Raw genomic sequence first — 69,003 nt, 5'->3', positions numbered from 1 at the left:
ACGAAAACTGTATCGTCGGTAACTTGTATATTTTGAACACTTTCATGTATGACCTCTCTTTCAAGAATGCAAAGTCTAGTGTTCTATGAGAGGAGTTTGAATGGTTTACCACAGCGCACAATCTCTATATCGAACATGGAGAAAATTTTTCATTTTAAAGGGTTCGAATTGTAAGTGATTTCTAAGGTGCTGTTAGGTTCTTTTCTGATCAATAAGATGCTAACTGAAATCAATTTTGGGAAGCTATGTTATGTCTGGTCCATAAGCAGCAATCAATGATTGATTGCATTGATCATTTTTGCGGTAATGGACACTGAACATGTAGCAGTTCTTTGCTTTATAAGAAGAACTTCCTGGCATTTCTTCTAGGTAGGCAACAAAATACTAGATCTTCAAATCATAATCTGTTGCATGTTTGATGCAATTCTTATACAGTTTTTATACGTTGATATCACTGCTAACTCTACACACACATATATATCTTGTATTGGTATATAGAAGAGAGGTACAAACAGTTATCAGTGCAACCGTTTATAAACGATGTAACACTTTTCAAATAGATTGTGATTTATTACAAATCATTTGCAACTACTGTTCACGTGAGATTGTACATATCAGTTACGTCAGAATTACGTATCATGATTTGAATCTACATTTTTTAAATGGGCAATGATGACTAAATTCGAACCTACATTTTAAAAATTTGTTCTTATGGCTAAATTCAAACAGTAGATTGTTTGGGACGGTTGCCCATAGTATAGTACATAATGTATGTATCTTAGGAAACTTGAATCTATGTGACAAATGAACCCACCCAACAGCCAAAACAGAAAATTATAATATATGTTATGCATCAATCCTTTGCCAACTAAACAATACAAAGTACTAAATATTTAATACAAAGCATAACTATGTAAGCCCACGCCTGTTGAAAGCTATTCGACCAAGATAAAGGTTCCATGCTAGGAAATATCACTGACCAAGAAAAGGAAAACAGCAAATATTCCACAACATTAAAAATGTACAGCTCCTATACTCGTGAAACAATAAAATATAATATCTTTTTTTTTGGAAACTATAAAGTATAATATCTTAAACACTCTTAAGCTTATTAATTAAAGTGAAACATTTTTTAAAGTCATGTTGATGGCAACAAAGGCACTAAACAACTGTCATTTTCAACTATCCTAGTAAACTAGATGATTACGGTAATCTAATCCGAGATTTGCATCAACTCCAAAGCAAATGCTAGTTCTTGGAAGTGCTGTTTGGACCCATAATAGTATTATGTAACAAAAGCTTGTCACTTTACTCAAAAAAAAAAAATTAAGATGTAAAACCAACTAATTTTTTTAATCTTGTGAAAAAAATGCCAAAAAGGGCTACTTAATACCCCCCAAAAATATTCCAATTGTGTGTTAAGGGATAGGGTCATTAGTACAAGCAACTAGAAAAGTCATGCATTAATATTTCCGACACTGTTAGTGAAATTTTATACATGAGCAAAAGCCTAAATTCATAAAACGAAATTTTTATCTATTTAATATCTCCAACTTGCATATGTGGCTCACGTTTGGACCCACTTGAGTAAAGTGTTTCTGATACTATTAGTGTAATTTTACACATATTCCAATTATGTAATCCCCCCAACAAACCCAAAAAAAATTCCAATTGTGTGTTAAGGGATAGGGTCTTAGTGCAAGCAACTAGAAAAGTCATGCGGCCTTGTTTGGATTGCTTGTTTCCGTCGGAAAATATTGTCGTTTTCCGTGATCACATTTCCCTATCACCTTTTTCCCTCACATATATCAAATCGCTACAGTAATTTTTCCATGAAAAATGACGAAAAATGCAATCCAAACACAATTGTTAGTGTAATTTTATACATGAGCAAGCCTAAATTCATTAAATGAAATTTTTATCTATTTAATATCTCTAACTTGCATATGTGGCGCACGTTTGAACCCACTTGAGTAAAGCGTTTCTTACACTGTTAGTGTAATTTTGCACATATTCCAATTACCCTAATACCACCGACGAACCCAAAAATTTTCCAATTGTGTCTTAAGGGAGGGGGTCATTCCTGCAAGGAACTAGAAAAGTCATGCATTAATATTTCCGACATTGTTAGTGTAATTTTATACGTGAGCAAGTCTAAATTCATTAAACAAAATTTTTATCTAGTTAAAATCTCCAACTTGGTTGCACATGCGGCATACATCTACTTGAGTAAAACGTTTCTTGTACTATTAGCGTAGAAAAGTTGATCCATAAAAGAGGGATGAAAGCGTTTCTTATAGTGTTAGCGTGGCAAAAGTTGATCCATAAAGGAGGGATGAAGGAATTTTGAAAGCTCAAGAATATTAGTAACCATAAGCATCAATAAGGTCCAATGACTCCCAAAAAGAGTTTATTGCGTTAGGAAACAAAAAGATGATGAAAAGGACTTCAACCTTCGAGCAGAGAAAGTAACAAGCAACAACTTCCATCACTATCATGCTTTAATCTTCCTCCCTTGATGCATTGAACATGGTCCTTTGATATTATATAAAAACCAGCAGAATTGTAAAACTTCAAAGGCCTATGTTCAATGTGACAAGTTAGCAAGATTAGAGCAAACCTAGGTGAGACTAAGTCCAATTAACAACATTCTTGTACATAAAACGCGTTGATTTTGAAACTTGTAACCAAGTGTCTAAATCAGTATAATTTATGGACAATGATTTGAAAATTCTAAGACAGCTCTTAGCAGTTGCTGTCTCCTCGCTTAATTATTAAACATTTGGGTGTTTGACTTGATACGTCTACTGAATTAGTCCTAGATTAAAATGTTAGTTTGAAAAAACAAAATGAGATTCCTAGACTTTCTTTATTAAAATTAGGGAAAAAATTACGTCCACTAACTAGGTTCTTTCCAAGAAGAAAAACTATGCAGTAAATGCATATTTTGTCATCCAAATAAATCTTGGTAGGAAGAGCTCAATTGGTCTTTGTGTTGAAGGCAAAAACAAACTTTTATTATCAAACATAATAATGTTGTATGTCTACAAGTGAGATTATTAATAACTTTTCACTATCCAAAAATAATACAAATGGTCCATTTTCCTACTAAAAGTTGTACTAAGTAGTTTTCTTGAGTTGTTAAAACTCAGCATAATTGTTCCAGTTGCCCTATTCAAAGGCTTTCCATTTTTGGAAAAAATAAGAATTTTTTTTTTTAAACTAATTGGATGGACCTAATCCAAAAGAATCAAACATCCCACATCAGATGGATGATATCTCACTGAAATCAGCCATATCTATTGGCAGATACATTGACTGGGTTTCAGAAGTCAGTCACCAAATCTCTGATGACTAAACCTAAAAGAACCATGGCACATCACCCTAGATTGTGCTCATGCAAGAACCCCACCAAGACATATGTCCACAACTTTAAAGCTATCCACCATTCTTTGCCAAAGTAAAGTGGATCCTGGCTCAGCTATTTGGAATAAGGAATTGGTCTATGCACTCTTAGAGTAGATGAATGTGCTACAAGTGATAAAATTAGGTACATTGCTGATTCAATGTATACCAATATATATATATGTATATATATATATATATAAACACAATGTAATACAATATCAATCACTAAATTCACATTACAGAATTTAAAACTGATTTTTTTCCACATTAAAAGGTCTAAGTGGAGGGGAAGGTTACCTGTTCCAGAGTTAAGAGCAGGCCACTAACATATATTTCAATGACATACATATAGAGATTATTACAAATCGCCTGCTAATAGAAGACTGCTGATAAGAAAAATCAGAATAGATCCAAGCTCCTCTTAAACAAAGTTAAAAAATCTTATCACCTGGCCAACCCACATTTGCATTACGTGACAGATTGACTGACAGTTTCATTGACAACATCAACTTTCCCAAACCACCAACAATAAACTAGGTACGACCAAGTAAGAGCAAAACATGTGCAAAAGGTTCTCTCTCTTTTTTTTTTCCTCTTCTTTTCTGTTTTTTGGGTATAACAGTGGTACAAGAACCATTGTACCATTTGGGAGCACAAACAAATTACCATACATCCAGAAGAGGACAAAGGGGCATGAAAAGCTACCATAACTCATGTCTAATGGAGAACCAAAAACCAAAACATATGCAGTTCTGTCACTGAAAAATACAATTACTATATTAGTTCAAACTAAGAAGATCAAGTAAAGAAAGCTAAGAAGAGTCTACAGGCCAAAAGTAGGACATGAGATCAAAGAAAGATCAAACAGCATTATCAGCTACACCATTCTCGCTGTCATTGATGATGCTGGTTGAGGTGGTAGTTGTTGCATTATTGTGGATATGCTTATACTTTTTGGAAGAACCTTTGCAAAGGTTGACTGGGTACTTGAGGGCATTGAGTTCAAGTTTTCTCAGAACAGCTTTACCCAAATCAACGCCACATATGTCAGAAAGCCTGATAAGATATAGTAGAACATCTGATAGCTCTTCACCCAAGTGCTGCTTCTCTTCCCCCTCCCAATCAGGTAATCCTTTAGGGACCTCACCTTTCCACTGAAAAATCTCAGACAACTCTCCCACCTCACCTACCTGAAACAAGAGAACAAAAACACATCAAGAAAATGCTAGTACTACCTCAAAAAGTCTGACAGCGCCCCCACCCACCCCACAACACACACACACACACACCACCAAAAAAAAAACCACAAAAAAAGGATTATGATAGGTGGGCTATAATGCTAAATTGTCGTTGTACCACGTACTAGTTCATGTTTATAAAAGTTCAAAAATGTGGCGGAGCCAAGGCAGTGATGATACTACAGTGCCATAATGATATTCTGGATAAAACATAAATTGACAGAGGAGTAGGCCTAATTGATCAGATTCCCAATACAGAACCTAAGAAAAAGAACTCCTCTTTTTGCTCCCTGGGGTTCCATTCAATGGAAAGTCATCATCAATGTCCTCAGCTACATCCACAATAGCAAAAAGGATGGCAAAAAAGAAAGAAAGAAACTATAAAAAAAATGAGAAAATGGTTTTCCAGAAAACAAAAAGATCAAATCTTTCTCAAAAATCTGGATGACTAAAGCCCTTCAGTTGACACAACTATCTGATGTGTAAAGTTAGGACTAAATTACTGAAAATGCTGAAAACCCTTTTCTCAAAACACAAATTGTAGGTGAAAAAAATGCAAAAATTTCTTGATGGAGTATTAATAAAATCCATGTATTTTGGTTAAGTGTGTGTTTTGTGCGTGTTTCACAAACTTCAAATACGGCAGACCAAGACTTCAATACCAACCTTTTCTTTAAACACAACACAACAAAAATGTGACATATATCTGCAGGCAAAACCGACAAAAAAACAAGTACAAATACAAACCAGTGCCAAGAGAAGATTTCTGGGGCTATGAAACTGATCCCAATCCCTTTCTTTAGCAAAATCAGCCATCTTTTCCTTCAACTCATCAAGGGTTACACCCATCTCTGCTGTTCTTCTTCTCCTTCTCCTCTCTCTCTAACCTTTCCCCTTCAATTCTATGGCTTTTGCTTTGTGGGTTTTATGGCTTTTTGCCCAAGTCTTTCTGATTTGATGACAACTGCGCCGACCCTTTATGAGGGGAGGCACAGAGGATATGTTGGTTGCGTAATGTGATTGTGATGATGTGCGTTATGGGAAAATGCGGGGTTAGTACTGCTGTGTGGGATTGAGGCTTTTAAGGAGCTTTACGTGTGAAAAAGGAAATTGGGTGACAGAGTACCAAGTTGTAGTATAGAATAGTTTGCCAGTTCATCCATTAGCCTATGTATAATAAGTCCATGCCTTTGGGTGTTGACACTTGTCGGTTGAGGCGATTCATGATTTTATCTATACATGGCCTAGTTATTAAACCTGGTTTGGTTCGGAGGTTTAACCGGCCAACTCGATAAACAAATCAACCAATCCAATCTAGTCATTAATTGGATCACATAAGGACGGGATTCAAGAATCGCAAGTTCAACTAGCGAAATTCAGAAAATCATGTGGGTCAATCGGTTATATAGATAATCAAAATATAATATTTTGTTATATTAATAATTGGGTTTGTTTGGATTGTAAGTTATTTGAAATTATTTGGGATATTTTTACTGTAGCACTTTTTGTGATGTGATGTATGTACGATAAAAAGGCAATTGAGAAGATAAAAAAGTGTATTGGAAATTGTAATGATGATGTAAACAAATAAAATTGGGTAAATAATGCTCAATCCTAACAAACCGGGTACCATTGGTTCAATCGAAAAATTTATGGTTGAATCACTAATTAGTTATATCATGACTTTGCTGAGTTGATATCTTGACTGGGTCTAATAAATTTGATAAATAGTGCCGGTTTGAATAGTAAAGCCTAATTGTTTTTATGTAAACTTGAGTCGAATTGATCTGTTAGCTAAGTTGATACCAAAAGTTTGGTTTAAGTATGTATATGAAAACTGAATGAGAGTGTTAGTGTACTAACTTTTGACTCGAGCTCTATTAATATCAAATCGAGTAGAACTATTAACCAATTATTTGCCAACCCTTTTTGAATAGTTTGACTAGGGTTCGAGTTAAAGGATGCTTAATAGGCAAACCAACCCTTTTTGAATAGTTTGGTTTGACCATATCCAACCATTTGAGTAAAACTTTTCACTAGGGTTCGAGTTAAAGGATGCTTAATAGGCAAACCAACCCTTTTTGAGTAGTTTGGTTTGACCACATCCAACAATTTGAGTAAAACTTTTCATTCGGGTAGTTAAAGGTTGCTTAATAGGCAAATGTTTAAGAGAGATGTTAGTTAATTTTTTTATAAAAATAAAGTTAATTTAGAAAAATGTCTAAATACGAAAGAAATATATATGTATATATATTACATATGGCCCGTTATTAGAAAAACCCAATGATAAATGCTTTAACAAGTCGTCACTGAGAAGGAAGCGACATAAATATTTCAGAAACCTTCCTTGAGGTTTTAAATAAAATAGATCAATGTTCTTGGAATTTTAATTATTACACTTTGTTAAGTTTCAATATAATGAAGTGAACCTATATGCATAAAGATTAATGTAAAATACTAGAAAGGATATCTTTTCGAACATACCCTTACATGAACCATTAAAATTTAATATGAACAATTAATTCAAAAAATAGACTTGAACTAAAAAATAGAAGAAATGTTGATTTTCAAAAAATATAAATCTCTATCTTAAATTCTTAATGCTTAAAGACACCTAAGCCCTGTTTGGCAAAGTGAGTTTTTGCCAAATTTGTTTCCTACAAGTTTTTTAACAACTTTAACTATAGTAATGATACATAATTTCTCAAAATTTTTAAACTACACATTTCAAAATACCTAAAACACAAAAAAAAAAAAAGAAATTCCATTCCTCCTTTCTTCTTCCACCTCAACCCACCACCACATCCGTCACCAGCCAAGACCGGTCGGCGCCGTTTCTAGTGCCACCCACCTCTTTTTTTCTTTCGCTCCTCCTTCCCTCCCTTCCTCTCGTCCTCTCTCCCCCTCTCTCATTCCCCCTCCGCCCTCCCCCTCTTCTTGTTTCTACTGTTTCGACCTCTCTCCTGTTTCCCTCCCCTCTCCCTCTTTTTTGTTTCTACTACTATTTGTTCCAATGGAGGGAGAGGGAGAGAGAGGGGGAAGGGAGTAAAATTTTTTTGCTGCTTCGTTTCCTACTCCTACTAAATTATTCTTCCTAAATGAAATCAAAATCCCAACAAGTCAACATTCTTATCTGAAAAAAAAAGTCTTAGTAAATAGATAGACTAGTATCCTAGTAGGAGTAAAAGACTATCCATCTAGTGAAACATCTAATTCATGCAACTTCAATTAACGACTGGAGATCACGTGCCAAATTCGAAACTTCCTAGACGTGCAGAGTTTAGACTTTTACGTGCTCATGCTGAATTGCACAGAAATCCAGTTAAAAATTACATCTTTAATTTCTTTTTGCTCCGAATTCCCACCACCAACACTAATTATCAAATATAACTAGAATCCACGAATTAATGCAATATTTTGCTAAAATCAAAGGAAAAATAATCATAAATTCAATAATAAAAATGCAACCTATTAATCTTCGCCACACCTAAACTGTGCTTGTTCTCAAGCACGAGAACAACAAATCATATAATTAAGTTCAAATAATGGCTATCGCCCAAATCACCTATTGTCAAGATACAATTAAAACATATGTCAAGTATTAGTGGCTGGTCTCGAGGAAATATCTCTTCGGTTAACTTTTAAAACTAAGGACCCTCCTAATTCTTGACTAACTAATCTAAGGATATAAAATATTCAACCAACATTTGTCAGCAAATAGTTCAACTATTAAATAAAATCTCAACACTAAAACTCATGGATCAGTAGGCTAACATAATCATTATATACTTCCACAATTTTCACTATTAGCACATTTTTTCTTTTTTCTTTTTAGAATTATTTAGTCCTTAACCATTCAAGCCTTTTTACGCAAATTTCAACATCTATCAAATGAAAGAGGTCAGCTACTCAATTCTCATTGTTTAAAGACCACATACTCATAGTTATCACTACCTTTTAACGCGAAAGTTGACACTTATGGTGAAAATCCCCGATTACTAGGCAACGATAACTAACAGAATATAGCCAAACATAATTCACAAATAAGTACCAAAATAAAATTAAAGACCACACAAGTCTGCTTCATTTTTCAAACATGAAGAACTAAAATTAATATTTGAACCAATTCATACGAAAAATGCCAGAAAATATTTACAATAACTAGAAAAGTTAATCAAAAATTGTAAAAGTCACAAAATCTCAAACATTCGTTAGAGAGACACCCTTAAATCTTATCACTTCATACTTAACACATTAGTATATAAAACCTTAACAATAGTCACATTTGAGATTCTAGCTACTAATTATCAGGAATAACTACAAAAATGCTCAAAAATTGACAAAAATAGATGAAATTTGAAAATTTTAAACAGAAATGCCAAAAAATGTCATAATGATTACACTTGCACTTTACCAATATACTACCCCCAACTCCTAAATCTTATATTGTTCCTAATATAAGAAATAAAGAACAAAATAATAGAAAGAGGAACAACGAAACTTTTCTAAACATAGAGGAGGGCATCATATTGCTAAATATCAAGAGCAAAAAGTGAGATGAAACCAATAGAATAAAAATAGCCACCAAATTCTTTAGTTATTTTAGATGTGAGCACACCTAAAACATAAGGAGTTTTCTGATAAAAAATTTCTAACTCGTCAATTTCAACGTGACTCATAGACATGGGCATATCTTGTTGACCAGTAGTCTTCTAAACTTTCTAAACATGACATGAAAACTTGTCAATTAGTTGGGTATGGGCGTGCCTTATCTGGTAGTAGTCTTCTGTCCACTAAAACAACAAAATCAAAATTAAACAGGCAAAACACAAGAAACCCAAAATAAAAGTAATCAAAATAAACTAAAAATGAATTGAGTTATTTCCCAATAAGTGTCTTTCTTTAATATTTTTGACTAGACATTGCCATATTTGTTCAAGAAGGATAAAATCTTATAACTCGTTTCAATACTTCATTCTCTATGTAATCTTGATAACTTTCGTAAGTAGAGTGATCCATAAGAACACGAGTTACTTTCTTCCATTAACTAGTAGATAGAACTAAACAAGTAAGCAGTGACTTAATTTTTCACTTACTCCTCCATCACGAGCAATTATCAATTCAAAATATTTGGCCATCGCAACTTCTAACTTATTCCTGCTATGAAACTCAAAAATTTCTGATATAACAAAGTCAACCTCATTTACAGAAATTATAGAATAAGAGTTAAGAGAATGTCGGCTAAGGAATAGAGGGGGTGTTACCACATTTGAAAATTGTTCACTAAAGCGATTTGACGTTGGGGTTTCATTTCTTCCTTTTGAACTTCCTTTTCAACTGTATCTTTATATCCTTTTTCTTGAAACTCTTGCAGTTCCTTAACACTTGTCGGGGTAATTGCACTTTCATCTTTTTTAAGATCAATAATGGTCTGTGAGGGTGATTTTTCACAAATTTGAGAAGTCAATTGCATCACTGTAGATGCCAATAGACACATTTAATCCGTTATGTTTCTAATTTTCATTTCTGTCTCCTGCTGAAATTGATATATATTAGTAGCTAGTAATTCAATAATTTATTTAAGAGACATACTTGGCAAGGATGATAATTGTTGCTGTTGATATTGATGTTGAAAACCTATTGGCCTTGTTGCATAATTAAAGTTGGAGTTGTTCCACCATCCTTAATCATATATGTTTGAATAAGGGTCATCTCATAGTTGAGATATGGTTGAAAAATCTTCAAAAGTATTGATTGGGGTTTTCAAGTTATTTTGAAATGCAGGGCACACATCGATTAAGTGATCCGAGGTATAACACATTTCACAAGTTGTAACAGCCAATTTTTCTACAAGAGAGATTAGTGTATCTAAATGTTGATCATTAGAAGAGACACGAGCCTCATTAATCCTCATAGGAATAAAATTCTGGCTATTACCAAAATATTGAATATTGGTAGCCATAAATTAGTAAAAAAAAGAGAAAAATAAAAACAAAATTTGAAGAAAATAAGATGAACTCAAAATGAAAACAAATTAATCAGATACCAGTCCCCGACAACGACGTCAAATATTGACAGGAATCGAGTATATGCAATAATAAATATCTATCCAAAAATTTATAGATATTGACCCTGTGTAATAATAAATACATACTCAAGAAAAATATAAATTTTATATATAGCGATGAGTAGGGTTAAATTCACAAAGATTGAAAAAAAATTTGTTTCTTCCAAAGTCCAGGGTAAGGGGAATTTTTATAAAAAAATTGAGAATAATTAAATAATTCAAATAAAAAGAACTAAATGACAATTTATTAAAATTGAAACAATAATAAATAAGTTTTAGCCAAGAAATAATTTCAGAGATGGTTCACTTAATTGATCATTGACGCAATAATAATTTCATTTACTCACTCATATATAAGTTATAACTGCCAAATAAGCAATATCAATCAACTTCTCCTTATTGTATTGGTGGTTAAGGTACAACCGTTAACCATTGTCCTAATCAAGAAATAACTTTAGGTAAGACTTTAAAGTTCAATTTTCTAATTGTTTTAAGAATTAGAGAAGCCTTATTCTAATCAAATAACACGTTATGATAGTTATTTTGAATTAGTCCATATGTCTCTGATACAAATTCAATCATGCCAGTTACCACTAATTTAAATCAATTAAACAATTATGATTTGATTATTCTAATTGGGTTTTAGGTTATTAGATTAATTTAAACACCGAGTTCTGGATATTCAAATAATATAATAATCATAAGAAATTAAATCAGAGAACATATGAATACCAGTAAATAAAAGAAATAAATATAATCAATTCTATCTCACAATTTTAGTTGAATCAAATGCTTCATTGTTGCTTGGCTAGAATGAAAAGTCCAGTTTCTCCATTAAAGAAATCCCATGCGAAATAGTTAAGTTCGAAGATCATTCTCCAATTGTGAGATAAAAAGTCAAGAGGAAAAAGGGGAAAAGTACGTTGTTCCTATTCCTATGAGAAAGCAAAAGATATAGATCACAACGTTTCTCCTTCATTTCGAACTCCTACTAAACTGCCCTTTCTAAATGAAATCAAAATCCCAATAAGTCAACATTCTTATCGGAAAAAAAAAGTCTTAGTAGATAGATAGACTAGTATCCTGGCAGGAGTAAAAGGCTATCCATTTGGTGAAACATCTGATTCTTGTGATTTCAATTCACAACTGGAGATCACATGCCAAATCCTAAGTTTCTAAACATGAGTTTAGACTTTTACGTGTCCACGCTGTATTGCACAGAAACCCAATTAAAAATCACGTATATATTTTTTTATTCCGGATCCCTACCACCAATACCAATTATCAAATATAAGTAAAATCGATCAATTAATACAATATTTTGCTAAAATCAAGAAAAAATAATCATAAATTTAATAATAAACATGCAACCTGTCACTCTACTCCTCTCTAAAACGTACCTTCAACCATCAAGAGCTAGATAAGTAATTCTGGTCATTTTTCCCCTTCAAATACTCTGTCAAAAACCTCATGCAAGGTTCCTGAACTTAACCCTAACAGAGAGGCAACACAAGTTAGATCAGTTGACAAGAATCGACCGCTTTCTCACAAAAGGTCACGTGTTCAAATTCCGTTGTTAATGTAAGGATTGTATTGATGGGTGATCTATAAAAAACTCTGTAAACGACCTATAATTTTATAAATATGTTCGGATCCATGGTGATGACTGAAATTGAATATATTCAAACTTTTTTTTTGGTACAAAAAAATCCCTATCTGGGAAAGCCAATAGATTTGTCAAACCACATAATTCCTCCAAGTGATTTTAATGGGTTAATTCCACTTTGTCCCCCCAAACTTTGGACGATTATCCACTTAAGTCCCTAAACTTCAAAATGGGACACTTAAGTCCCTAAACTTATAAATACCTCCCACTTAAGGAAAATTGTTAACAAATCCTGAATGCCGTGGGTGGTCAAAGTGTCCTATTTTATAAGGGTTTAGGGTTTTAAGTGTCCCATTTTATAAGTTCTGGGACTTAAGTGGGAGGTATTTATAAGTTTAGGGACTTAAGTGTCCCATTTTGAAGTTTAGGGACTTAAGTGGATAATCGTCCAAAGTGTGGGGGGACAAAGTGAAATTAACCCGATTTTAATAGATAGCGGTTGACAAGATCTTGACTTTCTTTCACCACCGAACAAAAAAGATCTTGACTTTCTTAAATATTGCAAAAGGGATCCTATTCAAACACAAACAAAAAAGAAAAAGAAAAGGCAGTACAGTAAATATATCCCATCAAACTTTTGATCTCCATTCCCGTTGAATCGTCAGAGTGAACAATGAAGGATGGAATTAATTGATACATTCAATATTCGAAACACTGGTCCCAAAGAACGGTAGGTTCATTCTCTAGGTAGTGCTTAGCTTTTACCATAAAAGGAAATTTCCGGCACATTGTACTTTGGGTTAATTTCTTTGCATCCTTTAGCTATACTTGAATTTTTATTTTGATTTCTAAACTTCAAAATAGAACATTTTAGTCCCTAAAATAAAAAAATTTGTCTAACTTAAGTAAAATTGTTGATGAAAGTAAAGTGGGACAAAATTTTATATTTTAAGGTTAAAATGTGACAAATTATATACTTTAGAAAATAAAGTGAGACGGATATGATATTTTTAAAAAATAAAGTGTTCCATTTTGAAATCTAGAGACCAAAACTGAAATTTAGATAAAGTTAAAAAGAACAAAGTGAAATTAGCTGTTATACTTTTCTTGCAAGAAATATCTTTCAGTTGCATTGCAAGCTTTTTTGTCATCAAAAGCAATATCATTACATAACACGCGAATATGATGCATGGAAAAATTAAACTAGCCAGTAAGTTCATATTATTAAAATACGGATTAATATTTTATACATTGATTGACAATGTAGTCATTTTTTTATTCTAGCAATTATGAATGTATGTCAAATATACATATTTGAATTTCAAATTTAAATTCATATTATGTGACATGATCTAAATCTGTTAGTCTAAAAAAAATTTATACATAATAATGTTTAAAAAGTTACCCTTAAAATATCTTTACTTCGTTACTTAAGAATAATTAGGAAGACATAATCAAATATTAATTTTCTCTATTTTGTGTCTTAAAATGGCACCAAAAGAAAAAAACCACACCAAAAATGGGAATCTGTTCATATTGTAAATTTCAAAATTGCCACCGATCAACTTAATCGTAATACTTTTTTCAGAGCAAATCTATTCTTTTGTTAGAAAAGTGACACCTTATCCATAGGGTTAATTACAATTAATCCCCTTAAAGTATACCCCATTTCTCACTTTATCCCTAACCTTTAATTATTATTACTTTATCCTCTATAGGACAAAATTACCATTTCATTATTTTGACTTTTCATTTATCCTTTTTCCCTCCCTTTCCCCTCTTTTACTTCTTTTTCTCTTCTTTCTTTCTTCTCTCTTCCATCCTTAACAGAAAACTTTATCTAGAGATTGTAATTGGGCTTATGGGTGAAACTTTGGAAGGCATCAAAAGTTAATTTCAATTTTTTGTACGATGTCATGTGTTACAAATTCCAATTAATAATCACTAATCATGTAACAAATTTGTCTTGTGATATTTTCTTGACAATAAAATAAGAAACTAGAACGGGAAGGGGAAAAACAAAAGAAGTGAAAGGTCAAAAAATGGTATTTTGGGGAAAGCACTTGGATATTTTGTGATCATTTGAAAAGCGATAGATCTTTGCAATTTCTCTTTTTTACCTTATATCACTAAAATGAAGTTTCTTGTAGGAAAGAAGAAGAAGCAAGAAAAGAAGAAAGAGACAAAAAAAAATTAGAGTGGAAAAGAGGAAAAAATACGAAAGGGTCAAAAAATAAAAATGAGAAATTAGAATAATAGATGAATAATTTTATCTAATAAGAGATAAAGTGAGACAGAAAAATGATTAGAGAATAAAGTGAGGAATTGAGTAAACTTTAAGGGATTAATTGTGCTTAACCCCTATTCATATCTTATCATGTGACCCTAAGTATGTTATTGTTTGAAAATAATACTAGGAAGAATTGGCTAACAATGGTAATTAGGGTACCACCGATAATAAGAATTTTTTTTCAATTAATTGTCATCATCTGCATCTACTCTTACTCCTATTCTAATCTACTATTCTAATCTATTCCAGGAGAGTGGCTCAACCGAGTCACAGGAACCGACGGGAAACCGACAATGAGAATGAAATGGTTATTCTTGATAATAAAGTACTATTGAAGTGGAGAACTTTTGATCCAATTTGCTATCAAAATTGCTTTCAATGATGTACTAACATTGACTCTCAAGTTTGGTAAGCCCTTTCCAAACCTAATGTCTGCAGTTGAAGAAAACGTGTGGTGGAACATTGGAAGTGTACTCCAAGCACACAATCACAATGGAGCTTAAAGAAACAGATGCCGCAAAATTCCTTTTGAGTTCCTCAATTTAAGACAATTCATTGTCCTTGGAACCACCAATGTTTTCTTATTCATCATTCGAGTGGAGCAGCAAAAAGATCTCAACAAAATTTTCTTCTTCATGACTTGTCAACATAGGTACTAGCACCTAGCAAGTTGGGTCCTCCTTTAACAAGGGGACTTTGACTGAAGATAACATAAAGTGTGGTAATTTGCTGTCTGTAATCATTTATTCTATCAAATAGTGGAAGTGCCCCAACCACTCAGCTTTAGTTCAGCGACCACGTATATAGGGATTAAATTTTTGCTTGGACCATAAGTCGGAGTTTCGAATCTCACCTATTTTTAAAAAAAAATGTCAAAACATCTTTTTAATCTAATTATATCTGTATATTTGTTACGTCTTACATAACCTCTTTAGGTAGTAGAAGTGCCTTCCTCCTTTTCCAAACGTATGTTTCACTATTAAAAATTTGTCTTCTTAATTCTTTTTTCTTTTTTTATTTTTGGATTTAGGTGCTTTAGCACTTCCATAAATTAACTTGTCACAATTGAGCCTCCTCAATTTTGCTTTTTCTCAATTTCATCTTTGAAAAATTAAAATTTTGAGTCAATTTTGCCTGTTGCCGTAATCCTTCTAGTATTTAAGGAAAAATAATCTATCAAAATTCATTAATCACTCGAACGGCCTTTAAGGAACTCACAAAATTCGCAGAAAATTTATTCACATCACACCTTTTGATGGAAAGAGGAAAAAAAAAGTCTCTCATTTTTCGCGTAATATGTCATAACCTTGCTCGTGAACTCTTTAATCCTTCCACTATTTTTTACGCGGTTTCACTCCTTTTTTGTCGTTAGGTTATATGGTATTCTTTGCTTAAATCAGCTGTTTTTCCTTTACAAAAAATGATAAAGTTGTGGTGGGTAGTGAAATTTAAACGAAACTTAACTGTTGAATATAATATGGGGATAAGCAAATTAAAAAATCCAATCATCAGCGAATGCGAATTGTAAGTTGTAATTTTTGATCTCCTTAGACTAGAATCTGTTGATTTACTAATTTCCATCCCAAATTAGTGCATGCTAATTATTTTACCCCATAAGCGCCGTTTCCCGTAAATAATTATGGCAAAATTAGAGTGACAAGATAGATTGATGAAAAGTTTAACATTTCGAGGGGGCCACATGAAAATAAGCAAAATTTAAGGGATTCAATTAGGTCATATAATTATATAAATGATAGTGGCACATTGCTATTCTTTTTTCTTTTTTCTTTTTTCCTCACTTGCGGTTGAAGAAGATTGCCCCAATTAAGGGGCTTTTATACCGGCATCTTGGTTAGGTACCTCGAAGTGTTCAAACCTACGAGTTTCAATGAGTGCATTTGCTCGGACCATCTGAAGAATTAACAGCTGTTGCAATGTCAGCATATGCTAAGGTCTTGTAGTGGAGTTCAGCGTCAATTGGTAACTGATCAAGTACAATATTTTTGCCAGTCCACCTTCACTTAAAACTGATTTGGTTAGGTTGTGACCAGTGATAAAGGTCCAACCTATAAGACCATAGGTTTCAGTCAATTGAAGTATGGTAACTTAAAAAAGAAAACCCAAAAAAGTTCGACTTCATGGCTTTTTTTTTTTTTTTTAAAAAAAAAACTAGTAAAGGAGGGTTGGAAATTAAGAAGCGAGGAGAGACAAGAAACCAACTCCACGGATTTTTAAGTGGAATGTTTTGAATCCAAAATCTCATACTTAAAATCCCTTCCATCTTATCATTGAACCTAACTTTTCCCAGTTTCATGGGTAGTTGGTTGATGCCTTACAAACGTTTAGTTTTTTATTTTATTTTGTCTATTCAAGGGAGATTTTTCAATTAGGGGATACTTTCCATGAGATTTCTAACTATTTCACTGGCCTCCCTATAAATTTTAAAAATTACATTATCCTCTCTTGAGATTTATTATCTTGTAACATTTAGATCCAACTAACAATAAAAAAGTGTTATTAATAGAGAGAAAATAATATAATTTCACCATTATCCCTCATCCATTTACTGTTTATCATCAGGAATCAAATCACATATGATATAAAAAATAGTGTATCATTCTGTGTATTTCACTTAATGTAAGATCCAAATTGCTCTTTTCAATTACAAACTCATTGTCAAACATGATCAACAACGAATAATAAAAAAAATCTGTAACTAAAATACTACAAAGAGCTAATTTTAATATAATAAAAATCTCAGTAACTAAGTTTGATATGTTGACAAGAATATTTATGATATTAAAGTTTGCTCTCTGTAATATTTTGATCGCAAATTTTTTAATTATTTGTTGTTAATCATGTTTGACAATGATTCTGTAATTGAAAAGAGTAATTTGAATATTGTATTAACTAAAAAAATATTTATAAAATGGTATACTATTTTTTTTATACTATATATGACTTGATCCCTAATGATATACAACAAATTTTAGTATTTTTCTTTAAGGCGTGGGTTGATATTAAATTAATTAAATAATATAGTAGATGAGGGACAATGATAACATTATATTATTTACTCTCTCCTAATATTATTTTTTAATTATTGATTGGACCTAAATATTATAATATAAATAATCTCAAGGAAAGTTAGTGTAATTTTAAAAAATAAGAGGGAGTCCAGTGAAATAATCAGAAACCTCAGCGAGGTCTCTAAAATTATGCCTATAATTAACTCTTACAATTGATAGAGACAACTTTGAAAGTTGACGTTATCTAATACCTTTTAGGTTTCTGAAATTATGCCTATAATTAAATCTTCCAAATGATAGAGACAACTTTGAAAGTTGACGTTATCTAATAACTTTTATTAACCATTCCCACACCAATCCCCACCAAAACAAAAAAAGGCAAACGAAGCGTAGTAGATGGACAAAAGGATTCTCTTCACATTGTCGGCTACTCGTTGCAGTTTGGGCCTCATAAAATTGAATTCCTGACTTTCAATGGGCCATCCCATGTTGGTGTAGACCTAAACTTCTGTTTGAGCCTTCCTATCACAGCCTCTCTATAATTCGGGCCAGATATCAGGGCAGGAGTACCATCTAAATAACCATTCCCTGGTGTCCGAAATGGGTACTAGGCCTGATTAATCTACGGGGGATTTTAAAAAAGATAATTATCAATTCTTTTTAGCTCATCAATGTTATAGGTTTGAAATCCGTTCCCCTCAGAAAGTTAATTTGCATTTGGGTGGAGTGAAACTAAATGAAAATTTGAATCTTGAATGTTTATGCGATTTTTCAAGATTCAAGAAGTTTTTCACCCTCCAACGAACGAAAAGATTCAAGTTAATATATGGCGCAAAGCCTTTTGAACAAAAAAAATCACGAAAAAAAATAAGATCTGTTATATGATATTATGATAATTTATTAATTTTATTGATAATTAATGTCCAAAGATTTAATTCAGACGCTCGTTTAATCCTTCTTTTAACATGATTTGAATTTCTTGTAGCTAGAAGCCAAAAAATAATAAGGGATTAAAGCATTAAATCTCCTAAAGTTTGGTGTCATTTGCATTTTAACCTCTAAAAACAACATTAAAGAAAACTAACATAAAGCTAGAAGCATTTTACAATTCACGTTTTTAAAATTTTTTTAAAAAAAAATCTTCTTTTTTTTCGGTGTGTCTTTTTTATATAGCAATTTTATTTCAATGACGAAACAAAAACATCTTTTCCATAATTAAAAGCTTGAATATCTAATTTACCTTCATTTCTAGTAATTAAAAGCCAATGCAAATGAATATCTAATTTACCTTCACTTACATGTCAAGTATCAAAAAGTAAATGTTCAAGAGAAATGTTGAATTGATAGATTGTAGTAAGAAAGAAAATCAAGAGTCTTTCCAGAAGAAAAGTTAACTTAAGCAGGGGTAACTAAAACAGATGCTATTGAGTTGAAAAATTGATCTTTCCTGCTGAGCACAATGCTCCTCGCAATGAATCACGGAAGTAGAATTATCAAGCAAACATCAAAGCAGACAAAACAAAGTATCCATTATCAAATCCCATTATGCACGAAAGTGAAACCACAAGTACAAACAAACAAACTAGTAGCCAAACAGCATGAAACACAAGCTAGCCATCAGCCAAAACAGAAACGAGGCAGGCTAAGCTCCCATTATCATATCCCAATTTGCTTTTATTACAGGAATCTTTGGCCCTCCAGCAACAACCTCCTTGACAAAGTCCCAAGACAATAGCTAGTACACTAGTTGTATCAGAATTACCAGCTTTGTGAAACACTGCTAGATTTCTGATGTATAGCTGATGGATGACTGCAACAAAAAGAAGCCTTCAGTGAACACCCAACCTCCACAGAATCTTCATGATAGGGATGATGCAAAGGTGGTGATCTTGCAGAGAATGAGAAGTCGCTGAAGTGAAAAACCCAATCCACCCACTAAACGAGCTGGGTTTACTAACCCATCCCGTCAAAACCCATCACCCAAATGACCCAACCCAACCTTTAAATTAAGTGGGCGGTTTGGACGGGTTGTTGGGTTCTGGGTTTTATTGCAACCATAATAAAAAGTACAAACAAACAGGTTACAGAGCTTCATGTAAACTATGTAACAGACCTTCAAAGAAAACAAGAGTACAGAGGGATCAGTTACCAAGAGTCAATACACCTTTCTATGTAGCTTTCCAAGATGACAGAGGCGGAGTATTTGCAAATCTCCAAGTATTTGCCATTATAGCAGGTGGGTATCTGTCACCCTTTGCTGCATTAGCTGAAGCAATTGATTCAAGCTCTTCCATTTCTTCCGGTGTCAACTTCACCGATAAGGCCTTGATGTTGCTCTCCAGGTTCTCAATCTTGGTGGTGCCAGGAATGGGACAGACGTCGTCCCCTTGATGATGAACCCATGCTAAGGCCAATTGGGATGGAGTACAACCCTTTCTTGTTGCCAACTGAGCAACCTGCTCGAACAGCTTGTTATTGTGCTCAACATTCTCCTCCTGAAACCTCGGGATCCTCTACAAATGCAGCAAACATTTGCTGTAAAACATTAAAATCATATAGACTGATTGTACCCATGCACCTGTGCTTTGCTGTTCAAAATCTAGCCCAAAAGCATCACTTACTAAGAAGGCACTTGTAAATTTTACCAAGAGAGTACATTCTCACCTCCGACCAGAGAATTAAATAAATAAAAAAAAAGAAGATGATGCCATGAAATCTTTTGTACTACTGCTTTATACTTTCTAAATATCACTCCAGGCACATACATGCCAAGGTAAAAGCAACAAGGGAGTGCAAGAAAGTGTAATATGGCGATTGGACTAATATGTTAGTACAATCTCAGGGAGTTGTCACATGGTCAAAAAGCTAGAGTAACAGCAAATGTTCAATGACATTTCTGAAATTAATCTGCAGCTACCATAAGTTCAAACCAAATAGACTCAAGTTTTTAAGCGAGAAAATGAGATTTAAAATGCAGAGGATACTGTTTTAGTATCTGCATAACCATAGTGGATACTTATTCACTATGAGATTCACGAAGTATACTGAGGTACAGTGCCCGTTCCAGATCTTTGCTTTAAGATAAAAAAAAAATGATGTGGTGCTTTTGCCTGTTTCTAAAAGATGCCCTGTCAGATATGGTGGCAGGGAAAGACAGCAGAAAGCATATGAAAAGGAAAATAAAACAATGTCGCCAGTAACTGCTTAAAAAAATGGAAATGTGACCAGTGACCAAACAGGATAACAGGTAGGTTTTTCATAGCAACAACTGGCTACATTTCACTTCTGAAAAATAGACTTCAGAGAAAGTTCAAGTAACATAGCAAAGTCACATGAGCCAAACACAGGAAACTATAGTCAAGAGAACTTAGTCAAAAACAAGATAATACGAAGATTTTTCTTACTAACGAACAACTGCTTCCATTTCAGTTCTGAAACATGGACTTCAGAGCAAGTTGAAGTAACATACAAAGTTAATTGAGAACCAAAAACAAAGGAAGATATACGCAAGAAAACTTTTGTATATTTTCTAGTAAATCTAAGGAAACCATGAATTCAACGTATTACGAATTCTGGAAAACACTACATGGGCTGCAAGGAGGGGTAAACAATAGACTCAGATTACTAGATGTAATCTGCAATTGGAGTAAGATTTCAAATTGCACAAGCCTTGGGCACATACCTTACGGAAGTCATTACTAGTCAAGTTCTCCGTCAACTTTGCACCAGATGCAAAGAATCCTCTGCCCAGAGGACTGAATGATACAATTCCTATGCCTAGTTCCCTATAATTAAAAATCATCCTGAATTAGTAAGCTGAGGGGGCAATACAAGCTCCCAACTATGGAAGATTATTATGTGGAGCATATCTTTTGGATGACTTACCTGCATGTGGGAATAACCACTTCCTCAGCATCTCTTGTCCACAAGGACCATTCTAGTTGCACAGCTGTTATGGGATGAACAGCATGAGCCCTCCTGATTGTTTCCGGAGAGGCCTCAGATAGACCTATGTATCTTACTTTACCCTCTTCAACCAGTTGCTTCAGAGCTCCAACCTAGAAGTTGCAGGTTATAGAAGGATTTCAATTCACAAATCTGTCTAATGTGCAAATCTATTTGTAATTTCACAACAAATACAAAAGCACAAGCGAAAAGGCTTGGGGACATCCATCAACTTCCGGTGAATACTTAAAAAAGCAGAGGACTACTAGCGCCTAACTAAGCTATAAAACATACACGAGTGATATTGCAAAGACATGAATAAAATTAAGAGAAAAAGAGGGGGGGGGGGGAGTGTGAACATATGCTACTGTAGAATTAACCTGTTCTACTTGCATAGATTACAAACGATGGAATAAAATCTTGGAAAATTTAATTCACTTCACAATAATGCAAGTTTATCCAATTAGATTCTCAAAATCAAATAGGAATCTACAGATTACATAAATAATACTGCAAAACTTAAAAACTCATTCTACACCATAATGAATTGTTCTGATCCCTCAGTAATGCTTGAGAATCTGAATGAATTAATCCAAGAAAGACCAATAAGATCTTTAAAAAGAAAAAGAACTAAAAAACAGACTGATAAGTATCAAGGGAAAAGTAATACAAACCATGAGTTCAATAGGAACCCTTTAATTAATTTAATAGTTCTGAAAACAATAGTTCAATGTAATCCAAACAATGCTTAGCTGCTGTTTACTTGCATAGGCTTCAAATAAGGAAATAGATTTTCCCTTTTTTTTGTGTTGTTTGTTGTGTTGTTTGTTGTTGGGGAGGGGGGGGGGGGAATCATTGCACAGTAATGCAAATTTATCTCTAACTCTGATTCATTATGATGAAATTCAACACTGTTCTACAAAAGGGTTTTTTTGGTTGTATGTTCTGGGACAAGACGGTCCTCATGCATTTGTCAAATGCGAACTCAATAAAGCTTGCCTATGGTAAATGTCAGGTCTAAAAAGGTTAGATTTTGATCGAAGTCCCATTCACCACGAGCTCGAATTGACCAAATGTCAGCTCATTGAACTCACATTCAGTAAATCCTAGGACCCTATGGACTAAAACACACACACACCCACCCACCCACCCACCCCTCTCTCTCTTTTGTAGAATATTTTTACATTTCATAATAATTTTGGGAACTTCTCCTCATTCTAGAGCTCAAACACGGAACCATGGTTAGCATAAATGGTAGCAAAACGTGCACAAACTGCTATATGACAAATTGCTCTGATTGATTATTACTAGAACTCGAACTGAGTTAATTAATCCAAAAGAGATTGATGGAAATAGAAGACCACGAAAACAAACCGTGATTTCAATAGGAATCGTTCTGTCAATCCGATGAACAAAATAGAGATCAATATAATCAACATCTAGCCTCTTCAAACTGGCCGCACAAGCTTCCCTCACATAGTCTGGATGGCCACATGCTACATGTTCTCCGGTTGGCAAAATTCTTGACGCAAATTTCGTTGCAATTTGAACTTTCTCCCTTTCTACCCCCTTCAATGCCTACATCCACAACACTAAAATTAAATTACCAAAAAGCAAAATCCCCCAATAAAAAAAGGGAGAAATTTCCAACCACATCTCAGCTGAGTTAGTATAGGCATAAAAAAAATCCAAAAACAAAAATCCATCAATAAATCGCAAAAAAAAAAAAGAAACAGAAATTGCATTTGGTCATCATTATACTTTCTTGAACCCAGAAAAAAAAAAAGAGAGGAAGAGAAGTTGGTTTTGGCCATTTTGGCTTATCAGGTCTGACTTTACCTTTCCAATGAGCATTTCATTAGTATGGGGGCCATAGACATCAGAGGTGTCCAGATGAGTGATGCCACTATTGATGGCATGGTGGATCAACTTGATCATATCTGGCTCAGGTTTTGGAGGGCCATAGCTAAAAGACATTCCCATACAACCTAAGCCTTGCGCTGACACCTCTAGGCCTTGTGATCCCAGCTTGATTCTCCTTACTCCTGCCGCCATTTTTGTCTTTATTAAGCTCTCTTACTAAATTTTTTCCAAAACCCTACTGGCTTTTCTTCTCTACTCTTCAGTTAAGAGTAGTGAAAGTACAAAGTAGGGCGAGTTAAATAGAGATTTGGATGGTATGATGACGTAGTCAGTGAGCTCATCCAGTGGACAAATTGCAGATAAGATCCGGCACGGATCCGACTATGGTGCAGATGTCTGCACCAAATGAAAACCTGCCACTTCCAGCAACTTAGGACACTTGTTGGGAACAGTGGCGGTTCAGCTGGGCACCGGTAAAGCGGTGTAAGTTTGAAGTGACGTCTCCAGAATGCAGCCCTAACCCAATTGGAGTTGAGGACATTTTTTTAAATTGAGGGTCTGTTTGGTTGGAAGTAAAATGTTTTCTTTGGGAAAATATTTTTTCGTAGAAGTAATTTTTCATAAAAATCATTTCCCTTTCATCATTTTCAGGTATTTGGTTAGTTTATTGAAAATATTTTCTTACTTCATTTTTCTGGTGTTTGTTTAACTTTTGAAATATTTTCACTTTTATCTCTATCTTTACTTTTTACACATTATAACTACATACTTCTTCCCATGCAAAATAAGAAAATTTATTTCATTGTTTAACTTTAAAAATCCTTGGAGAAATATATATATGAATAAAAAATATCTCCTTAAGCAATAAACAAATTGCTGGCCATTTAGTGTCAAATATCAATCACATGCAATGCTTATAGTGACATATATCTTGCACTCTCACTGCTAAAAGTTTCTCTAGAAAAGAATGTCTCTATTATACATTATTAATTACTAGCATAGGATGAGCAGGATGATGTTTTTTTTTTTTTTTTTTGAATATACTAGGGGAGGGTTGGGTTGAGTTGGGTGGTACGGGGAGGAGTGTAAGGAAGAGATCTTGGGTTCGAGTCCTCCTGTTTACATTAAAAAAAAAAAGAACATACTACAAGATGTTTTCAGTAAGTTTGGAACATACTACAGGTGGGATGTATGTATTTCGGAAAACAACTTCAGTAAGTTTGGAAGGGAAGTTGTTTTCCATAAGATGAGTGAAAATAGTTTACATAGGAAAATGTTTTCAGTAACTTTTGTGCAATCAAACACGAGAAATTAGGAAAATATTTTCCTGGAAAACATTTTCACCTGAAACAAACGGACCTTGAGTGTAGTTGTTTGTGAAGTACTTGTAAAATTCATGATGGAGTGTGGTTCACGATAAAAAAATATATAATTATTATGTATGAAATTTATATAAATAGTAATAAAATATTATACTTACAGTGTTGTAAATATGTATAAATAATTTATTTAGAATTATAAAATATTTAAAAAATGTTATATCATTTTAGAACGATTGATCTGACAATTATTCCTGTCTCACCTCGTGGAGTTGAGGCACGGATTGTTGTTGCAGACAGCAATCATATGGAAAAGTTGACGGCCATTTGATAAAAAATGAAAATGTAGGGTTCATGTGATATTTTATATATCGATTTTAACATTATGAGTGAAAATCACAAAATTTTATTTTATTTTTATAAAATTTTAAAAGTGAGTTACATCTTGAATAAATTCAAATAAATTGCACGTGGAATCGAATAAAACTGACATAAATAATTTTTTCTGACAACAGCGCCTCTTGTCCGGCGTGAGGAGCGTGGAATGGGGCCGGAGTGCCGGACAAATTGTAAAATAAGATCCGGCAAAAAGTGGGCACCTGATGCTATATATAAATTAATCACCAGAATCGGATTTCTTTCATGGCCCTTCAATCTCCTTATTTTTTTTTTCACTCTTAATTGTGCTGTCACTAACTTACTAACACACACAACTAGCCGGAAAAATCAATTAGATTTTTTTTTAAAAAAAAATTCCAGCAAGAGATGAGTGAAATTTAAAAAACAAAAGGGAAATCGAGTGATCAGAATCCAAAAAACCTCTGAACCAAAGTCTCATAGACTAATTTATTAGTTATTTAATTAAGAGTACTTGAGATAATATCAAGTAGAAGTGGCAAAATGGATTCATATCCACCAATCCATCCATATAAACCAACCTTAAATGGATTTGGATGATCCATATAAATTCAATGGTTTTAAATGGATAACCATTTAAATCCAATTATGTTGGTGGATTTAAATGGATTATCCATCTTATCCATATACATCCATTTAAGAGTTTTTTGCCAAAATAACACTCTTTCTAAAAAATATTCCCAATGTGATTCACTTTCAAATTTTATTCCCAAATCGATGTTATTGTTGCCACCTAATTACCCTGATTGCCATACAGGATAACAAAAAAGGAAACTTTAATCTAGTTTATAGTTTCCAATAAAAACTAAAAATTTAAACTGTTTTATTATAGAGGCACAAGAAACTTGCATAACTTTGATAATTTCCTTATAATTATTTAAAATAAATTTTACCATTATTGACCTTGCTATTATTGCTCTCTGCAATTTTTTTAAATGTATCAAACTTATTGCATATTTTTTTTTAAAAATAAATTTGCAAAATACAAAAATTGCAATGAACATTATAAGCAATAATAAGAAAAAGTTAAAAAACTTCAAGGTTATCATATTTGTTTATGTCATGCTTTCTACTCCTTGAAAAGTACTTTTACAAAAAGTAATCAAACTATTGCAATTAAGATAATGCTAAAGTTTCTCAAAAGTAACACAAGCCATTAATTGATGTTGAATAAATGTGCAAAAATGCTTCAAGTATACGAGATTATTTGATTATGTGATAGAGAGGCACTACAAATGAACATGCTTATATTGAGCATGAATTTATGTTGTTACGTAGTTTTCTTCTTAGACATTTTATCAAGCACACGGTGTGAGAAATCATTTGTTAAAGCAATTAGTATTCAAAATGTTTTGAAGGCCATAGGAATGTTCCAAAAACTGCACAACAGAAAAGACAAGAGAATAATCTTCATTTACCTTGAAATTATCAATTCGAGGAGAATATTTTCATAATATCAGGAATGATAATGAAGTTTTAGATGTTGTTAATATAAATATTAACTTTTAACAATTACATTTGACAAGGAAAAATAACGAAAGGACAAAAAATAATAAAGGAAAAAAAGTAGGTAGGTTCAGAGAGAGAATCAGGGATGATATTAATTGGAAAAGAGAGATAGTATGTGCCTCTATCTCTATCCTACCACATATGCACCTTATGTGGAAAAAAAAGAATTATAAAGGTAATAAATTTTAAAATTAGGTTACTTTGGATATATGTTTCAAAGGAAGAGTTATTTTGGCAATAAACTCTCCATTTAACTTAAAAAATAGAAAACACATTTATAAAAATGTGAGATAAAATCTTGTGGGACCATCTATTCTTTTCTTCATAACTTCCTCATATGTCAAATTAATTTTGTGGGACCACCTATTCTTTCCTTCATAACTTCCTCACATGCCAAGTTGCCAATAACATTAATTGCATTTTATTTGCTTCTAGTTCCTAGACTTCTTCCATCCTTTTCAAAATTATATTTTAGTCTCTACTCTTGTTTTTTTTTAATTAAACTCTCATGTAGTAATGATTGCAAACATTTATATTCTTAAGTAAAGAAAAAGCGAGAATGCATCATGCAGTGTCAAAATAATTTTTATTTTTTTAATTCTTTTATTTATAAAAAGAATTTTTCTAACGAGTGTCCCCGCAACATTAGTTAAGATATGTAAATGACACCTTTTTTTTTTTTTCTCCAAATCCTCATACTTGCAATCCCTCTCCCCTTATCACCTAACCCAACTATCAAAAAAAAAGACACCTAATTTACTAAGTAATATAAGGTAGCTTGTATATCAATGGTACAATAAGGAGTTTCATACATTTTTAGGTACTACGTGCACATGTGATGAAAATATTTTACTTGTCAAATAACATAAGATTTCTTATTAGAACTCCACTTTTATTCAAGACATCACTCTTGAACAGGAGTGCAAAAAATTGGAAACGTAAACTTCTTTTCACGGTAAAGCTGTATTCAATTCATTCAAAAGTTATAAAAATGTAGCCAAGTTCTTAATTGTTCATTACTTTACAAAATGATACTTAAAGTAATGACAAAAGGTTAAATTGACCACAGCAGTTAAATTTTCTTGGAACTAAACTAATTTTATGAAGTACTGAAATAGAGTAATAGTACAAGCATTTGTTATTACCAAAAGGTTTTAGGTGAGTTAAGGATAGAACTTTGGGGATTTGTATTTTTTGGAAAAAAACATTTGAATCTTAAATTTAGGATTTGGGAGAGTAAATGGATAAATGGATGGATCATGGTTTACACTATCCATTTAAATGACATCCATTTAGATCCATTTATTAAATGATTTTAATTGGATTGGATCAATTTGATCCACTATCCATTTAACTAAAACCATTTATCAACCATATATCCATTTTGCCACTTCTAATATCAAGTTGAACATCCTTTACAATTATTCCACCTAGTATAATATACAATCAATTACATGTATATAGATGGAAAGGAAAAGCAACCGAAACTTGAATTACCTCCCTTAGTTTTCTTTCCTCCACCTTTCTTCCTATGATTTCTCACTCACATTTTTACTTAATTATTTTTTTTTGGTAACCCAAAACACGCACTCACATTTTCACTTTATTATTATTTTTTTTTGGTGATGACGCACCCAAGTTAGATAGGAAGATTCAAGTTTAGGAAAAGTTTCGAACCCAAAACCTCATTTAGTCCAAGAGCACGCTAGAGTAACACTGGGGACTTATTTTTTTTCGTCTTAGTCATCTAAAAGCCAGAATATTACTGTAAAAGAATGGGCGAAATGGTAGAATTGGGCGGGCATCAATTCAATCCTAGTGATTTCAAGCATATTATAATCACAGAAACTGTTGTGCAAACCCTGAAAACTTTTGTGGTTATTTTGCAGGGATTCATATGGTCGATTTCCCAGCACGGATTCACTGTACTCATTATCTGTTTTCATTTGTTACTTTCAGTGTAATCACATAACCAGATTACAAAGCTTCATGTAAACTTATATAACGTGAGCTTCGAAGAAAACAAGAGTACAGAGGAATGCAGCTGGGCATCTGTCGCCCTTTGCTGCAGTAGCTGAAGTTAGCCATTTCTTCCAGTGTCAACTTCACTGATAAGGCTTGCTCTCCAGGTTCTCAATCTTGGTGGTGCCAGGAATGGGACAGACGTCGTCCCCTTGGTGATGAACCCATGCTAAGGCCAATTGGGATGTAGTACAACCCTTCCTTGTTGCCAATTCGATCAGTAACCCGTTCGAACAGCTTGTTATTGTGCCCAATATTCTCCTCCTGAAACCTTGGGATGCTCTACAAATGCAGCAAAGGTGCTGTAAAACATTAAAAATCATGGAGACGAATCGTGTCCATGTAGCTGTACTTTTTTCAAGTCTAGCCCAAAAACATCACTTTTTACCAACGTTCTCAAATCCGAACAGAGAATTAATAACAAAAAGAAAAGCAGAAAAAAAAAAGATGATGCCATGCAATGTTTTGTACTGCTGCTTTACAGTTTCTAAACATTGCTCCAGGCACATACGTGCCAAGGTAAAAGCAAAACAGGAGTCCAAGAAAGTGTAAAATGGCTATTGGACTGATATATTACAATCTCAGGGAGTTGTCACATGGTCACAAGAACCAGAAATTGCGAATGTTTAATGACAAATCCGAAATGAATCTGCAGCCACCTTGAGTCTAAACCAGATAGATCCAAAGTTCCTAAGCGAGAAAAAGAGAATTAAAATGAAGAGGGATACTGTTTTGGAATCTGCTTAACCATATAATGTGCCGTGGATACTTATTTGCTATGAGATTCAAAATTATACTGAGGTGCGGTGCCTGTTCCAAATCCTTGCTTTAAGATTAACAAAAACAAAAGTGGTAAGAGAGAACAATATTTCTAAGGATTGCAATGGGCGGGGCGGGAGAATTTTTTAAAACCCCCGCTTAGAAATGGGTGGGGGCCCCACCCCGGCCCATCCCCGCCTTGCCACCCGCTTTAAATTATATATATATAATTTATATGTATGTATATAATTATATATATAATATATAATTTAATTAGTTACAAACTTATGACAATGATATTATTAGTTATATGTATTATATAATGTATATTAGTACATGTAATATAATTGATATTATTAATTATACTAATAATTATATATATGTACTCATACAAATTATTAATTGGTTATACTAAATTTACTAATACATTTATACTAAAACCCTAATTACACTTAATACAATAACATTTTTTTCTCAAAAAAAAAAGCACAAGCACAATAATGAATTAGTGATTGTATTTGTGTTAAAAGTGAAAACTTGACTACTTTAGTTGTATTTATTTCATCATGTTGGATTGTATTCAAATAATTTTTGTTTGATTGTTTTACAAGTTTCAATTGTGAAAATTACAATAAATGGTAATTTGATGATGTGTTGATATTTTAGTATTTGATTATTTGTTAAAGTTTAACTACAATAAAATTATATAACAAATTTTATTAGCCCCACGAAGGCACTCGCGGCAGAAGCGAGGATGGGGCGGGAAAACATTCTTCGTTATATTTGTATAGAATGTGGCCAGTAACAGCATAAAAAGAAGAAGAAGAAGAAGAAGAAATGTGAACAGGGACCAAGCAAGATAACAGGTAGGCATTTCTTGATACAAATAACTGCTTGTTTTCAGTTCTGAAAGATAGAAGTCAAGTAACATAGCAAAGTCATTTGATAACCAAACACAATGGAAAATATAGTCTCTAAACTTTGAAAACAAGGCAGTCAAGAAAACAAGATGATAGGTAATTTTTTTCTTACAAACAAACAACCTGCTTCCTTTTCAGTTCTGAAACATGGACTTCCAAGCAAGTTCAAGTAACACAGCAAATTCAATAGACAACCACCAGAAAAGGAAAGCATAGACAAGAAAACTTATGTACATGATCCAGTAAATATAAGGAAACCATGAATTTGATAAGCTACTTATTCCTATGCCTAGTTCCCTATAATTAAAAATCATCATGAATTAGTAAGCTGAGGGGGCAATAGAAGCTCCCAACGATGGAAGATTATTATGTGGAGCATATCTTTTGGATGACATGTGGGAATAACCACTTCCTCAGCATCTCTTGTCCACAAGGACCATTCTAGTTGCACAGCTGTTATGGGATGAACAGCATGAGCCCTCCGGATTGTTTCCGGAGAGGCTTCAGATAGACCTATGCATCTTACTTTACCCTCTTCAACTAGTTGCTTCAGAGCTCCAACCTACAAGTTACAGGTTATAGAAGGATTTCAATTAACAAATCTGTCTAGTATACAAAGCTATTTTGTAATTTCACAAGAAATTCAAAAGCACAAAAGAAAAAGCTTGGAGTCATCCACCAACTTCTGCCGAATACTTAAAAATGCAGCGGACTACTAGAGCCTAATTAAGCTATTAAAAAAAAAGAATATTGCAAAAACACGAATAAATGTAAGGGGAGGGGGAATAAAGAGAAGTGAACATATTCTACCACAGAATTAGCGTGTTCTACTTGCATAAGTAACAAAAGATGGAATTTGATCTTGGAAAATTTAATGCACCTCACAATAATGCAAGTTTATTTCGATTTTCAAACTCAAATAGGAATCTACAGATTACATAAATAATGCTGCAAAACTTGAAGACTCATTCTACTCCATAATGACATGTTCTGGTCCATCAGATTTGCTTGAAAATCTCAGTGAACTAATCCAGGAAAGACCAATAAGATCTTCAAAAAGAAAAAAGATAAACATAAGGGCTGATAAGTATCAAGGGCAAGGTAAAACAAACCGTGATTTCAGTAGGAACCCTTTAATTAATTTAATGAACACAGTAACACTTGAAACTAACTCTACAGGTTTGCAAACTTACTCCTCAAAATAAATAGTACTGAAAACAATAATTCAATATAATCCAAACTAGACTTAGCTGCTGTTTACTTGCATAGGCTTCAAATGAGGAAATAGATTTGCTTTTTTGGTTTTCTTCTTTTTGGGTTTTTTTTTGGGAGGGGGGGGGGGTGTTGGGAGACCATTTCGCAATAATGCAAATTTATCTAACTCTGATTCTTGGAGAAACTCCCAATATTGTGATGAAATTCAACATTATTCTACAAATGGGTGTTTTTGGTTGTATGTTGTGGAGAAGAGGGTCCTAATGCATTTGTGGAATGCGAATACAATAGAGCTTGCATGTTGGTAAATGTGAGGTTTAAAAAAGTTAGACCTTGATCAAAGTCCCTTTTGTAGAATGCTTTTACTTTTCATCATGATTTTGGGAACTTCTCCTGATTCTAGAGCTGCAAACAGGGAATCATGGATTACATAAATGATAGTAGAACTTGCACAAACTGCAATATGACAAATTGCTCTGATTGATTATTGCTAAAACTCGAACTGCATTAATTAATCCAAAAGAGATTGATAGAAATAGAAGACTACGAAAACATATTGTTGAGGCAAACTTCGTAGCAATTTGAACTTTCTCCCTTTGCACCCCCTTCAATGCTTACATCCACAACATTCAAATTAAATTATCAAAAAGCAGAATACCATTCCCACAAAAATTCCAAAAAAAGAATAAGACAGAACCCCCCCCCCCCCCCCCAACAAACACACCACAAAAAAAAAATCTCAATTGAGTTAGTATAGGCAACCCAAAAAAAAAAGAAAAAACACCCCAGAAACAGTGTAAAAATCTTAACAAAAAAAAATCCATCAATAAATCGCAAAAAAAAAAAAAAAAACAAAAAGACCAGAAATTGCATTAAGCCATCATTATACTTTCTTGAACCAAAAAAGTGGGTTCTGGCCATTTTGGCTAAGGCTTTGATTATACCTTTCCAATGAGGATTTCATTAGTATGGGTGCCATACACATCAGAGGTGTCCAGATGCTGTAATTCGAACTGGTTTTCTCGGTGTGTAAAATTTTGCTACTATCAATAAAAGTTCATTTGCAGAAAAAAAAAAAAAAAAAAAAAAAAAAAAAAACAGAGGTGTCCAGATGAGTGATGCCACAATTGATGGCATAGTGGATCAGCTTGATCCTATCTGCCTCAGGCTTTGGAGGGCCATAGCCAAAAGACATTCCCATGCAGCCTCAGCCTTGCGCTGACACCTCTAGGCCTTGTGATCCTCCTCACTTCTCCTGCCATTTTTTAAGCTTTGTTAGTAATTTCTTCCAAAACCCTGCTGGCTTCTGTCTCCTTTTCGAGTAGAGTATTGAAAGTAGGGAGAGTTAACATGAGAGAATTGGATGGTATGATGGCGTAGTTGGTGAGCTCGTCACTTTCTGCCCGTCCTCGAAGATGGCATATTACTAGCGGAGTAATTGCAGATAATATATATAAATATGCAAGTGGCTAGGGTGTGCACTATAATGGGTTTGTTTGGATTGTGGTTTATTTGTCAAAATATATTTGCTTACATCATCATTACAATTTTCAACACATTTTTTTATCTTTCCAATTACCTTTTTATACATCACATCACAAAAAGTGCTACAGTAAAAATATCTCTAATAATTCACAATCCAAACAAATTCAATATTTCAGCCGCAAGTATCTTCCGCACAGACCACAACGAATCCTTCATTGGAGGGAAATACAAAAGGGTTAATTTCAAAAACCTCATTCATCGTAATATTACCTGTCATGTCAAAGTTTTAAAAATATAACTTATCTCGCCTATTAATAAGACGTGACTAGATATCTCAATCAAAGGTTTTTTTTTTATGGATATAATAGTTTCCTATACTATGAGGAGGGGAGGGACTAAGGAGGTTTCGGGATAATTCGATGAAAACTGAATCATCATTGGATTAGATGGGTACATTACGTACCCATCTGGATTTTTTAAATAAGGCCACATTTAATTGTGACAAATTAATAGGAGGCAAGATTTGATGCATTGATGGTGATTACCAGCCAAAAAGCTGGTGGTTGTCTCAATCAAAGGTATTGAAACTCAATAAAATTTTCCTACCTTTTTAAATAGCAAAGGTTGGGAAAAGAAAAAAAAAATCCTACAAGCTAAAAATATCTAAAAACAAATAACAAGAATGCCATTAAAAATATTTTTCTCCCTCTTTGTCGCAAAAATTTTTGCTTTTAATGCTTGTCTTTGTTATAACTGATCTACTAAAATTTTCTCTCCAATTTCCTTGTTTGCAATAAAATTTTTGTATCTTTTTGCTATAAAATCTTTACTCTTAATTTCCTCATTGTTCCAACCAATCTCTCGAAGTTTTCACCTTTTTGTAATGTTGAAGTAGTTTCAGAAGTTATCCTTGTAGACAACAATTTATTCCCAACTAAACAACTTATATGTTTTCTAGTTACAAATCGATTAAATTTATTCCTTATTGCACTTACAAATTCTCACATTTTTAATTTAATATTCCACCTTTTTTTGTCTTTTTTTCATATTTCAAAATTCATAAATAAAATTGTACAAGGGTAAAAAATGAAAGATCATATAATCTCTCTCCTTCGATGCATTTTTTAATATTACTTTTACACATTAGGGGTGACAATGTTACATAAATTGTCATTCAAGGGAATTTATGTGAGATTTCTAAAGCTTCAAGAGTACTAGGTGATATTAGGATAAAACTTCAAGAGCACTAGAAAATCTCTTCCCGACATAGGGGGTTGCCGCATCTTTGAAATGCGATGACTATGAAATGTTAATTTTTTTTCATTTTTTATGCGTCAGAACATTGTGAAAAAAAAAATTTATTGCGAAAAAAGTTTTTTTTTTTTTAAAAAAAATTTCATACCTTCACCAACTTCTTTAAATTCCTGCGGTCACCGCATCCAAAATAAATTTTTTTTTTTAGAACTTAGCTGTAGATCTATTAGCGAGCAAGTAGCAACGACTAGTGACGACATTTAGGTTTTAAAATTGAATTTTTTTTTTTATCGTAGCCTTTGATTGATCATCGATCAACAATTAGTAACATGGATTAGGTTCTATTTTAAAGCACAAATTTTATTTTATTTTTTTTTCAAAATTTGTTTGCTTTTACGTGTAATTTGTAAGATCACTTGCTAATGGGGACTTAATATCAACTCCATATCTATAAACACAAATAGGATCATGTTATAGATATGGATTAATGAATCGTATTTATTTTTGATATTTATGAATATTATTTATAAGCCTCTAATAATTAATGTCCAATTATAACTATCTAATATAAATAAATGGAAAGTGTTATAATATTTTAAATCGGGACATTTAAATGTATAAAAATAATATAATAAAAATTATGTAAATATCAATGTATAAAAATTTACATACAGATTGTCTACCATGTAGACAAATGGTCAAACATGTAGGGTGAGGTATGAAAAGACATTATACGCTCAAATAAATAATTCTTTGATAATCTTATTTTAGACGATGATATTATTATATTTTTTTAGTTAAAAAATATTGTAGTGTCCAGGAAATAGTGTTATAATTGTAGACGTAATTATAGAAATTATATAAGTTATTTTTACTAAATAAATTCTATAGGTTTTCATGATAATTTGTGATATTGAAATATTTTTAAAAGAAAATATCAATATATTTAAACATCAAAAAGAATTAGTAATAAGGACAAACAAGGAAAAAGGAAAGTGAAATATTTTATATAAGTATTATTTTTCATTTTTTGTAATAAGAAATTATTGCCATAATGTAATAAGAATTAGAACCATAACCAGATACTGTTTCACTCCTGGAAAGGAGGCTTCAATCGTAATTTTACTTATCAATACAATCGTCCGAGCTGGTTCGGGTTCTAAGTTTAATTGCCAACCATAATAATAAAGTACAAACAGATAACAGAGCTGCTTCGCGTAAACCATGTAACAGACCTTCAAAGAAAACAAGAGTACAGAGGAATCAGCTACCAAGAGCCATTACACCTTTCTATGTAGCTTTCCAAGATGACAGAGGCGGAGTATTTGCAAATCTCCAAGTATGTGCCATCATAGCAGGTGGGTATCTGTCACCCTTTGCTGCATTAGCTGAAGCAATTGATTCAAGCTCAGCCATTTCTTCCGGTGTCAACTTCACCGATAAGGCCTTGATGTTGCTCTCCAGGTTCTCAATCTTAGTAGTGCCAGGAATGGGACAGACGTCATCCCCTTGATGATGAACCCATGCTAAGGCCAATTGGGATGGAGTACAACCCTTTCTTGTTGCCAACTGAGTAACCTGCTCGAACAGCTTGTTATTGTGCTCAACATTCTCCTTCTGAAACCTTGGGAAACTCTACAAACGCAGCAAACATTTGCTGTAAACATTAAAATCATATAGACTGATTGTGCCCATGCACCTGTGCTTTGCTTTTCAAAATCTACCATAAAAGCATCACCTACTAAGAAGGCATTTGTAAATTTTACCACGTACATTCTCACCTCCGACCAGAGAATTAAATAACAAAAAAAAAAAAAAAGATGATGCCATGACATCTTTTGTACTACCACTCCAGGCACATACATGCCAAGGTAAAAGCAAAAAGGGAGTGCAAGAAAGTGTAATATGGCGATTGGACTAATATGTTAGTACAATCTCAGGGAGTTGTCACATGGTCACAAGAGCCAGAGTAACAGTAAATGTTCAATGACATATCTGAAATTAATCTGCAGCTACCATAAGTTCAAACCAAATAAACTCAAGTTTTTAAGCGAGAAAATGAGATTTAAAATGCAGAGGATACTGTTTTAGTATCTGCTTAACCATAGTGGATACTTACTCACTATGAGATTCACGAATTATACAGAGGTACAGTGCCCGTTCCAGATCTTTGCTTTAAGATAAAAAAAAAAAATGATGCGGTGCTTTTGCCTGTTTCTAAAAGATGCCGTGTCAGATATGGTGGCAGGGAAAGACAGCAGAAAGCATATGAAAAGGAAATGTGACCAGCGACCAAACAGGATAACAGGTAGGTTTTTCATAGCAACAACTGGCTCCATTTCACTTCTGAAACATAGACTTCAGAGAAAGTTCAAGTAACATAGCAAAGTCATATGAGCCAAACACAGAGGAATCTATAGTCAAGAGAACTTAGTCAAAAACAAGATAATAGGAAGATTTTTCTTACTAACGAACAACTGCTTCCATTTCAGTTCTGAAACACGGACTTCAGAGCAAGTTGAAGTAACATACAAAGTTAATTGAGAACCAAAAACAAAGGAAGATATACGCAAGAAAACTTTTGTATATTTTCTAGTAAATCTACGGAAACCATGAATTCAACGTATTACGAATTCTGGAAAACACTACATGGGCTGCAAGGAGGGGTAAACAATAGACTCAGATTACTGGATGTAATCTGCAATTGGAGTAAGATTTCAAATTGCACAAGCCTTGAGCACATACCTTACGGAAGTCATTACTAGTCAAGTTCTCCGTCAACTTTGCACCAGATGCAAAGAATCCTCTGCCCAGAGGACTGAATGGTACAATTCCTATGCCTAGTTCCCTATAATTAAAAATCATCATGAATTAGTAAGCTGAGAGGGCAATACAAGCTTCCAACTATGGAAGATTATTATGTGGAGCATATCTTTTGGATGACTTACCTGCATGTGGGAATAACCACTTCCTCAGCATCTCTCGTCCACAAGGACCATTCTAGTTGCACAGCTGTTATGGGATGAACAGCATGAGCCCTCCTGATTGTTTCTGGAGAGGCCTCAGATAGACCTATGTGTCTTACTTTACCCTCTTCAACCAGTTGCTTCAGAGCTCCAACCTAGAAGTTGCAGGTTATAGAAGGATTTCAATTGACAAATCTGTCTAATGTGCAAATCTATTTGTAATTTCACAACAAATACAAAAGCACAAGCAAAAAGGCTTGGGGACATCCATCAACTTCCGGTGAATACTGAAAAATGCAGAGGACTACAATAGCCTAACTAAGCTATAAAACATACACGAGTGATATTGCAAAGACATGAATAAAATTAAGAGAAGAAAAACCCCGGGGGGGGGGGGTGCGTGAACATATTCTACTGCAGAACCCTTTAATTAATTTAATAGTACTGAAAACAATAGTTCAATGTAATCCAAACAATGCTTGGCTGCTGTTTACTTGCGTAGACTTCAAATAAGGAAATAGATTTTCCTATTTCCTTTTTTGTTTTGGGGGCGGGGGGGCATTTATCTAACTCTGATTCTTGGGGAAATTCCCAAGATTATGATGAAATTCAACACTGTTCTACAAAAGGGTGTTTTTGGTTGTATGTTCTGGACAAGACGGTCCTCATGCATTTGTCAAATGCCAACTCAATAGAGCTTGCCTCTGGTAAATGCCAGGTCTAAAAAGGTTAGATTTTGATCGAAGTCCCATTCACCACGAGCTCGCATTGACCAAATGTCGGCTCACTGAACTCACATTCAGTAAATCCTAGGACCCTATGAACTAAAACACACACACACACACCCTTTTTGTAGAATATTTTTACATTTCATCATAATTTTGGGAATATCTCCTCATTCTAGAGCTCAAACAGAGAACCATGGTTAGCATATATGATAGCAAAACTTACAAACCGCTATATGACAAATTGCTCTTATTGATTACTACAACTCGAACTGAATTAATTAATCCAAAAAAAAAAAGATTGATGGAAATAGAAGGCTACGAAAACAAACCGTGATTTCAACAGGAATCGTTGTGTCAATCCGATGAACATAATACAGATCAATATAATCAACATCTAGCCTCTTCAAACTGGCCTCACAAGCTTCCCTCACGTAGTCTGGATGGCCACATGCTACATGTTCTCCGCTTGGCAACATTCTTGCCGCAAATTTCGTTGCAATTTGAACTTTCTCCCTTTCCACCCCCTTCAATGCCTACTTCCACAACACTCAAAATAAATTACCAAAAAGCAAAATCCCCCAATAAAAAAAAACAGAAATTTCCAACCACATCTCAGCTGAGTTAGTATAGGCATAAAAAAAATCCAAATACAGTATAAAAATCTTAACAAACAAAAATCCATCAATAAATCGCAAAAAAAAAAGAAAAGAAACAGAAATTGCATTTGGTCTTCATTATACTTTCTTGAACCAAAAAACAAAAAACAGAGAGAGAGAGAGAAGTTGGTTTTGGCCATTTTGGCTTATGAGGTCTGACTTTACCTTTCCAATGAGGATTTCATTAGTATGGGGGCCATAGACATCAGAGGTGTCCAGATGAGTGATGCCACTATTGATGGCATGGTGGATCAGCTTGATCATATCTGGCTCGGGTTTTGGAAGGCCATAGCTAAAAGACATCCCCATGCAACCTAAGCCTTGGGCTGACACCTCTAGGCCTTGTGGTCCCAGCTTGATTCTCCTCACTCCTGCCGCCATTTTTGTCTTTTTTGAGCTCTGTTACTAAATTTTTTCCAAAACCCTGCTGGCTTTTCTCCCCTTCTCTTCAGGTATAGCATTGAAAGTAGCGAGAGTTAAATAGAGAATTGGATAGTATGATGACGTAGTCAGTGAGCTCACCTTCTGGCTTTTCTCCTCTTCTCTTCAGGTATAGCATTGAAAGCAGGGAGAGTTAAGTAGAGAATTGGATAGTATGATGACGTAGCCAGTGAGCTCATCTAGTGGACAAATTGGATAGTATGATGACGTAGTCAGCAACTTTGGACACTTTTCAGGCACGGACATTGAGGATGTCTGGTGAGCTGGTGGTAAAAGTGGGATCAGGGGCCTGGAGTCCAGAAGCTTTTCGTGGCCAAGATGTGATGGTCCATCATCAACGGTGAAAACGAAGCCACGTCGCAGAATTATATCTGTTGAAGAAGACGGCGTCGTTTTATTGAGTAACAATTTAAAAAATAAAAATTTTGAAAACGGATGGAGCATCATCGTCAAACGGCGTTTGCATACAACAAATTTATCCCGTCCAAATTATTAATGAAAAGTTCATTTTTATCAGAAATCCCCATTTCACTTTCCTCGTTTCCCAAACCCTTTACCCGTTGTCTGCTAATGCAAAAAATCACTCCACAAAAGAACTGTCATTTCACTTCACAAAATCACTCCCATTTCTCTCCCCATTGTCTGCTAATTTCCAAAACAACTGCCTGAATTCCTCCTAAAGAAGACCCACGGTGTTTTTTGGAGGAGGAGAAACTGCATAATTCAAAACCCTGGGGTGTTGTAATAGTTGGAGATTCAAATTTAATCGAGGCCAACTGGTGGCACAAGATCAACGAATCCATTGAATGACAAGATGAGATCTTTTACACTCTCTGCGCTGCCTATGCCCTTGTCTCCTCTGTTGCCCTTGTAATGTTTATCCGCAACATTGATATTCTTTATTTCTTTACATTTTTGAATTCATTGGGGTCAAAATTTTCTGGGATTTTCGAGTTAATTTCTTATTTTAGTGAGTCTTGAAGTTTCACATTAGTTTTCGTGGGGTGGATTGAAGAAATTTTGGAGCTTTGTTTTTTTCGAACTGGGTAATTCAGCTGAGCAGTTAAAAGTGTTGAAATTATGCTTGTAAAAAAGTTATCTTTTTTATTTTTCTTCTTTAGGTTGCAAGCTTAGTTAGTTTAATACTTAGTTTTTGTGTCTTCTTCCTGCTTACAACCCTTTTGAGGAGGTTCGTTATTTCAAGAGAAAAGAACTAGTAATTTCTCTGTAATGTCTCCTGTAATATCTCCTAGTGGAACAGCACAAGCTTCTGCAAAAGAACTTCTTGATTCCATTCTGGAAACTGTTGTTAGGATTTTTGGTTAGGACTTAATACCTCTCTTTTCTTTAATTTAATGCCTGTAATTACTTCACTACTTTTTGAACAATTCATTATGATTGCAGAGAACCATGTTATTGTTGGAGAGCTTCTTGAGACAAAATCTGCCCAGCAGGTTGACTTGAATACACCCAAATCCATAGTTACAACTAGTGCAATTCGACTTACAATTTGTTGATTTGTTTGGACAATAGAAATTGCAATGCATATAAAAGAAATTGTTGTAGGGAGTATAAGAACATCATGTGAAAGGTGACAAAAGAGTTTTTATTAGTTGCTTGCTTTTTTTTTCTGTACCTATTCTGAGAATGCAATAACTATCAATATTCACAGTTAAGCAGAATACATTCTTCCGTTATTGCTATTAATTTGTTATATGATTTTGGATTGAGAGTTTAGTCAAATAAAGTTGGCATGACATATTGTTATGTTGTTTGTATCAATTGATATTTTTCTTGTACATATTACTTATTATAGTTTACAAACCCATATCATGGTAAAAAAACATAGTGTTATTTCACCTGTGTATAGTGCACATGGTAAAGAACATACTGTAAGTATGATTATTCAATTGTTGATTTTCTGGTTATTTAGGAGGTCCTTTCATTAGGTAATGGCATAATATTCATTATTCAATTGATGGTAATTGATTGTTTACTTAGAAATTGTAATTTTGACAATGGCATAATGTCCATTGTTGTTGTTAACATCATTGAAAACTCCATGACTATTTAATATTAGGGAGTGAGGTAGGAACAGTTGTTAGATCAACCGTCCATAAATAGTGTAATAATTGTTGAACATTTTGTAATTTTATGTAAATCTCTTGTACATTTGTAACAGCAGAAGTGTGATAATACACTTCTGTGAAGAAACCTCAGGGGATAGGATATTGAAATTATCCCTTATGTTTTTGTCATGTCATTTATTTTGGTGCAGTTTCAAATAATACATTATGGGACGTCGGGGAACCAAGTAGATGAATCTTACAAAAGATAAAGGCAAGCAGGTTGACAAATATCATGATAATAATCCAGTAAAGCCGGTGAGACCACCAAGTGATTTCATTGCATACAAGTATATATGACTTTATAGAAGGATTATTGTCTACATTTGGGGCTTTGAATTAGTTAAAAAACTCATGATAAAATCAAAAGTCTATGTGATGGATCTAATCATATTAAATCATGGTAGGATTGACTTCACACGCAAGCAAAAAGCAAAGGGAAAGGCATAACAATTCAGGAGCTAAACATATCTGCTAGAAATGCATGGAACAAACTGAGTGATGAGGAGAAGCTTGTATGGAAGAATAAAGCAGATATGAAGAAATATAAGGAGCTGATGAAAATCTACAAGGAGTCTATAGCGGACAGGGGAGAAAGCATAAAGAGTGATGTAGCGAAACAAGTAAGAACGTAACATCAAATTTTATTGTTTTGAAATTAAATGTTTTAGAAGTTTCAAAGCGCAAGTGCAAGTATTAGACTGTTATTTGTTAATTTTTATCAACATTGTTATATTGTTTTTATAGGCATATAGGTTTAGGTGCACACCAACTAAATTTTTAAAGTTTGTGGGTCGTATTGATGGGGCGAAAATAGCTGTAATAAAAGAAATAGGATTTGATGGATTACTGGAGATCTAATGCCATATCCTTCCAAGTATTATATGCATGTGGTTGGTGAATAATTTCAATTCAACTTACTCATATGTAAAACTTGAAGGTGGACGTGTACTACCTGTAACATCAGAGGATATAGCAAAGGCTCTTGAAATTCCCGGTGAGGGGCCAGTGCTGGTTGAAGATACTAGAGATGATGGAATTGATAGCGAGCCATATTATTCTGGGAAGAAGAAGTATAATTGGCATGATATAGAAGATGAGCTAATATCCATGGAGGTCGGAGATGAATTTAAGAGATTATTTGTTATTTTTGCATGTGGGTGCTTGCTTGCTCCAACGACGAAAAAACCAGTTGTAATAAATGATTGACAAATATCTAGTAATTTATAGTTGTGTTACGTAGAATTTTGTACTTGTGTTGTGTAGAATTATCTCCTTTTAGGATTACTGTTGGGAGCAAAGTTCATTAGTTATGAAGATTTTTACTACTAGTGGGACATGTAGAATTTTTTGTTGGGAGCAAAGTTCATTACTGTTGGTACAATGTAGAATTTTTGTTTGCAGTAGCCAGGGTTGGCACACCACGATTAATGTATAATTTCTTGTAATCAATTAAAGAGATGTAAATGGTCTAAAACTATTCTGCATTGATTGCAATTGTCAGACTACTATCTAATATAAAAAGAAAACAATCATTTTACTATTACATTGTTCCAATCCAGTTCCAAAAGGGTCACAAGATGCATCCTCTTAGCATACATATTCATCGAAGGCAATTAGCTTCTACCCATTTATATCGTAGGTAGTTGCACTTTTTCGTCGCTTATATGTATGGGAGTACTGCTCTGTAAGTTTTCGCAGAAGCTACAATAGGGGTCTGACAATCATTGAAACAAGCAATAAATTATTTAAATCAAATATTCAGTGCTCATAAAAGCGGACGCGGGGCTGGAGCGGTTGTCAGAACAACCGCTCCGGAAGGTGTAACACTATTTGTACATGGTGTAACATCATCTGTACAAGGTGTAACAATAGAACAACAGCGAGTAAAATAGAACAACATTTTTGTGGGTCCCACACGGCGTGAAAATCGAGTTACAAAACGTGATCTGAACCGCACAAATTTCTGAGGCCTCATCCAGGCCGTGAACTGCCTGGGACGGTTGTCAGAGACAACCGTCCAGGCCCCCCGCATGCCCTGCAATAGTCTTGTAGCAATTCTAAATAATAACTTTAAATAAATTTTTTTAAAGAATTACTGACCATTAAGAATTCGGTGAATGAGCTGTACTTTGTCTTGTTCACAAGATCGTTAGGAATCAAAAGTGGGAGATTGTTACGATCTTGAATATGGATATTATGAGCAGTCAGTATTTGAGGAGTGATTCCAGATTCACCGGGCTAGATTTCAGTATTGTGCTGAATAAGATACTGTAAATTTGTCCAAAATCTTGATTATCCACACAAGTGCAATATCTCACTTACCATCCTACAAGACTGCATATCTGAGTGAATAACTGGGGATGATCTAAAATTTGATTCACTGAATGATTGTTATCACTAGTAGTACATTATATTAGTTGCAAAGTCATACTAACACAGTGTATAACAACAAAATAACTACAAGTAAAGACTAAATACGCATTCTGTCCAAAATTTAAGATACTATGATGTACGAAAATTATGAGGCAAATGTATACATAATGTATAGCAACGTGTTCAACTGGATTAACAATATGTAAACAAAAATCAATTGAAAGTATTCTAAACAAAAATCAAAATTCAGTACATACGTGACCAGAAATGAATACATTGTAAAGTTATACTCCAAACTTATGGGCTTTTTATTGAAGTAACTATGCAACAGATTTGGAAAGGTCTTTTTATAGTGTGTACCAACTAAAATATACCGTGTACCAGAATAATAACATGATGTCAAAACTAAATAACAGGTGATAAATAATTGTAACTTGTACGATTTAAAAAATAAATGAGAGCAAATACATTAATAATCTATAAAAAATTTTATCCAAAGGTGTAATCATGTGTCTAAATGCAATAACGATATTTCAAAATAAAGTAACCAGTGGTACACAGTATTAATCAATGTTTACAAAATATATATCAGTTCGTACACATAAAATAACAACATGTAAATACTATTAAATTAAGAGATTGCCGTAGTATGTACCAACTAAAATACACCGTGTACCAAAATAATAACATGATATCAAAACTAAACAACGGATGATAAATAATTGTAACTTGTACGATTTTAAAAATAAATGTGAGTAAATAAATTAATAATATGTGAAAAATTTTATCCAAAGGTGTAATCATGTGTCCAAATGATATAACGATATTTCAAAATAAAGTAACCAGTGGTACATGGTATCAATCAATGCGTACAATATATATATCAATTTGTACACATAAAATAACAACATGTAAATGCTATTAAATCAATAGATCGCTGTAATGTGTACCAACTAAAATACACCGTGTAACATGATGTCAAAACTAAACAACGGCTGACAAATAATTGTAACTTGTACGATTTAAAAAATAAATATGAGCAAATAAATTAATAATCTGTGAAAAATTTTATCCAAAGGTGTAATCATATGTTCAAATGTAATAACGATATTTCAAAACAAAGTAACCAATGGTACATGGTATCAATCAATGCGTACAACATATATATCAGTTTGTACACATAAAACAACAACATATAAATGCTATTAAATCAAGAGATCATCGTAGTGTGTACCAATTAATATGTACAAAATATGATATTACTATGTCAAAAATAAATAACATGTGATGAACACCCTATCACTATTATGCATACCTTAATAACCAATGTGTACAAGTAAAACATTAATTTGTAACAACTAAATAACTAAGAGTGAACTATAATGCACATTATGTAAAGTAGAGTCAAACATTTGCTTGATGTTTGGCTTTGGATAGGTTGATAGGATTCTGATGACTAACAAGAGAAGAATATACAACAACTAAATTGGCTTATGATAGTAGAGTCAATTGAAATGATATAGTTATGAAAGTCCAAAAATAAGATTCGGTACTAACCATCTCAGATAGCGTTTTAAGTCATCACGAGTGTAGCTAATATTGCCTAATCCACCTACCTCTTTTCCAATGAGTTCATGGGATTGTTTCAAGGATATTCCTGCATCATTTGCAATCTCAGCTTGGGTTCCTTGAGAAATACTTACTTTTCTTTGCGAACGCATCATATGAGCACATTCTGAAATGTGTATTGTGTGATTACACTCAATTATCATATCTCAAACCTGATACTTCATTATTTCTCTGTTCAAAATTATGCCCATTTTAGCTTCACATCCGGTTTTTGTTTCAGCCCGAGTTCTCTTTGGTTTTACGTTTCTTTCGTACTATCGTTTGAAACCTTCTTTGCAACATGTGTACCTCCTCGATGTAACTACACCGTCTTTATCCTTGTTCAAGTAGTCTTTCCGAACACTGAACCCAACAACTAATCCGTACCTATTGCAGAAGTTGTATGCCTCATCTTCTGACTGAAACTCCATGCCGATCTTAGGACACAATGTTTCCTCCATTGTGTTGTATTCGACAAAAGCATTTTTTGCTATTTTTTTTTCAGGACAAACTATTATATTTATTTTTTATTTCCTTATTCATATCATAAGCACTTAATTATTTGTATTCACATATGTACATACTTTATAACGACGTGAACACACTTTACAACATTTTGTAAAATAATTTTTATGGATATATATCTTCTCTGTAATAGGTAATCAGTCACATAAGTCTAATAATTTGCAAAGCATATTTCATTATATAATATATGCATTTCAAACAAATATTATAACCAATTTATGTATAATATCAGTATTTACATACTTTACAATCATATGTACACACTTTATAACAATGTGTACACCCTTTATATCAACTTATAACATAACAAATGCATGTATGTAAAATACACTTTTACATAGCGTAAGGTTTGACAGTGTTCTCAAAATCTATACATTGTCATTTATACCGTTTGTGTAGTTATTTAAGTTGGTCACATTGTTAAGTTGTTTTTACGCTTATGTTATTTTATTTGTACACATCCTCATTTATATTTTGAAATTCTGTATGGAATTTTTATTGTACAAGTTAACCATTCTCTGCAAAAGGATAATGACATACTTCTTATAATTTTCAAATCATGCTTCACTACATAACACATTTATTACAATCAAATTACATATAATATTAGCATTTACCTTGGACAGAGTTCACCATGCAGTGGATTTCAGATGAGCCGCTCACAAGTCTCGGCTATGCATTTGTTACTCGATGAATATCTATCTCAGTCATCCATAAGTTAAATCGGCGTGTATTGTTGCTGCAACGGATCTTCACAATTATCTTGTGCACACTTCAGATAAGATGCCTGTTTTGATAGGGTTTATTTAAGAGTTGGAAGAGAAGAAGACAAAGATTTATGTCTATGTTATGCGAAATAGTTTGTTGAGAGAAGAAGAATAGAAGGAGTTGCAGCGATAATGTATTGTGTTCAGAGAAAATCCACCACCGTTATTTTCTTCCCACCTTTTTTAAGTTGAAAGAGTTTTAAAGCCCGCCGATCATACCAAATGTTGATTTTCAAATTTTGATTTTGAATTTTTTGTACGCTTAACGGCTAGATCAAACGGAGTTACAAGTCAAGTTTCTAATGGAGCTACAATCCTCTATACTCATCTCCATTTTGTTCCCCATATTTTTTACCGTTGATGATAGGCCCACCACATCTTGGCCATGAAAAGTTTCTGGACGGTTGTCTGACAACCGTCCAGGCCCCTAGTCCGTAAAAATGGAGGTTCAGCTGGGCACCTGTAAAGTGGCAAAAGTTTGAAGTGACGTCTCCAGAGTGCAGCCCTAGTCCACCTGGAGTTGAGGACATTTTTTTAAATGGAATGTAGTTGTACGTTTGTAAAGTGGGATGTTGTTGTGATTTGTTTATTGGTCAAAAAAGAGATATGGAAAGGTAAGAAAAAAGTCAGAGCAAGCAATTATGGCCACAAATGATAGAGAATGTGCCTTGGATGGGCACATGTAAAGGCATTTAATGACTTGGAACTTGAACAGCCGTTGGGTGTTAAAGTTGAATGGAAGGGCCATATGAAAAGTTGGGGGATTTGAAAGCATTGAAAGCATAAATGGAAAAGGTGGAGTGCCTAAAATAATGAACTCCCAAAGGAAGAGGGTCGCGAGCGAAACTAAGAGCATTGAAAAAGGCGCCAAGCTTGACGGAGAAACTAAACACTGTACGCATATAAAATGAACAGGAATTACCGCGAAAAGGGTATTCATTATGGAGTTGGCGGCTGAAATAGATGTTTCAAAAATATATATTTGTATATATCCTAGCATGTATGTCTATATATATATTTTTGTGAATGGGATAACTTTGTACAAGCTCGGATGAGTGATATTTTCGAAATATAATTGGACTCCACTGAGTATAATTTCTTTTTTCGTGACAGTAGTTTAATATGCCAATATCAATGGTGAAATTATCTAATAATACTCTCATATTTAAATTCTAAATTTTTTTCCATTTACATATAAATTTCCTACTTTTTTTAGAACGTGTATACATTCATACATTTTAAAAATATACATTTATACATATATAGATATATGGATATGTATGTCTTTATATAAATATATTGTGAATGGAATAACTTTGTAGAATCTCGGATGGCGTTATCTGAAATATCATTGGACTCCTCTGAGTATAATTTCATTTTTCGTGATAGTAGTTTAATATGTCAATATCAAAAGTGAAGAATTCTCAAATATTACCCTCATATTTACATTTTAAATCTTTCTTTCATTCTCTAAATTTCTTACTTTTTTTTACAATGTGTATACATACATACATTTTCAAAATATATAATTATATAAATACATATGTATGTCTATATATATGTGGTAAATTCTGATGGGGTGTTAATTGTCGGTTATTTTATTATTAATTTTCCCCGTGTCCCTGCCAAATATTGTCTTAATTGTTAATATCTACTTATATTTGGTATCTGGACTTAATTTTAGGGAATGGAACAGAAAATTACAAAAAAGGAGGGACTTTCTGAAGCAAATTACTTCACACGTGGGAGTCTTCTGCAAAGCTCCATCAACGTGGCCCACAAGAGGGAAGAAACGGATTTCCGTTTGCTCTTGCTGATGAGGAGTGGCTGGTACAAGGAGTCCTACTATCAATAGGAAACGAGGAGGAACTTCGGCAGAGCTCCAATTCTTTGGCTCTTTGACTCCCAATTCGGCGGGGACCACAAGGATAGCATTAGTCATCTTTCTTTTGGCTTTAAAAAGGGACAATCGTGCAGAGGCTTGGGGGGCTTAGTCTTTAGAATAGTTTTAGTCTTTTCTTTCTTTTTCTTTATCAGGCGCACGCCTACTGTTCGACAATATTCCCCAACGAGAAAAACATTTCTTATTTCTCGCTTCCTAGTGAAAAACTTGATGCCTTTGCAATCAATTGATTTGCGTAGAGATTTATTTATGCGGTATGGCTAAGCCTGTCATCTAATTGAAGGCCAACTTGAAAGCGTGGTTCCAAATATCTGTGAGATCGAATTAATTTTATTTATTTCTTTTGTTCATTGGTATTTGTACGTTTCCTGATTAATTGCTTATGCTTGTTATGTTATTTGAATGTCATAGACCCGATATTCGAATTAACCTAATGATCTAATGCCAAATTAATTGATTGAATTCGTAATTGTTCAATCGATTAATACCAGTGGCGACTAGCGTGATTGGTTTCATGTTAGAGAAACGTATGATCTGACTTAAACAAATCCTCGTAGCGTGTTTGTTGGTTAGGATTGGGTTTTTCTAATTATTAATGCAATCGAGTAATTAAACTCTATGGTCGTACCTAGGGTTATTTCTTGATTAGAGAAATAGTTAACGGTCATACCTTAACTATCGAGAAATTAAGGAAAGACTGGTTGTTCATCGCGTGTATGACAACTATAACCAATCTAGTAATGAATAATTGAATTATCTTTGCATCGATGATCAGTTGAATGGACCGTGTCTGAAAAGTTGTACCTTTGGCTAGAATCGTATTGGTTATTGATTAATTTCTGTTTATTTTTATTAGTTGTTTCATTAGTTAGTTAATTAGTTATTTTATATTTTTTAAAAATCCCCCATGCGTTGAACTCTAGAAGAAACGAATTATCCCCAATCTCTGTGGATTCGACCCTACTCACCGCTATATACAAAATTTATATTTTTCTTGAGTAGGTAATTATTATTGCACAGGCTCAACACCCAGTCAAATTCATATATACAATTAGACTTGCAAATGTCAATGCAAACTGCTGTGCACTTGAACTTGGAATAATGGATAACTATGCAGTAATGTATTTCTAAATTATAATAAATAGAATTTTGTTTTTCTTGTAGTTTTTGTGATTGTGATCAAATGAGGTATGACTATGCAAGTGTATATGTTTTCCAATATCATTGTTACTTTTCAAATTTACAGTTTTATCCGTGATTGTATAGCATTATGATGTAGTAATAATACAAAAGAAATACCATGTAAATGATGATAGTTTTTTTCAAATAAACAAAGTGGTTTACGAATATTCCTATCTAGCGAGCAAAAGGGTAGTTAGGATATTTAAAAATCTTGCTACACAAACAACAAAAGTAAAGTAGGTTAGTGATACTTTTAAAACTTTAGGGGTGTCAGGCGAAATGAAGAGAAACCTCAGGGGAGGTTTACAATATTGACTTACTGAATACACTTATTTATGCCAATTATACTCTTCATACTAATTATATTTTTAAACTAAATTACTATTTACGCATATTTTAAAACTTCAAATTTAATTGCTATTAGCGAATTATATTGATGTGTTTTTATACGAGTAGTATTTTTTTTATTTTGGATACTACTTTAATTAGAATTTAGTTTAAAGATATTCACTGGAGTTTGGACGCATCCAGAGAGCACCGATCGATGTATCTTCATGCGTAAATTGGAATAAATATGCAACTTAATTTTTTTAAAAATAAATTACTACTCTATATCCGAAATTTACTTTTTGGAGAGTAGATTTAGTTCATACTATTTTTCATAGTATTTTAAAATATATAAGTACAAAAAAATTTTAAATTATACCTATAATCGTGTATTATACGACTATATTATGAGTACTTACTAACTAAGGTACTAAGCTTTAATCATTGATAAAACATCTTATTGTTATTTCAAATAAACTTCCTAATACTAGTTTGAGATAAGTTTTAAAGTAAAATAGTACATATATCCCATAAATTAGTAAATCTTGATTATTAATCAAATTTGCCATGTTATTAGTAATAATTACTATTTATGTATAAAAACTTACTATTACTTGAATTAAACTTGTTATTACTTGAAGTAAAATAGTACATGCATTTGCTTGCCTTTTGCTTTGGCTAATTATAAAATTAGACATAATTGTAGAAACCTCCTATAGGTTTTTGACATATTCATACGGCCCTCCCTAACATTTGCAAAACTATACAAAACTCCAAAGACTTTAAGGTTTATATTACAAATTTAATTCCAACGAAGTTTATTAACATTAAAAAAATTACTTTACATGGGGGAGTGAAGTGAAAAAATGGGAGTATAATAATATCCCTTAATTGTTTATTCCATAAATATCCCTTAAACATGTATGTGAGTTGAATTTGTTTAATAATAGAAATAATTTTGGTGTAATGAGCCATTTTTTTTTGCAGTTAGAGCATATTTTGCCTAAATAAAGCTATTTCTAAGATTTTACCTGAATACCTAAATTATATGTGCAGTTGGCGGATTTACCTTTAATATAATAATAATAGTAATAGCAAAGCACAACATTATTTCCCTTCCTTTCTATATTCTCTGTTCATCCAGCATTTCCCCTCTACATTTCTCTACTTTTCATTGCTCTCTTATTCATCATGTTAATCCAAATGGATATGTGATTTTATTAGTTTCAAATAGGTAGCTGAATAAAATCAATTAATTAGTGGCTATTAAATGGATAGATTTTGACTACCTATTTATAATTAATTCAATTAGACGTAAAGTCAAATTCATTAGTAAGCAAATGAATTTGAATTCGTATACACAATAATTATATTAAAGTTTTTGCAAAGTCATATCTATCCAGTGTTTCCTATTCTTTAATTTTCATTAAAAATTTTGGAAACAAAATTGGTTACAGTAAAACAAACTGTCAACTATTTATTAAGCACTCATGTGAAAGTATTTTCAAGTACCTTTGTCTGCTTGACATTTAAACTAATTTTTTATCATAATTTTTATTATTACCAAACTCATTACCAAACTCATTCGGTCTGTCATAACCAGTGCTCATAATAATTGAATTTTTTGCACCAGAATACGTTATGTCTAACGTTAATTGTTGGGGTTAAATGCAATAAAATCATGACTAACTACATACTTAATTGCAGTTTACCCCTTAAACTATAGTAATATACTTTTTCCTCTCTTGAATTATTGGCAAAAAAATTTTGGGGTTACAGAAAGGCATCCTCAAAGTTTTGTAATTTTGGCCAATTAGGGAGAATTGACGGGAAATGAAGAATTGATCGTTAGAACCAACGGTTTTATCCAACAAAAAATGGGTAAAATCGAATGGAGCCATTTTTAACGGAACAATTGCAACGACGAAAAGCTCTATTCTTCTCCTTCTTCTCTCTGCTTTTCTGCAAGCCCAAAATTTTTTTTGTCAATCTCTGGAGTTTTAACGACCGTTATACAACTTTCAAAACAAACAAATTCATTCTAAATTTTATTTGGAATAATTTCATAAACCAAATCGCGGTCGCTTTCTGCAAAGTATCACTTTTTCATAAAAAGACCAACTATTTATGGCTTTCCTCTATTATAAGAACAGAGTACCCATTTTTTCATAAATAAATTTATTTATAGGATAAAATAAAAATAAATCCATTTTTCAATAAAAGACCAGCTCTTTATGATTTTCCTCTATTATAAGAACAGAGTACCCATTTTTTCATAAACAAATTTATTTATCGAATAAAATAAAAATAAACTCATTTTCCAATAAAATATCACCTCTTTATGGCTTTCCTCCATTATAAGAACAGAGTACCATTTATGGGTAAAATCGTTGGTTCTAACGATCAATTCTTTATTTCCCTTCAATTGTCCTTAATTGGTCAAAATTATGAAACTTTGAGGATGCAATGTGTTTGGGGTGAAACTTTGAGGATGAAATTGATCAACCACCCAAACTTTGAGGATTAAAAACGTATTTTTTCCTATAAGATATTTAATCAAATGTTATTTCTTGTCATAATTTTAGTTATGACTATGCTACATATTTATTAAATAGATATACATTTATAATTAAAGTTAATATTTGATATTTTAGGATGCCATATATTTAAATAAATGAAAATTATTTTGAACATAACAAATTAGAATAATTTTGTTTGCCAATCATTTTGGCCCCCCTAAGGACAAAATCTTGGCTTCGTCACTGTCTAGGAGGAAATTGGGGCCTATTGCTAACAAAATATTGTGAAAATTTACCTTTATACCCTAATTATTTGAAAAAAATCTAATGAATAAAATTTTACAAAAGAAACCTTGTTTCTTTCCAACAAATTAAGTAACTAATAAAATCACCTGTAATGTTGTTTTAACATATTTAATTTATGTTAAACACAAATTCTACCAGTTTCTCTTTCGTAAAAATATAAGTATAACACTTTTTCAATTTTAGTTATAAACATTTATGTACTTTACATAAATGTAGTGATTTAGAGTAAAATACTCATAAATAGCTAGTATTTTGTTGATGTAATGTAAAAAACCCATAAAGAGCTGGTATGTTATGGGCGTAATCTTTTTTACTTTCACATATTTAAAATTTGTTAAATACAAAATCTACCAGTTTCCCTTTCGTAAAAATATCAGTATAATGGTTTTTCAATTTTAGTTACAAACATTTATGTATTTTACATAAATGTAATGATTCAAAATAAAATACCCATAAATAATTAGTATTTTGTTGATGTAATGCAAAGAACTTATAAAGAGCTGGTATGGTATGAGCAAAAACTTTTTTACTTTCACATATTTAAAATTTGTTAAATATAAAATTTACTAGTTTCCCTTTCGTAAAAATATTAACGTAACACTTTTTCAATTTTAGTTACAAACATTTATGTTATGATTCAAAATAAAATGCCTATAAATAACTAGTATTTTGTTGATATAATGCAAAAAATCATAAAGAACTGGTATGTTATAGGCAATATGTTTTTTACTTTCACAAAAATCAGTTTATGTTAAATACAAGAGAACCAATTTTCCTTTCGTAAAAATATTAGTGTAACAGTTTTTCAATTTTTGTTACAAATATTTATGTATTTTACATAAATGTAATGATTCAGAATAAAATGCCCATAAATAGATAGTATTTTGTTGATGTAATACCCATAATCGGGAGAATCAATTGGAATCCACTGTTTCTCAGGCTTGGACGCTTTATGTAAAGTAGAGATATTTATATTCAATTTAATGTGAAACAGGCAATAATCTGTCTTCCCATGAATCTAGTTTCCACAAATGTTAATATTTTACTAATATAACAATTAAAATCAATTTCAATAATTCAAATTTAGTATGTTAGATAAAAGTTGTTAGACAAGTGAGAAACCAAAAGAAAAATAACTCAAATTTATTAAAAGTCCAAAAAAGATTCAGTACTTCAGCTCTAGAAGTCCTCCAAATGACTATATATTAGAACATCTATAATCAAAATAGATTACATAATTAAAAAACTTAATATTTCAAACATTTATTTTCTTAAGTTTCACTTCTTAAAGGCTCTCAACTCGTTATTCAATAATGACCATATGTTGCTTCAAAGCCAAGCATGGCAGTGTTTAGTACTGCTTACACTTCTTTTTCGGTGTTTTATTCGTAGGCCCATTATATTCATGTTCATTCCGTCACACCCCAATACATTTCCAACTTCTGCAGTACGCAACATCTCCTAACCACCAGCAGCTGTTATAGGTCACCACTTGCTTTTGTAGAAATATTCCCTTGCCACGTGCCGGTTTCTTTGTCATATTTTTTACCTTTCCACACCTATCTTTGATTAGCTGAATACACTACAGAATTTACCTTGTAAAGTGTCATGGAGACGCGATTATTATGTATAAAATTCATAAAAATAGTAAATATTATATTTGTATTGTTGTAAAGATGTGTAAGCAATTTATTTAGAATTATAAAATATTTAAAAAATATTACACCATTCAGAACGATCTAATAACTGTCATTGCGTCACGTCTCAAAGTTGAGGCACAAACTATAGTTGTTGCTGACAGCAATCATGCAAAAACGTTGACGCCCATTTGATAAAAAAAGAAAATGTAGGGCTCATATGATATCTTATACATCAATTTTAACGTCATGAATGAAACTTATAAAATTTTATTTTATTTTTATAAATTATTAAAAGTGAGTTATATCGTGAATAAAGTAAATTACATGTGAAATTGAAATAAAACTGACCCAAATATTTTTTCTTACAACCGTTTGCGTCTCTTGTCTTGCGTGTGGAGCGAGGACAGAGCGTGGAATGGGGCCGGATAAATTGTAAAATAAGATCCGGCAAAGTGGGGACACAATGCGATATTTAAATTAATCACCAGAATCGGGTTTCTTTCTTGGCCTTTCAATATCCACCATCAAAGCATATTCATTACCAACTGTTTAGACTTTAGACTCAGTTCGGGAGTTCATACAAACCCCGCTCTATTGACCCTCCCCACTGTTTCAATCTCCTTATTTTTTTCACTCTTAATTAAGCGCTCACTAACTTGTTAACACACACAACTAATCAGAATAATCAATTAGCTTTTTTTAACAAAAAATTTCCCAACAAGAAAAAGGTGAATTTTTTTTAAAAAAGGAAGAAAATCGAGGAATTTGAATCCAAAACTTCTGAACCAAATTCTCCTCGACTAATTTAGTTATTTAATTAAGAGTACTTGAGAAAATATCAAGTTGAACATCCTTTAAAATTATTCCACCTAGTATAATATACAATCAATTACATGTATATAGATAGAAAGGAAAAGCAACCGAAACTTGAATTACCTCCCTTAGTTTTCTTTCCTCCACCTTTCTTCCTATGGTTTCTCACTCACATTTTCACTGTATTATTTTTTTTATAATCCGAAACATGCACTCACATTTTCACTTTATTATTATTTTTTTGTGATCCGAAACATGTTCGACTTGAGCCACTTAGGACCCAAGGTGACGCACTAAATTGGGATATACGCCGTAACCCTTCACAACGCACCTAGGTTAGACAGGGGATTCAAGTCTAAGAAAATATTCGAATCTAGGATCTCATGTAATCCAAGAGCCCGCTTTATCGCTAGATTAATCCTGGGGGCTTATTTTCTCCGTCTTAGTCTTCTAAAAGCCAAAATATCACGGTAAAAGATCGGACGAAGAGGTAGAATTGGGCGGGCATCAATCCTAGTGCTTTCAAGCATATTATAATCACAGAAACTGCTGTGCAAACCCTGAAAACTTTTGTGGTTATTTTGCAGGGATTCATGTGGTCGATTTCCCAGCTCGGATTCACTGTACTCATTATCTGTTTTCATTTGTTACTTTCCGTGTATCATATAAACAGATTACAAAGCTTCATGTAAACTTATATAACATGAGCTTCAAAGAAAACAAGATTACAGAGGAATCAACTGCTAGGAGCTAATTCACCTTTCTATGTAGCTTTCCAAGATGACATAATCGGAGTATTTGCAAACCTCCAAGTACTTGCCATTAATCCAAGAAAGACCAATAAGATCTTCAAAAAGAAAAAGAATAAAAATAAGGACTGATAAGTATCAAGGGAAAGGTAAAACAAACCGTGATTTCGGTAGGAACCCTTTAATTAATTTAATGAACACAATAACACTTGAAACTAACTTTACAGTTTTGCAAACTTACTCCTCAAAATAAATAGTACTGAAAACAATAATTCAGTATAATCCAAACTAGACTTAGCTGCTGTTTACTTGCACAGGCTTCAAATGAGGAAATAGATCTCCTTTTTTGGTTTTCTTCTTTTTGGGTTTTTATTTTTTGGGGGGGAGGGGTTTGGGAGATCATTTCGCAGTAATGCAAATTTATCTAACTCTGATTCTTGGAGAAACTCCCAATATTATGATGAAATTCAACATTGTTCTACAAATGGGTGTTTTTGGTTGTATGTTGTGTAGAAGAGGGTCCTAATGAATTTGTGGAATGCGAATACAATAGAGCTTGCATTTGGTAAATACGAGGTCTAAAAAAGTTGGACTTTGATCAAAGTCCCATTCAACGAGATCTCGCATCATTTTGTAGAATGCTTTTACATTTCATCATAATTTTGGGAACTGCTCCTAATTCTAGAGCTGCAAACAGGGAATCATGGATTACATAAATGATAGTCCAACTTGCACAAATTGCTAGTATATGACAAATTGCTCTGAATGATTATTACTAAAACTCGAACTGAATTAATTAATCCAAAAGAGATTGATAGAGAAATAGAAGACTACGAAAACAAACCGTGATTTCAATAGGAATCTTTATGTCAATCCGATGCACATAATAGAGATCAATATAATCAACATCTAGCCTCTTCAAACTGGCCTCACAAGCTTCCCTCACCTAGTCTGGATCGCCACATATTGTACGTTCTCCACTTTCCAAAATTCTTGAGGCAAACTTCGAAGCAATTTGAACTTTCTCCCTTTGCACCCACCTCAATGCCTACATCCACAACATTCAAATTAATTTATCAAAAAGCAGAATACCATTCCACAAAAATTCCAAAAAAGATAAGACAGAAACCCAGGCAACCAAAAAAAAAAAACCTAGAAACAGTATAAAAATCTTAACAAAAAAAATCCATCAATAACTCCCAAAAAAAAAAGACCAAAAATTGCATTAAGCCATCATTATACTTTCTTGAACCAAAACAAAAGAAAAGAAAGGGTTCTGGCCATTGTGGCTTATAAGGCTTTGATTACACCTTTCCAATGAGGATTTCATTAGTATGGGGGCCACAGACATCAGAGGTGTCCGGATGAGTGATGCCACTATTGATGGCATAGTGTATCAGCTTGATCCAGACTAAATCAGAATTTGATACAACCTGTTGAGAAAAAAGAGGTTAGAGCAGCTGTGTTCTCCATGCACCCAAATAAAGCACCTTACCTGATGGTATGACACCCTTATTTTTTCAAAGATATTGGCATGCTATTAAAACTGATGTGGTGTCTGCTATTCACAGCTTTTTGAGTAATTGCCATCTTTTGAAGAGCATAAATGAGACCAGTATAACCCTAACTCCTAAGGTAGAAAATCCAATATCTTTGTCCAACAATAGACCAATCAGTCTTTGTAATGTGCTCTATAGAATCATAGCAAAAATTCTAGCCAATAAATTGAAAAAAGTTATCTGTCTTATGCATTAGCTATTCTAAGTCTGCCTTCGTACCTGGAAGACAGATTGTGGATAATATCATTTTGGCCCATGAAATCATGCATTTTTTAAAAAGCAAAAGGAAGGGTAATACTGCTTTTATGACCCTAAAGCTTGACATGTCAAAGGCTTATGACAGACTGAAATGGAAATTTATGGGTAGAATGATGTTAAAAATGGGTTTTTGTCCTATTTTTGTAAGACGGATTATGAGCTGCCTGACATCAGTGACCTATTCGTTCAACTTTAATGGGGAGAGGGTGGGGTATGTGGAACCTAGTCGAGGTATTAGACAGGGGGACCCTTTATCCCCCTACCTTTTTGTTCTACTCTGAAGGATTGTCAAATCTCATGGAAAAGGCAATTGCAAATAGGCAGATCACAGGTCTCAAAGTGAGCAAGAATGGACCTGTTCTATCCCGTTTATTCTTTGCAGATGATTCCTTATTTTGCTGTAAAGCGCACCCATAGGAAGCTAGAGCCATGCGAGGGATTCTTGCAAAGTATAAGCTAGCCTCAGGACAGTGTATCAACTATGAGAAGTCTGCTGCTTTTTTTTTTTAGCAAAAATTGCAGCAGACAACAAAGAAGGCAGACCTGTGAGCATGACAGGTTGTCAGCCTGTGCAATAATAAAACCTGCTCAAACTAAAAGTAATTTCTGCAGATAGCGGTAAGCAGGGTCGAATCCACAGGGACTGGAAGTAATTGTTTCTTTTCAAATTCACAGTAACAAGGGGGTGTTTTTATGCAGAAGGTGACAATAAAAGAAATTCAAATAAAATCTAAGAAACTACTAAAAATTAAATAACAAATTACTAAAATCAAATGAGTGATAATTAAGAATCTAGCCAAGAAATAACTTCAGCAATGGTGCACCTAATTGATCATCGAAACAAAGACAATTCCAATTATTTACTAATAAATAGGTTATAACTGCCAAACAGGCGATGACAGTCAACCCCTCCTTACTGTGTCGATGATTAAGGTACGCCCGTTAATCACTGCTCTAATTGAGAAATAATCCTAGGTACGCCCATAGAATTTAATTCCCCAATTACCTTACGTATTAGAGGAGCCCTATTCTAATCAAATAACGCACTACCAGGGTTATTTTAGATTAGCCCGCGTATTCCCCTGACACAAGTCTAATTATGCCAGTTGTCACTATTTTGAGGCAATTAAACAATTACGGATTTAACACCTCAATTGACAATAGATTATTAAATTAACTAATTATCCGGATCCAAGACAATCAATTAATTAAACAATCATAAGCACTGCAACCAGGGAATATGCGAATACCAATGAATAAAAAGAAAAGATAAAATTAAATTGATCTCACAAGTTTAGGCGAACCAGAGCCTCCGTTGTCTCTTGACTAGAGTGAAAAAATTAGTTCATGATTGATGAACGAAACCCACCAGAAATTGTAGCAAAGGCTGCGGCCATCAATTGGGAAGTTGGGCGAATTCAATTCGTCTATTCAATAAAGAAAAGAAGCTACGAGAGTCCACTGAGTATGTTTGCTTTTGTGCGACATTCGGAGAAGAGAAATTGAATAGGCAGAATCAAAGACAAAAACTAAGCTCCTCAGCAATCTTCATACGTAAGAAAAAACTAACTAGCTAACAAAAACTAAGAAGAAAAGTCAACAACTGCGGCTAAGCTACAAGACGAAAAGCTAAGAATGAAACTGGCTGCTTCATCCGATGCCTACAAGAGAAAAGAAAAGATCTGATGCTTCAAAAACTGCTCTCCTTGCGCGGCGGCCCCCTTCCGGAGAGGAAGAATAAGACTTTTTTACTTCAGCCCTGCGTTCCTCCTTTTAATGCTGCCCTCTGCGAATTACCAAAAAAGACTTGTATCTCCTTATTCCAAAAATGCCCTCGATTGTCTGCTATGTGAACTCTTTCCCGATAACTGTCAAATTGGCCTTTATTGTGATATTTTTATTCTACTCCCTGAAATAAATATAAATTACGAAAAGTGACTAGAATCTAATAATTAATTCACATCAGGTCAAGTAATAGGGAGAATTAATAATAAAATAAATGATAAAATTGCAACCTATCAGAGCAGATGAACAACATCAAAGAGGCAAACAGTGGCAAATACTTGGAACTCCCCTTAGTGATAATAGGATCAAAAAAGCAAGTCTTCGCCTACATTGTTGATAAAGCAAGATCCAAAATGCAAGGATGGAAGCACAATTTACTCAGCTATGCCGGGAAAGAGGTACTTCTCAAGTCGGTCATTATGGCATTACCCACTTACACAATGTCATGTTGCAGGTTACCTAAAGGACTGTGTACAAAAATATGTGGCCACATGGCAAAATTCTGGAGAGGCCAAAATGAAGAGGAAAGGAAGCTGCAATGGATAAGATGGGAGAAAATCACACAGGTGAAAGGAAATGGAGGCCTGGGATTCAGGGAATTAGAGCATTTTAATAGTGCTTTATTAGCAAAACAACTATGGAAACACTTACTGCAGCTAGAATTAATAGTGAGTAAGGTGCTAGGAGCGAAGTACAAACTATCGCAAACAGGCTGGGAAGGAGAAGCTCCAAGGAATGCATCTTGGGTATGGAGAAGTATTTGCAGTTCTTGCTCGGTGCTGCAAAAAGGAATGTGGAAGGGAGTGGGAGATGGGACTACTATAAACATATGGAGGGACAAATGGCTCATGTGGTCATCAACTAGGAAAATAGCAATGCAGAAACCTCTAGGTTGTAGTCGACAAACAGTGGCAGATTTGATAAAAAGAGAAAATGGAATAAGGAACTAATTGAGGAGACTTTCTCAGAGGAGGAAGTTTCACAAATCTTACAGATGCCCCTAAGTTTGTATCCCATGAGGGATATGGTCTATTGGAAATACTCAAAATCAGGAACATATACAATGAAATCTGGATATGCAGTGGAAAAAAAGGAGGTAAGCCAGAGGAGAAAGGAGGATCAAGGCGAGGGAGAAACTAGCTATGCACAGCATAAGGAAAAAATGTGGAAGAGCTTGTGGGGATTAAAGATGAAGCCAAAGATCAAACATTTCATATGGAGATGCCTACACAATAGGATTCCTGTGAATGAGCTGATACACAAAAGAACAAGAAAATGCTCTCTATTAAACAAATGTTGTGGTGAAGGGGAGGAAATAGTGGAACACATGATCTTTTTTTTGCAGCAATGCTGAACCTATATGGAAATTGGCCCCAATACAATGGGATGGAGTATCAAACATCTGGAGGTGGTAGGAAGGTATATTAAAGGCAAGGAAAAGACCAAAAGGAGAGGACCACATCACATTAACAGCAAACATCATCTGGCAAATATGGAAAGCAAGATATGCTCGACAGTATGAAGGGAAGTATGGAGATCATATGTCCATCTTGGATAATGCAAAGAATGAATGGCTGGAATTTCAAGAGGAATAGCTGGACAATGATGAAAAGCACAAGACAGAAAAGAGTCACCAAATGCAAAGCCACCAATGGAGGCCACCAGACGCAGGCGTAGTGAAGATCAACACTGATGCAGCTGTCTCTACTAAATTAGCAGGAGCAGATTTAGGGATGATAGCGAGAGACAGCTATGGAAACCTTGTTGAAGCAAGAGGTATCAGAAAGTCTAACAGCTGTGGAGTTGAAATAGAAGAGGCAGATGCAATCCGATAGGGACTGATAATGGCAAGCGAAACTGGGTGGCAAAGTATAGAGATGCAATCTGATTGCAAAGCTGCCATTGAAAAAATCCACAAGGGAGGCATGGAGGAATCACCAATAGCCACCATAATGGAAGATATAAGAAATTGAGTGACATGTTCCAGTACTGTACTTTTTCTTTTGTTTATAGAGATGGAAATACATGTGCTCATAAAATGGCACAATTTGCAACTAGACTTGTTTCCAATGTAACGTGGAAACAATATTAAAAGTTTCCCTCTGTGGCTCAAAGAGAGTATACAGGAGGATAATAGGACCAATGTCTATATATATATATATATATATATATATATATAAAAAGAGAATACCGTTTGGAAAAAAAAGTGTATCAGCTTGATCATATCTGCCTCAGGCTTTGGAGGGCCATAGCCAAAAGGCATTCCCATGCAGCCTAAGCCTTGCACTGATACCTTTAGGCATTGTGATCCCAGCTTGATTCTCCTCACTCCTCCTGCCATTTTTGAAGCTTTGTTAGTAATTTCTTCCAAAACCTTGCTGGCTTCTCTCCTCTTCGAGTTGAGTATTGAAAGTAGGGAGAGTTAACATGAGAGAATTGGATGGTATGATGGCGTAGTTGGTGAGCTCATCACTTTTTGCCCATCCTGGAAGATGGCATATTACTAGCGGAGTAATTACAGATAATATATATAAATATGCAAGTGGTTAGGATGTGCACTATAATATCAGCGGAAAGTATCTTCCGCACAGACCACAACGAATCCTTCACTGGAGGGAATACAAAGGGTTAATTTCAGAAACCTCAAAAACCTTTGAGGTTGATCCTAATGTCACCACCTATCATGTTTAAAGTTTTAAAAATACATTTACATCACCTATTAATGTGATATGACTAGATGTTCCAATCAGAAGTGTTGAAATGACAATATATTACTCTCAATATTTTCCTACTTTTTTAAGTAGCAAAGGTTGGGAAAAGGAAAAAAAATCCTACAAGCTAAAAACACCTAACAACAAATAACAAGAATGCCATTCAAAATATTTTTCTCCCTCTTTGTTACAAAAACTTTTGCTTTTAATACTCATCTTTGTTATAATCGATCTCCTAAAATTTTCTCTCCAAATTCCCTTTTTGCAGTAAAATTTTTGTATATATTTGCTATAAAATCTTTGCTCTTAATTTCCTCATTGTTCCAACCAATCTCTTGAAGTTTTTACCTTTTTATAATGTTGAAGTAGTTTCAGAAGTTATCCTTGTCTTACAAATTCTTACATTTTTAATTTAATATTCGATCTTGTTTTTTTTTCATATTTCAAAATTCATAAATAAAATTGTACAAGGGTAAAAGTGAAAAATAATATATAATATCTCCTTCGATGCACTATTTATTATAGCTTTTACACATTAGGGGTGATAGTTACATAAATTGTCATTCAAGGGGAGTTACGTGAGATTTTTAAAACTTCAAGAGTACAAGGTGATATTAGGATAAAAACTCAAGAGCACTAGAAATCTCTTCCTCGCACAGGGTTGCCGCATCTCTGAAATGCAATGACCATGAAACAACTCCATTTGAATTAGCCATTTTTGGGGGTATTTTTGAAAAATTTTACTGTAGCAGTGTATATAAAAAATTTTTACTATAATTTTTTTTGAAATATTTGATATATTGTATGGATAGGATGTTTTTTGAATTATTGTGTATTATTGTAGTATTGTATTTGAAAAACTTGTTTTTGAAAAAATGACCAATCCAAACGGAGTTTTCATTTTTTTGTCATGTGTCAAAACATTGTGAAAAAAATTTTTTACTGGGAAAAAGTTTTTTTTTATTTCATACCTTCACCAATTTTTTAAAATTTCTGCAGTCACCGTATCCAAATAAGTTTTTTTTGTAGAACTTAACCGTTGATCGGTTAGCAAGCAACGACTAGTAACAACATTTAGGTTTTAAAATTGAAATTTGTTTTATCCTAGCCGTTGATTGATCATCGATCAACGGTTAGTAACATGGATTAGGTTCTATTTTAAAGGCACAAATTTTATTTTACAACTGTAATTTCTTTATCCTAGCCATTGATTGATCATTGATCAACTGCTAGTAATGAGGTTTATATTCTGTTTTAAAACATAATTTTTATTTTAAATTTAAATTTGTTAGATTAGTTCACAACTTTTTTTTTTAGAATTTTGTTCGCTTTTACGTGTAATTTGTAAGGTCACTTGCTAATGGGGACTTCATATCAACTCCATATCTATAAACACAAATAGGATCATGTTATAGATATGGATTAATGAATTATATTTATTTTCGATATTTATGGATATTAATGTCCAATTATAACTGTCTAATATAAATAAAGGAAAAGTGTTATAATATTTCAAATCAGGACATTTAAATGTATAAAATTAATGTAATAAAAGTTATATAAAGGGAATTTCTCCAATTTGGTCCCTAAACATTTTCACTTAAATCAATTTGGTCCTTCATGAAATATTTTAACCAATTTAGTCCTTGAACTAGTTTTTTACTTCCAATGTAGGACTTTTTACTACATTTTACTCAATTCGTGTGGACCAACAGGGGTATAATTGTCACACTGGCTTAATCTGCTGCAATTATTCGCCGAGGAAGAGTCCCTGAACACTTTCCCTTTCACAAATAATATACAAGCTCTGTATGCCATTGACATATGAAGCAAGTAAATCTGCAATACTTGATAAGGTATCAAGAGGTTGGACTGTATAAGTTACCACAATCTGAGAGTCACTTTCTACGCATCCACACAAGAGATGCATGGTGGCATTCAGTCCTGCAGTGTAGTCTTCTTCTCCGCCAACTTTCCAAGCCTGCCCACTATAAATCTGATTAGAGACATTTGCAAAGGTGTCGTTTCTTTGCAAAGTGTAGTCAGTATCATAGAAGTACCCGACAGTGCCATTAACATTTTTGCAAGAACAAGGTACAGTTACAAGGTAGTCATTTCTGTTGTTGTCAGTGATCGGCCGGATTTGTGATGTATTCACCGAGCAATAAGAAGCAATCTGCTCTTTTTTAAAGCCATTGTGCTGGTAAAGGTAAGAATTGCACGTCTTGATGCTGTTAGAGCAGGCAAAAGGATATATACGACTAATCTGAGTGGGGTATGCAGAAGTCCCCATAAACAGCACGCAGAGAGGGAGGAGAAAAACAAGGTAACCACATTTCCTGGTGCCAGAAGCCATAAGCAGCCTTGGCTAAGGTTTGTCTTGTGAAAGGAAGGAATTATTATGACAGAATCGCTATGTAGAAATTTCGATGTTAACTACTTCCATTTGTCATTATCTGCTTGAAGCTATTACACGGATTGAATATGTTTTGGTTCATCTTTGAAATGAAAATCAACACATCAAGATATGATGGATTTGCTGCCAGATATGTATTCAAGCTCTGTATGCCATTGACATCTGAAGCAAGTAAATCTGCAATACTTGCTTCAAAAGATGGATTCCCAAAAGGTTGTTTAACTCAATAAAAAAATTTGAAATAATAAGGATTGATTGAATTGAGACGGCATATGATAGTTTTAAGTATTGAAATCAAAAGGCTTTATAGTTGTCAAATCAAGCCACTTAATGAAGTTTCTTATATGAGAATAAAAAGATAGTATATTATTTGTGAAAGGGAAAGTGTTCAGGGACTCTTCCTCCTCGGCGAATAATTGCAGCAGATTAAGCCAGTGTGACAATTATATCCCTGTTGGTCCACGCAAATTGAGTAAAATTTAGTAAAAAGTCCTACATTGGAAGTAAAAAACTAGTTCAAGGACTAAATTAGTTAAAATATTTCATGAAGGACGAAATTGGTTTAAGTGAAAATGTTTAGGGACCAAATTGGCGAAATTCCCTTATATAAATGTCAATGTATAAAAATTTACATACAGATTGTCCACTATGTAGACAAATGGTCAAACATGTAGGCTGATTTTCTGAGAGGTATGAAAAGACATTACACGCTCGAATAAATTATTCTTTGATAATCTTATTTCACACAATGATATTATTATATTTTTTAGTTAAAAAATATTATAGTGTCTAGGAAACAGTGGTACAATTGTAGATGTAATTATAGAAATTATAAAGTTATTTTTACTAAATAAATTCTATATGTTTTTACGATAATTTGTGATACTCAAGTATTTTTAAAAGAAAATATCAATATATTTAAAAATAAAAAAGAATTAGTAATAAGAACAAACAAGGAAAAAGGAAAGTCAAAATGTTTTTATATAAGTACTATTTTTAATATTTTGTAATAAGAAATTATTGCCACAATGTAATAAGAATTAGAACCATAATCCAATACTGTTTCACTCTTGGAAAGGAAGCTTCAATCATAATTTTACTCATCAATACAATCGTCCGAGCTGGTTCGTTAATTATTTGTTTTTCACACCTTAGAGTAATTGAACTTTGAGTCGCCGCGTCCAAACCGGATGCGGCGAAAAAAACTTTTTTCTCGGTCTCCACACGACATAATAAAAAAAAAAAATCCACACATGACAAACAAATGAAAGAGAAAATAATATTTCAAGGTCGCTGCATTTCAGACATGTGGCGACCTAAAATTACAACCACATATTTGTAAAAAGGTTTTAGAATTTCCAGATAAGATAGAAGAAACAAAGAAACTTCAACAATTCTTAGGATTATTAAATTATGCAAGACCTTTTATTAAAAATTTAAATAACCTAATAGCACCATTGTATAATAAAACCTCTTTAAAAGGACAAAAATTCTGATACCAGGAAGTGGCTTATTACTATTACTACTCATATATTAACTTAAAATGATTTTTTCTATTTTATGTAATAGTACTTCTACTTGATTATAAGATTGTTTTAATTCTATAGATTTTTGTCTTATCTCTTCTAATACTTCTTTAGTTATTTTTTCTGTATTAATTTTATGTTCTATTTTTAATTGTTTTAGTTCTTCTAAATGTTTTATCATTTTTATTATTTTATTATTTTGTTCCTTTAAGTAATCCTGATTTTCTACTAGCGTCTTTATTACTTTATTTTTATTCTTTATTGATTCTAATAAACTTTCTATTATCCGAGAATTATTTTCTTTATGTTTTTCTAAAGACTCCCCTAAAGATATTACTAGATCAATAAGGCTATTATAATTTTTATCTTCTTTGCTGTGTAAAATATGTTTATAGGTGTTTTGAAAATAACAAATATGCTTATGATTATCCAAAGTTATTATGTTTCTAGATCTATTTTTAATTTCTAAGTCTAAATATTCTAATTTTTTTATCTATTATTAAAATTGTTTTTGGATCAGGCTTACCAAGAAGGCAAGCTTTGATACCAACTTATTACAGGAACGGATTCCAAATTGCGGACCTTTGGTACGTGGAGCAGAGGAGAGAGTGTGCAGTGAAGCAGAGCTTCTTTCTCTCAATCATGCTTAGTCCGATATACCACAGATCTTGTTACAGAAAATCTTTTTATTTTTGTATTTTTCTTGTTCTTCTAATTTTTGTCTTTCTATTGATTTTAATTCAGAGTATTTATGCCAAAGTAAATCTATTTTTGCTTGTCTTAAATTTTTAAGAAATGATGCGGGATGGTGGTGTGCTACTTTAGATAATCTAGCGTCTTCTATTTGTATATGTGCTAAACACTGGTCTGTTGTTTCAATTTCCTCTAAAATTTTGTCAAAATAATAATAGGTATCTGGTTGTCTGAGGGTTTGTAATGCTAATCTGTATGCATTTTCTGGAGTGGATGTAAATTGAAAAGGCGGTTCAAAATTCATATAAAATATCAGGATGATTAACTGGAATTTAAGAAATAGATGACTACTAGATACTTTAAGAAAGATAACTGAGATTTTACCTTCCTTGCTTTAAATCCAAATTTTCCTTCTGATGCTATGAAAATGGGAATCTTGTGATTAGGAGTTTTGCCTCACCGGATCTTCCCCTGGCGCCTGCTTTGTAACTGAAAGGCTTTAATGGGTACTACACCGTCTTTTGGTCTTTTAGGATCCTAAAAACAAGGTATCTTTTTCAGAGTTTCCGGTTGTTTGGATCTAATCTAGGGTTGGCTGCCCAAATCTCTACTTTTCTTATTTCTCTTTCGTCTTATGCTAGCAATATGAGAGAGCTAAAGACTTGTAAAAAACTGCTAAAGAACGTATGAAATTGGAGTTTTTATTGGATGCTTTAATTTACAGGATGTAAGTGCATCGTACCCAACATTGGTTTGGGACGTATGCCTTTATAGACTTCTTGTGCAAACTGTGCGGACTTAAAATTTTTGACTCAAAGTCCGTGGACATGACATGTTAACTTTACGGACTTAAGACCTTCTGAAATCCGTAAAAACATCAAATCAATTTTGCCTAACTATACAATGTGGCCGACAACTAATAAAAGCATTATGACCGACCTATACATAGATTCTAAATAAATTTGGCCAAACTATACAATGTGGCCTGATAACTAATAAAAGCTTTATGACCGATCTATACATTATAGCTTTTGACAAGATGGCCGAAGAATTATCCTTCCATCATATTTTCGATGTTGCTCATTTCTTCTGGTCCCATTGTTTCCCAATAATGATCATCATTATATTCTTCATCTGCTTCGATATCCAAATGCCTTGCTCCTGTGCTCATATAATATCCTTCCAAATATTTTTCAAAGACTTCTGGATAATTGGTACTTATAGTGAAATCTTTTTCTAACTTAAACCTGTATGGGACATATATCTTTTGTATCTTATTTTCATATACTAACCTAATTCCATTTTCCCATTGATCTATGAAATGTCTGTAAGCTAATTGGATCATTTTAGCATTTATCAATTGTTCTTTCAATTCTAATGGACATTCCACTAGACTGCTGCTGATTTTCTCTAGTTCTTCTGTCGTTCTCCTTGCTGGTGGTATATTGCTGACTGTAATCATCATTCTATGTATTGCTGGTTCTATATCAAAAAATCCTATCCATTCTGCTGGCGCGGATTTGATATGTACAGTTGCCCACTGTCCATAGTCTAGCATTTTTCTGATGAAGTATCCGAGATGAGTTCCAAGACAATGAGTATCTTCTGGATTTGTAACAATAATTTTTTCCAGGAATCCGGCATCCATAAGAAATTGGGTGTTAAAATAACTCTTTCCCCATTTACTCTTAGTATCTTTGGGGATGAATATTTTGATAAGATAATAGTGGCTCTGAGGAAAAAATTACTGAGTGTATGTATACAATGGCTATTTATTTTCTGGTGGTCACAGGCTTCTGGATTGTTTGGGCAATGTTTTTCTGGGTCGATGAAGAAAGATGGATGTAGTCTAATGGCTGCTGTATTTCTAATTGGGTCTTTTGCTATTTCATAAAAGTATTGTTGGACTGCCATTAATTTTGAATAATATTGGGCTTGGGCTTTTTGGCTAATAATTTCTTGGATATGTAAAGGGATGAAACTAAGTAGGTGATATGGTTTAAAGAATATTCTGGGCTTAAGAAATTCAAATGGTCTTTCTGAAATGGGCTTTTCTTTTATAAAAATTGTCTGTTTT

The 69,003-nt window shown here is 33.3% G+C and overlaps 6 protein-coding genes across 8 annotated transcripts; all 6 read right to left on the bottom strand.

Annotated features, from left to right (window-relative positions):
• Nucleotides 1–3,829: 3,829 nt before the first annotated feature.
• LOC113765509 (dCTP pyrophosphatase 1-like) lies at nucleotides 3,830–5,749 on the bottom strand. The gene is made up of 2 exons (XM_027309724.1): nucleotides 5,394–5,749; nucleotides 3,830–4,598 (listed from the first exon to the last, which is right to left on the bottom strand). Exons 1-2 carry the CDS (start codon nucleotides 5,493–5,495, stop codon nucleotides 4,269–4,271), a joined length of 432 nt encoding a protein of 143 aa, XP_027165525.1. The 5' UTR covers nucleotides 5,496–5,749; the 3' UTR covers nucleotides 3,830–4,268.
• Nucleotides 5,750–19,142: 13,393 nt separating this feature from the next.
• Nucleotides 19,143–23,968, bottom strand: LOC113764720 (probable aldo-keto reductase 2). 3 transcript variants are annotated; one of them, XM_027308693.1, is made up of 6 exons: nucleotides 23,423–23,968; nucleotides 22,958–23,161; nucleotides 21,524–21,696; nucleotides 21,321–21,423; nucleotides 19,788–20,151; nucleotides 19,143–19,448 (listed from the first exon to the last, which is right to left on the bottom strand). In XM_027308693.1, the coding sequence occupies exons 1-5, from the start codon at nucleotides 23,636–23,638 to the stop codon at nucleotides 19,807–19,809; spliced, it is 1,041 nt and encodes a 346-aa protein (XP_027164494.1). In that variant the 5' UTR covers nucleotides 23,639–23,968; the 3' UTR covers nucleotides 19,143–19,448; nucleotides 19,788–19,806. The 3 variants fall into 3 exon arrangements, with proteins under 3 accessions (XP_027164494.1, XP_027164495.1, XP_027164492.1); XM_027308694.1 differs by having other exon boundaries at nucleotides 19,803–20,151; XM_027308691.1 differs by having other exon boundaries at nucleotides 19,143–20,151.
• A 4,856-nt stretch (nucleotides 23,969–28,824) lies between these two features.
• LOC113766094 (IN2-2 protein-like) lies at nucleotides 28,825–32,869 on the bottom strand. The gene is made up of 3 exons (XM_027310319.1): nucleotides 32,801–32,869; nucleotides 30,799–30,954; nucleotides 28,825–28,995 (listed from the first exon to the last, which is right to left on the bottom strand). The coding sequence occupies exons 1-3, from the start codon at nucleotides 32,867–32,869 to the stop codon at nucleotides 28,825–28,827; spliced, it is 396 nt and encodes a 131-aa protein (XP_027166120.1).
• Nucleotides 32,870–35,408: 2,539 nt separating this feature from the next.
• LOC113764955 (probable aldo-keto reductase 2) lies at nucleotides 35,409–39,252 on the bottom strand. Its single transcript, XM_027309003.1, has 5 exons — nucleotides 38,862–39,252; nucleotides 38,370–38,573; nucleotides 37,295–37,467; nucleotides 37,092–37,194; nucleotides 35,409–35,981 (listed from the first exon to the last, which is right to left on the bottom strand). Exons 1-5 carry the CDS (start codon nucleotides 39,075–39,077, stop codon nucleotides 35,637–35,639), a joined length of 1,041 nt encoding a protein of 346 aa, XP_027164804.1. The 5' UTR covers nucleotides 39,078–39,252; the 3' UTR covers nucleotides 35,409–35,636.
• Nucleotides 39,253–43,237: 3,985 nt separating this feature from the next.
• Nucleotides 43,238–45,708, bottom strand: LOC113766093. Its single transcript, XM_027310318.1, has 3 exons — nucleotides 45,557–45,708; nucleotides 45,197–45,346; nucleotides 43,238–43,301 (listed from the first exon to the last, which is right to left on the bottom strand). The coding sequence occupies exons 1-3, from the start codon at nucleotides 45,706–45,708 to the stop codon at nucleotides 43,238–43,240; spliced, it is 366 nt and encodes a 121-aa protein (XP_027166119.1).
• Nucleotides 45,709–56,924: 11,216 nt separating this feature from the next.
• On the bottom strand, nucleotides 56,925–61,921 carry LOC113766092 (IN2-2 protein-like). Its single transcript, XM_027310317.1, has 3 exons — nucleotides 61,772–61,921; nucleotides 57,289–57,378; nucleotides 56,925–57,026 (listed from the first exon to the last, which is right to left on the bottom strand). The coding sequence occupies exons 1-3, from the start codon at nucleotides 61,919–61,921 to the stop codon at nucleotides 56,925–56,927; spliced, it is 342 nt and encodes a 113-aa protein (XP_027166118.1).
• Nucleotides 61,922–69,003: the final 7,082 nt, after the last annotated feature.

Source organism: Coffea eugenioides, chromosome 3 (genome assembly GCF_003713205.1).
Source record: "Coffea eugenioides isolate CCC68of chromosome 3, Ceug_1.0, whole genome shotgun sequence".
NCBI lineage: Eukaryota > Viridiplantae > Streptophyta > Magnoliopsida > Gentianales > Rubiaceae > Coffea > Coffea eugenioides.
Note: the sequence above shows the minus strand (reverse complement) of the source record. Positions and strands in the feature narration are given on the sequence as shown.

Coding starts and splice junctions, on each gene's coding strand:
- LOC113766093 (XM_027310318.1), bottom strand. CDS start 45,708: ATGGAGGAAACATTGTGTCCTAAGATCGGCATGGAGTTTCAGTCAGAA. Junction 45,347..45,556: donor GGTGTAGTTACATCGAGGAG/GTACACATGTTG, acceptor GCGTTCGCAAAG/AAAAGTAAGTATTTCTCAAG. Junction 43,302..45,196: donor TTAAAACGCTATCTGAGATG/GTTAGTACCGAA, acceptor AGACTATTGCAG/GGCATGCGGGGGGCCTGGAC.
- LOC113764720 (XM_027308691.1), bottom strand. CDS start 23,638: ATGGCGGCAGGAGTAAGGAGAATCAAGCTGGGATCACAAGGCCTAGAG. Junction 21,424..21,523: donor GTGGTTATTCCCACATGCAG/GTAAGTCATCCA, acceptor TTTTAATTATAG/GGAACTAGGCATAGGAATTG. Junction 20,152..21,320: donor CTAGTAATGACTTCCGTAAG/GTATGTGCCCAA, acceptor CTGCATTTGTAG/AGGATCCCGAGGTTTCAGGA.
- LOC113766092 (XM_027310317.1), bottom strand. CDS start 61,921: ATGGCAGGAGGAGTGAGGAGAATCAAGCTGGGATCACAATGCCTAAAG. Junction 57,379..61,771: donor TACACTTTTTTTTCCAAACG/GTATTCTCTTTT, acceptor GTCTGGATCAAG/CTGATACACTATGCCATCAA. Junction 57,027..57,288: donor ATGAAATCCTCATTGGAAAG/GTGTAATCAAAG, acceptor TTGTGGATGTAG/GCATTGAGGTGGGTGCAAAG.
- LOC113764955 (XM_027309003.1), bottom strand. CDS start 39,077: ATGGCGGCAGGAGTGAGGAGAATCAAGCTGGGACCACAAGGCCTAGAG. Junction 37,468..38,369: donor CGATTCCTGTTGAAATCACG/GTTTGTTTTCGT, acceptor TGCAACTTCTAG/GTTGGAGCTCTGAAGCAACT. Junction 37,195..37,294: donor GTGGTTATTCCCACATGCAG/GTAAGTCATCCA, acceptor TTTTAATTATAG/GGAACTAGGCATAGGAATTG.
- LOC113766094 (XM_027310319.1), bottom strand. CDS start 32,869: ATGGCAGGAGAAGTGAGGAGGATCACAAGGCCTAGAGGTGTCAGCGCA. Junction 30,955..32,800: donor GGCTGAGGCTGCATGGGAAT/GTCTTTTGGCTA, acceptor TGTAACTTGTAG/GTTGGAGCTCTGAAGCAACT. Junction 28,996..30,798: donor CAAGAGATGCTGAGGAAGTG/GTTATTCCCACA, acceptor CTGCATTTGTAG/AGCATCCCAAGGTTTCAGGA.
- LOC113765509 (XM_027309724.1), bottom strand. CDS start 5,495: ATGGGTGTAACCCTTGATGAGTTGAAGGAAAAGATGGCTGATTTTGCT. Junction 4,599..5,393: donor GAAATCTTCTCTTGGCACTG/GTTTGTATTTGT, acceptor CTCTTGTTTCAG/GTAGGTGAGGTGGGAGAGTT.